The 72,089-nt window shown below is 36.3% G+C and overlaps 2 protein-coding genes across 2 annotated transcripts in view; one reads left to right on the forward strand and one right to left on the reverse strand.

Annotated features, from left to right (window-relative positions):
• The first annotated feature begins 8,061 nt into the window (after positions 1-8,061).
• MIS18BP1 (MIS18 binding protein 1) lies at positions 8,062-57,900 on the forward strand. Its single transcript, XM_012642967.1, has 17 exons — positions 8,062-8,174; positions 12,845-13,474; positions 17,878-17,991; positions 18,235-18,719; positions 23,891-23,964; positions 25,719-25,849; positions 28,195-28,282; positions 29,272-29,429; positions 32,557-32,705; positions 33,144-33,240; positions 35,194-36,037; positions 47,615-47,787; positions 48,567-48,727; positions 50,876-51,024; positions 54,811-54,898; positions 57,551-57,605; positions 57,797-57,900. Exons 2-17 carry the CDS (start codon positions 12,937-12,939, stop codon positions 57,898-57,900), a joined length of 3,408 nt encoding a protein of 1,135 aa, XP_012498421.1. The 5' UTR covers positions 8,062-8,174; positions 12,845-12,936.
• Positions 57,901-67,310: 9,410 nt separating this feature from the next.
• The window catches only part of FANCM (Fanconi anemia, complementation group M), a 79,294-nt gene continuing 74,515 nt past the window's right edge, over positions 67,311-72,089 (reverse strand). Inside the window, exons 19-21 of the mRNA XM_012642959.1 lie at positions 70,418-70,790; positions 68,437-68,728; positions 67,311-67,449 (exon numbers count right to left, since the gene is read on the reverse strand). Coding sequence (XP_012498413.1) covers positions 67,311-67,449; positions 68,437-68,728; positions 70,418-70,790 — 804 coding nt within the window. The remainder of the gene's footprint in view (positions 67,450-68,436; positions 68,729-70,417; positions 70,791-72,089) is intronic.

Genomic DNA, 72,089 nt, shown 5'->3' on the forward strand with positions numbered 1-72,089 from the left:
CCTGATTGAGCCTCGGGAGGTTGTGTGTTTCAAGGAATTTGCCCATTTCCTCAACATTTTCAAGTTTATGTGCATAGAGATTTTTATAGTATTCAGAAATGATATTTTGTATTTCCATGGTATCAGTTGTAATATCTCCTTTTTCATTTCTGATTGAGCTTATTAGGGTCCTTCCTTTTCTGCCTCTGGTTAATCTAGAGAGAAGCCTATCAATTTTATCTTTTCAAAGAACCAACTTTTTGTTTTATTAATCTTCTGTACAATTCTTTTGGAACTGATTCCATTTAGTTCTTCTCTGACCTCAGTTATTTCTTTTCTTCTGCTGGGTTTAGGGATGGTTTGCTCTTCATTTTCCAATTCCTTGAGATAATTCATAAGATTGTTGATTTGAGATCTTTCTGTCTTTTGGAATAGGCATTTAAGGCTGCCTCATAGGACTGCTTTTGTTGAATCAAACGGATTTTGGTAACTCATGTCCCCTTTGTCATTTAGTTTGAAGAATCTTTTGATTTCCATCTTAATTTCCTCCTTTACCCAACACTCATTCAGCAGTACGTTATTTAATTTCCATAACTTTGTGTAGAGTTGAGTGTTTCTGTTGGAATTGATTTCTAATTTTATTCCACTATGATCTGAGATGATACATGCTACATTTCCATTTTTTTTTTTTAATTTGTTGAGACATGTTTTGTGGCCTAGGATATGATCAAGCTTAGAGAATGTTCAGTGAGCTGATGAGAAGAACGTATATTCAGTACTTTGGGGGTAGAAGGTTCTGTAAATATCTCCAAGGCCCATTTGTTCTAGTCCTGTTTAAGTCCATTGTTTCTCTGTTTATTTTCTGTTTGAAGGATCTGTCTCTCATTCTGTCAGTGGGGTGTTGAAGTTCCCAGCTATTATAATGCTGCTGTAGTAGGATTTGCTTTATGAATCTGGATGCAACTGTGTTAGGTGCGTAGATATTTAGAATTGTTATGTCTTCTTGTTGAGTTACTCCCTTCACCATTATACAAAACTGTCTTTGTCTTTCTTTTGTTGATTTGAAGTCTATGTTATCCGATATGAGAATAACTACACCAGCTTTATTTTTGGTTTCCAGTTGCATGGAATATTATTTCCCATACCTTCACCTTGAGTCTGAATGAGTCATGTGGGTTAGATGCATTTTCTGGAGACAGCAGATACTTGCCTTGTATTTTTTTTTTTTATCCATTTAGCCAGCCTATGTCTCTTAAGTGGAGAATTCAAGTCATTTGCATTTATCAAAGGAATTGATAAATGGGGTTGATTTCTGTTCATCCTATTGAGTAGAACTTTACTGCTTTGTTTTACCCCTTGAGCCATTGTGGTTATCTGGTCTCTGAACTTTAGCTTTTGGAAGGTTTTACACTGGTAGGTATCAATTGTGCTGATCAGCATATAATCCAAATCTAAGTACTTCCTGCAGGGCAGGTCTGGTCTTGACGAATTCCCTCAGCATTTGTTTGTCTGAGAAAGTCTTTATTTCTCCCTCATATATGAAACTTAGTTTTTCAGGATAAAAAATTCTAGGCTGGTCATTATTCCGTTTGAGAAGACTGAGAATGGGGCTCCCATGCCTTCTGGCTTATAAGGTCTCAGTTGGTAAGTCTGCAGTTAGTCTGATGGGTTTGCCTTTATAAGTTACCTGATACTTTCACCTTATGGTTCATAGGAGTTCCTCTTTCCTGTTAACTTTGGCCAGTCCTATGACTATATGTCATGGTGATTGCCTCTTTGCAATGAATGTCCCAGGAGTCCATTGTGCTTCTAGTACCTGATGTCCAGATTTCTAGCAAGACCTGGGAAATTTTCCTCAAGTATTCCCTCAATAAGTTTTCCAGGCCTTGTGTATTCTTATCTTCACCCTCAGAGATGCCTATATTTCCTTTGTTAGGCCTCTTTACATAATCACATATTTCTTGTAGACATTGTTCATTCTTCATATTTCTCTGTTCTTTCTCTTTTACTGACATGTTTAATTCAGGGTGTTGTCTTCTAGTTCTGAGATTCTTTCTTCTGCCTGCTCTAGCCTACTCTTAAGGCTTTCCATTGTGTTTTGTATTTCCTTGAATGAACTTTTCATTTCCAGAAACTCTGTTTGATTTTTTTTCAATAATTCGATTTCTTTAGTGAATTTTTCATTCATTTTCTGCATTGTTTTTGTGGTTTCTTTGGGTTAGGTTTCTATTTTTTCTTGTATTTCATTAAGCTTCCTTACAATCCATATTTAAAATTCTTTATCAGTCATTTCAGTATTCTCATTTTGGTTGGTTTCCATTGCTATAGAGTTATTATTTTCTTTTGAGGGTGTCCTTTCACTCCAATTTTTCATGTATTCAGAGACCTTTCGCTGATTCCTTCTCATCTGGAGCAACTTTTGCTTCTTATTTTGGTATTTTCTTTTGATCAGATAATGGCACACCTCAGTTTACTCTCTGAGACAGTGGGTGGTGCTTGTGAGTGAGACAGAACTACACCCCTTCTGAGTGTGTCAGTAAATGCTGTAATGAGCATGCAAACTGACCGTCTGTCAGTACATGGTGATTGCCAGAAGGAATAAGCTGCAATGTTGTTTTCGGGTCCTGGGACCAGCTCTAGTCCCTTGGGAGAATCACTTGATTACACCAGATAGTGGGTGGGGCCCTGGAACTTCAGGTGAGTCCTTATTCTCTGCCACAGCAGAGGCAGGTCGGAGAGTGTAGCTGGGCGGAGCTGGGTTGGGTGAACTTGCCCTCAAACTCCAGCAAAGCTGGCAAGGGACCCACTTCAGGAGGGTTCAAAGGTGTGCTTCCAGTGTCTAGGCAAAGCTACCAGGGAGGGGCTGTAATGGCCTCACTCAATCACAAATCTCCCCTCCTTTGTCCTCAAACAATGTGATTGAGACCTGGGGGTAAAGGATCTGGCCTGTGGGCCTGTGCTCAGATCCCCAAAGATCAATCTCTGACTATGCTGTTAGTTATATAGCGAGGGATTCTGGGTCTCCTAGGGATGAAAGTGGGTACTGTTGCTTTGGTGCAACAGCAAGACCCCTATCTTGGTCCTGCCCCACCATAATCCTCTCCATACCTGGGGGAGGAGGGAATACCCAATGAATCTGCCAATTATAACTCAGAGCTCCAAAACTCAGAGCTTCAAAAGAATGCAGAGGACTCTCTAGCCCACAAGCCAAGCAGCATAGGTACCACAGAGTGCAGAAATAGACCTAGGACAACCCACATGCATAGTAATGCAACTCCCAGCTGTCCAATCAAAGTGGTACCATGGTGACGTCTGAACCATGAGGGAGGTCCCAATCCAGGCACCATAAAACAAGATGTGGACTATAACCAGTCCCTTTTGCGCCCTTCTTTTTGCTCTCCCTTTCCTGTGACAATGGGTCCAGTCATCATCTGTGGCGTATATCTCATGTTCTGTAAACCTGTATCTTGCTCTTGCCCTATAATCCTATCTTTCTCTCAATAAACCTCATTTTCGTGCTTGCTAAACTTTGGTGCGTCTGGTCATTCCTCGGCTATGAGTGTGCCAAGAACCGACATTTCAGACTAAAACCTGACAATGCCAGGAAGAAGTATGCTGGTCCCGAGTTGCCCACAATGTGCCCAAGCAGGTTCGATGACCCTCCACTTGGGGTGTGCCCCGCACTGATGGAGTCACCCGGCAAGCAGCAACAGGGAGGGCCAGTGGGCAGGGAGCTCTCAGTCCAAGCATCCCTCAGTCTGCTGCAGGATCCCTCGAGGAAAGGTCTGAGTCCCATTTTCTATGGAAGCCTTGGCCTGGTGGCTCCATTGTCTATCTCGCCATCACAGGTGGAGCAGGGGAAGGGAAGAAAAAAGAGTCTGGAAAGGTTTGAACTCCATTTTCTGTGGAAGGTCTGGTATGGAGGATGTACCAATAGAGAGGGGAAGCAGTTCCTGTGAGCCCTGGCTCAATCATCTCTCAGCAACCATAGGCAGGGTAGGGGAAGGGGAGGAAAAGAGTCTGAGTAGAAGAAAGCTAGCACTCTGGTCATCTCTATCCCTCTCTCCAGAAGGCAGCCCACCCAGAATGTCCAGATTCTGGGGTCATGCAGATTCCCCTGGGACCCACCAGCTCCCTGTGGCCCCTGCAATCTGGGCTGGAGTTGGGAAACGTTTGCGTGGGAAGAAGCAACAAAAATACTGAGGGGCTGAGGCCCTCTGGGGAAAACAAAGGTACACAGTGGGTGGAAAAGCAATATGGCGTCTGCCATCTTGGCTCGGGTATGCAGTGATGGGAAGTGACCCTAAGGGCACCAGCTGCCTGGTGCTTCGTCCTTAAGAAGCTCCCAGTTCACTGGTGGCAGCAGCTTTTGGGCTTGTGAGGGTAGAAGAGTAGCAGCTCAGGAGCCCGATGACTGCCAGAGGTGTGGGGGAGGGAGAAATAAGCTGCTCCACCTACCCTTCCACTGGACTCCAAATCTTTCGGGGGTTGATCTCTGCCAATATCCTGCTCCTTTCATGTTCTGCTCCTAATTCTGGGGGCTTGAACTTCTGAGATGAAAGGCTCAGGCGACGATGACTCTGAGTCTGGCCTCTTCCTGAGTACTCCTGTCTGCCAGTCACAAGCTCGAAGACGAGAGCCTGCAATGATCTTTTAATTATTGTTCTGTGACAGACATGGAAGTGTGCAATTCTGATCTCTTTTTGTAAAAAAAAAAAAAAAAAAAAAAGTAACCGAGCTGTGAGGAGTGCAGTTAGCTGACATCCTCCAGCTGCAAAGCCTTTTGGATCTGTTAAAGCCTTTAAATCGAGGCCATATTCTTCCCAGGCACCCTCCAGCCTGGCAGATACCAGGGCCTGGCCATTTTTGCCCACTGCAGAACTCCTCTGATGGGCTACCCCTAATCTCCCTACTGGGTTAGATAAGACCTTGTTAAATCTGCATTGCATGCTCTTGAAATTTCTCCAGGAGGAAAAAAAAAAAAATCTGCATTGCAATCTTAACACTCCCCCTGCAGAATTCATCATCCTTCAATCCTTCCTTCTACAAATGTCAGATCTGCATCAAGAGCTGAAGATTTACCAGGCCAAATCCTTCTTCCTCTCCTTTAATCTTTTGTAGGATTTAATCTTTTGTAGGTTTATTCCCCAATAAACCTCTTGTACTCCTAATTCCAATTTGGCATCAGCTTCCTAAATGATCTGAACTGATACATTGTCATAGCATTTATCACAATTTATAATATGTGCATATGATTATGTCTGTGTATACTGTTTCCATCACACAACAATCTCCTTGGCAGTCTTTTCCCCTGAAGGGTCCTTCTCTCATAAAGCCTAGATAAACTCCCCATATATGGTAGTAGTGGTTACACACTTACATAAGTGCATACCTTACATAAGGGCACCCAGCTGACAAAGTGAGAAGGGCTGAAATCCTGTCTCAGGGCATTATCTGTCAAGAACAGGACTTCTCAAATCTTGGCACTATTGAAATTTTAGACTGGTTAGTCCTTTGTAGTGAAGGAGCAGTCCAGTGTATTCTAGGCATTTTAGTAGCATCTCTGTCCTCTACCCATTAGATACCACTGGCACCATCCCTAGTTGTGACAATCAGAAATGTCTCCAGATACTGACAATTGTCCTATAGGCGGCGCAAAACTGTCCCTCCTTGAGAACCATTGGCCTTGAAGAAAGAACATTTTTCTAATTCTCCCAAAAGTGCCATATGGTCAGTTAGTAGTCCTGCTAGAACTTACATGGTCCTGGGAATATTCTTCCAGGCTAAGCAGTCCCAGATGCCTTGGCAGCAACTCCCACACAGTGGGAGTTGTGAGGCTTTCTGTCCCTTCCTATCTCTGTTCTTTGGACCCTAGTTGGGTCTGCACGTGTTCCCATGAGTCTACGTCTAAGATGGGACAGATTATTCCAGGTGGCTAACTATGAACTAAGAGAAGCTCTCTCCTCCAGGCAGGCAGAAACTTAAAGGAGGGCCCAACCAGGGCAGCATGTTGATGTCTCAATAGACAGATGAACATTGTCCCTTGGCCTCTATGTCTTCTCATCACACTTTGTTGTCCACAAACTAATTTATCCAGTTTGTTTGAAAAATCATAGCCATCCTTATGTAAATTCCTGTTGCCATTCACCCTGGAGCATGCTGCCTACTTGCTACTTCTCACATAAGTGGCTAATTAAAAAAATAAAAGTCTGTGATTCTGAGTGTCTGCCCATAATATTTCAGGGTTCCTATTTTGCCTAAATGTGGGAGCCATGACTATCTCCATCACTAGGCACAGAAACTTCTTACACCTCAATTTGAGATACTTTGAAGATTTTCAAATTCCCTCTGTCCCACAAAGTATATTTCATATATGCTGTTTAGCCTATATTTTAAGTCTGACTTTTCCCACAAACTTAATGCAAGTCCATGTCCAGTGATTTTCTCATTATGCAGTACAGGCGAGAAACTCTTGATCCATGTAGAATTTGCTTGCCTTCCCCCTATCTCCAATCAGTTTCGTTTCCTTACTTGCATTCATGTGGCTGTTTTAAATTTATATTTTGGATTCTGAATATTCATTGCGCAAAAAATTTAGTAGATACAGGATTTAGAAGAGGGGATTGCAAAAGTCACTTGAAAATTAATCCATTACAATCTTTTCAGTCCAGTATTCTAAGTCTTAACGAAGTAATGAGATATATGACACTAGGAAGTTAAATACTTTTTCTTAGATGAAGTATAAAATAAAAAGAAGCTCTCTCATCCCTGTTAGGTTGGGAACCCGAAAAATATCAGAAAGCGTGTGAAACAAAAGCCGCAGGAGTCTGGAGAGTCCATAGAGGTTGTAAATCTAACTTCCATCATAGGCAGCTGCAGCCACTCCAGCATTCCTATCCTCCCTGATAAGGACGAAACTACCCCCATCCCCTATCTCTGCAGGTACTACTCTCCTCCGGGAAAAACCCAAGACTTTCCCCTCCCTCGTCGTGGGCGCTTTTTCGCCTCCACCCATCTACACCCAATGCTCAAAATAAAACAGCATTTTACTACACATAAGCCTTCGTGTGTCTCCCTCTCGGCTCGGGACCTAACAGTTCCAAACGCTGACTGGGGGAGGAGGGACAGAATTCATGGAAAGACAATGCAGGATTGGAGTTGGATGGGTTTAGGGCTGAAAACACTTGTTACCGCTTTGCTCCAAGGCAAACGTGGCGCAGCACACGCCAGCGACTGCGTCTTGCTGGGGGCGCTGAGCCGATGCGTACACACTGTACTCCGCAGCGGTTCGTCACAGCAGAGCATCACTGTGCACAGTCTAAGGCGGGACTCACTCAGAAACGGACCACTGTCAGAAACTGCATCGCAACCCAAAGTTGTCGAGACTAATGGTTTTAGAATCTGAGATGATGACATGTTAAAAAAAAACAAAGAATTCCCACACAATTCCTGAGGGAAGAGCTCAAACTAACATACCGCTGTGTGTGTAACTTTGCAGTCAGTTCATTATTCCCGCAAAAACAAAACATTCTTTCTCGGCCTCAAGTATATAAATACATGGCGGACCGCGAAAACTAGCAATTCTCCCAAACCCATTCAGTACACCGTTTTCCTCAGCAACGGAAGGAACGGATAACTAAATGCTACTAGCAAGCACAGCCTGTAGGGAAGGAGGGTAGCCGGGTAGGGCCAAACTTAAGAACTGTAATTGCGCCGGAGGGCGCTAACGGCGTGTGACGTGACTTCTCAACGCAGAGCATTCCGGGAGGAGCGGCGGATAGAAGGGTGGGTGCGTGCCCTAAGCAGACGAAACGAACTTTGAGGAGTAGAGGAGCGCGCCCCGTACCCGTGACAGCTTAAGGTCACCCGGTTTTTGTGGATACACATTGTCCACGCGGCGCGGAGGTTGCTCTCAGTTTTCTTGAGTCGCGGTGAGACGCACGGTGATGGTGACGCAATTCCTGAGCGCGCCAATCCCGGGCTGGCTGGAGGGCGGGCTCTTCAAATTTGAATTCCCGAACTGTTGTAGGTGTTAGGGAACCTCACCGGGGAGGTGAGCGTCCGCCGGGAGCGAGCTGCGCGGGGCAGGGTCCGACGTGGGCCTGAGGCGCTAGCTCGGGGGCGTCCGGCTCCCCCTTCGCTCGAAGCCGAATCCGGACTGCTGTAGTCTCGCCTCGCCAGGCCCTTCACCCAAGGTGCGTGCTCCCCGCGCCGCTCCCCTCGCCTCCCGCCACGGGTCACCGCCAGCGGTGCGAGTCCCAGCCCTTTCAGCATCTTGGCTTGTGCGGTCTTTTGTAGATCTTTGGCTTTGGCGGTGATTTCACCACTGTACGGTCACTCGTTGTGTGTTTGTTGCGTGTGTGCTGCAGTTGTCAAGAGAGTAGAACGGTATTTCTCAGATTCATTCCGATGGTGAGCGCTCTTTGTTCTAAAATCACTTCTAGGAAGAAAATAAGACGCATTAGAATGATTACCAAGTAGGAAAATTGTGTGCGTCAGAGCCCACCTCTTCGCCTTGGGATCCAGGACCCACAGGTCTGGATCCACAGAAGCAATTGATTCTTCCGCTTATGTTTTCTTCTGATTAAATTATTAAATATATGCTGGTTGCAAACATTGTCAGATGTTAATAAAATTATTTAGAAAATGGAAGTCCCCTTCATCCTGCCCTTCAAAGATAGACACTATTTACAGTTTGGTGCACTTGCTTCCAGATTTGTTTTCCCTTTGCTTATGCTTATATGTGCGTGTGTGTGTGTGTGTGTGTGTGTGTTTTATTGAAATGCGTTATGTTCTGCTGCTTCCTTTTCTAATTTTTTTCATGTTTTTCCAAGTCAGTACATATATGTCTTTTTACTGAGTACATAGAATTCTATTGTATGGGTGTAGCGGAATTCCTTATGTCCTTTATTGGGTGGTTTCTAATTTCCCTGGTATTGCAGTGAACGTCCCTGTGTAGTGTGGTAGACTGTCGCTTGTTGATAAAGAACTTGGGCTTTGGATTTGGGTAGACTTGGTTGGGTTTTGCTCTTCCACACTGGTAAGTGTAACCTTAGGTCACTTAACCACCCTACACACCTTAATTTCCTTTTCTTCAAACTGGGAACAACAGCAGTACTTAACTCTTAAGAGTTGCTGTAAAATTATATTGTGGCTGGCATGCAGTAAGTACTAAATATTGGCTGTTATTACCACATATATTTGCATTTCTATGTAGATGTTTCTGTAGGGAAAAAATTTAGAAGAGGAATTTCTGTGTCAATGGTATGCAGAGCTATATTTTGAAATTAATCTTTAGCAATATAATAAGAAAAAGAAATCTCACTGTTTTAATTAGCATCTCTTCATTGATTACTAAAATTGGGTGTTGACTCATTTGTTGGCCTTTTGTGTTTTTTCTGTTAGTTGCCTTTCATATCCTTTGGCCATTTTCTGTGTTGATCATTTGTTTTTAATTGATTCATTAGGTCTCTTTGAATGTTATATAAATTAACCCTTTGCCATATGTGCTGCATATTTTTTTCAAGGGCTTCACTTCCATGTTAACTTAAAATCCTTTTATTTTCCCCTAACTCGACCTTCCAGTTTTGTTTTGTTTTTTGGGGTTTTTTTTTTTTTTTGGTAGAGATAGGGTCTCACTATGTTACCCAGGCTGACCTCAGCCTCCTAAATGCTGCGATTACAGGCACTAGCCACCATGCCTGTCCGTCCTCCCTGTTTTGGTTAGTGTGCTCTGGGATTTTTGACTGTTTCCATTATAAAAGTTGTTATTACTACTGCTACCACTGCAGTAAATTCTTTTTTTTTTTTGAGACAGAGTCTGGCTCTGTTGCCCTGGCTAGAGTGCCATGGTGTCAGCCTAGCTCACAGCAACCTCCAACTGCTGGGCTCAAGCGATTCTCCTGCTTCAGCCTCCCGAGTAGCTGGGACTACAGGCATGTGCTACCATGCCTGGCTAATGTTTTATATATATATAGATATATATTTTTTTAGTTGTCCAGATAATTTCTTTCTATTTTTAGTAGAGACGGGGTCTTGCTCTTGCTCAGGCTGGTCTCGAACTCCTGACCTTGAGCGATCCACCCGCCTCGGCCTCCTGGAGTGCTAGGATTACAGGCGTGAGCCACCGCGCCTGGCCTGCAGTAAATTCTTAGAAAAACTTTCTGCAGTCTTTTTGGGAAGAAGAATAACAGTTACATTCAGGGCCATATACATGATAACAATTGTTTAGCCTTAGTTCTGTGTTTACATATAGAGTCATGTGTCACTAGGATATGTCATGAGAAGTGCATCCTTAGGTGATTTTGTCATCTTTGTGAGAACATCAGTGTACTTATAAAAACCCTGATCATAGCCCTTTGCTCTTAGGCCACAAACCTGCACAGCATGTTACTGTACTGAATACTGTGGGTAGTTGTAACACAATGGTATTTGTGTGTCTGAACATATCTAAATATAGAAAAGGTACAGTAAAAATACTTTAATATTATTTTAAAAATATTGTAAACTTATGGGCCCACTGTAATATATGAGGCCTGTTGTTGACCTCAACATCTTTATACAGTGCATGACTGTACTATAAATGCTCATAGCCAGGCCTTTCGTACAATAGTTTTCCCATTCCTGAGTCTTTATGTTGAATAAATGGAAATTATTTTCTAAGTATATCAGCATTTGTTAGTTTTCAGAATAAGTTATAAGGATTAGATTTTTTCAGACAACTTTAAGCAGTTAATGAATATAGAAGCATACCATTTTTGAATTATATTCTTCAATCTGAGGAGGAACTAACGATTTCTTGTTAGGTCAAGTGTGCTTGGTCTTCAGGACACACTGTTCTTTCCTCAACTTGAGGGATGCCACTTAGTGAATCCCCATTGTTTAATGTCTGTCTGTTTCATCGGAGGCTCTAAGCATTAATGATATGTTTTCTTTGTTTTGCTCTTTTAACTAAGGAGAATAGGGCTTCAAGTCTTTCTTGAGTGACCTATACCCAATAGTTGGGTTTTTCTTCTGTATCTATTGTACAGAGCATCTATGGACAGAGAAAATCCTAGATAATTTTTTTCCTCTATGTTCTTTCTTCCACCAACTGCTGTCAAATACTGGCAGTTTTTTGGCTTATGTAGAGTTGTTGTTCATCACATAGAGGGAAAGAAGGGCTCCTAGAGGAACTCTCTTGTCTTTGGGAGGGAGAGTAGAATTTGAAGAGTTTTCAGAATCTTGACTACTCACTTTTAATCCTACTAATTGCCTGAATTGGGGGCAGAGGGATGTTGGAGAACATGGAAGGGAGGAGCTCTATGCTGATTCTTGGAGCCTTTCAATGTGACCATGTTTATCTGCCTTAAAAGGGAAATAGTTCTGTATGTCTAGTATAGATTGGGCCTGTTTTCAGTGCTGCTAGTTTATTTGCAGTTTTCCTTTCCTGTTTAGCATTTCATTAGGCTCTGAGGAATTGAGATCATATAAACCTAAACATTCTTTGCCATTTTTCCCTGCAACTGCCTACTTTATTCATTTTTGTTTTTGAGAGATGGTACAGCTTTACTGCTATTTAAAGTGAATGGCTAATGAGTATTAAAACTCCCAGCACAGGATTCCTGGCACCTAGCACAATGATGAACATATAAATATATGCATTAATACATATTTGCTGGATTAACGTCCTGTGGGAGAATTACAATGGTTTTTGAATCACCAGAGTTGGGGTATCCCAAGATACACTTCCTTGTCAGCTGTTGTTACTGAGAAATATTTTTCTTCTGTTCTCTCTTATATTATAAATTATTGGATAAAATAGTACTTTGTATAGAATTTTTTAAATATTCACTCCATAGAGACTGTTAAAAATTGCCAATGCCAACTATATTGCAAGTCATCACAGCAGGATATTGGGAAAAGTTTTCAATTAGTGATAATTTCACCTTGGATAAACCTCATTGGCTATGATATTGCCACTGTGCAAAGCCGTACGTGAATTTTTAACTTATTTATTTCTCACAGAAGTTACTGTACATAAAGATACTTAATGTCTTTTGGCCTGACTACATTAGTATTTTCTGTTATAGGCTTTTTATACTTATATGATGTCAAAAACTGACTGGAATAATTATAAATTCAGTGATAAGAGATGCTATAAATCTAGAATAGTAAGTTCCAGGCTTCTTGAATTGAAATATTTTACTTACCAAGTATTGCTGAATGCAACTGTATGGTTCCTCACCTGGAATCTTAATTTCTAGGTGTGGAAAATAAAATTTATACATAAGAAATAAGTTAAAACAAGTCTAAAACTATGTAAGCTCAAGTACATGATTTCCTCTAAAAATTATAAATAGCATTACATTTTTTAAAAATTAGAATTAATTTTTTATTTAAGGGTTTTTCAACTAAGACCTTTTAATTTAAGTGTTCTGGGGCATAAAAAATCAGGATTAGGGATTATTTAAATAATTGAATGAATTTTTTAGCTTTTATTAGATCATTGTAGCTGCTGCCTTAACATTTATGTGCCTAAAGGGAAAAACCGTATTTTGAAACATCTTTTATAACATACTGTAGCACCATAAGCAGATGTCATTTAATTCTTTTTCATGCAAATATTAGGTTGGAACCTTCAAGACTTAAAGTTCAAATAAATTTCAAAAGCAGATATTCAAAATTTAATACTTCGGCCAGGCACAATGGCTCATCCTTGTAATCCCAGACTAAAATCTTAGTCTGATTTGTAAGATAGAGATTATCCAGTGTTACTATGAACCAGTTAAACATTTTCATTAGTGTAATGTTGTGGAAATCAAATAAACTTTAAACTTTTTCTATACCAAATCATGATAAAGGTTGATTTTACATTGAACTACAGGTGCCTCTGGATCCCTGCTGAAGTTCTGTCCTGAAAATTGTGCTTAAGTCAATTTCCTGTTAGAGGAACTTTGTTGCTACTGTCTTACCAAGATGATTACAACTCCTTTGAAACATCCAGGAATTAACTTGTCCTCAGAGATGTCTTGTCAAAGGAGAAATCTGCCCATCGATGCAATCTTTTTTGACAGCATTCCTTCAGGCACACTTACTCCTGTAAAAGATTTGGTGAAATATCAGAACTCTTTAAAATTGAATGACCATAAAGAGAATCAGTTCCTAGAAATGACAACTTTTAACAATAAAAATGTATTTCAGTCTACCATGCTAGCAGAGGCTACCACCTCCAACCGTTCTCTTGATATCAGTGCTATAAAGCCCAACAAGAATGGATTAAAAAATACAGCAAACTATGAATCACCAGGAAAAATATTTCAAAGAATGAAAGAAAAAGTACTGCGTGACAAGCAAGAACAAGGATCAAGAAACAATAGTTTTTTGGAACCACAGAAAAACAAAAGTAATAAAGTCTTCACTCCTGACAGAGCTGAAAATAAACTATTGCAGCATACCTACCTCTGTGAAGAAAAGGAAAACAACAAATTCCAGTCAGATAACAGTTCACTAAAAGGTTAGTTTTATTATGTGTTCGCTAAAAAGCCACAATGTCTTAAGTGTTTAATGTGCCAGATACTGTTTTAGTGCTCAGAATAGGGCAGTGAACATAATGAACAAAAATCCCTGCCGGTATATAGCTCACATTCAAGTGGACACATAATTAACACATTAAAATAAACAATTTTTATGGTACAGTAAGAGGAAAAGCAGAAAGAAAAAAAAGAAAAAGCAGAGTATGGATGATAGAGTTGGAAGGGGTTATAATTTTTAGTGGGATGGGCAGGCTAAGCTTCAATGAGAAGGTGTTTGAGCCCAAAAAATTGAAGAAGGTGATAGATACAGATATCTTGGGCAATGGGAAAGCATGATCCAGACAGGTAATAGCTGTTACAAATGCCCTGAGATAGGAGCATGCCTGACAAATTTAAGGAGGTTAGTGTGCCGTGGAGTGAGTACACAGAGCCAAGGAGGAGGGGATAAATAAGAGTGGGTCAGATAATATAGCACCTTATAAGTAAATATAAGAGTTTTGGCTTTTACTGTGAGCAAAATAGTGAACCATTGGAGGGTTTTGAGCAGAGGAATGACAAGATCTGGCTTAATTTTAAAATATCATTCTGGCTACTGATTTGAAATAGAGTTACTATAGTAATCCAGCTGACAGCTGGTGTTGGTTTGGTTCAGGTGGTAATAGTGAAGATAAGTTCTTGGACTCTGGATATGTTTTGAAGGTAGAGCCAATAGGATTTGCTCATAGATTGGGAGTCGAATATAAGAGAAAGAGATACAGAGGATAATTTCAGGGTGTTTTTGTTTGGGTTTGGTTTTTTTTATTTTGGCCTGAGCAACTAGAAGGATGATTTAACTGAAATGGGGCAGACAGAAGAAGGAATGGAATGGAGGCTCTTCAATTAATTAAAGTTTTTGTCATGTTAATTTTGATATGTTTGGCTTTTATTTATTTATTTATTTTTAGAGATGGGGTCTTGTTCTGTCACCGAAGCTGGAGTGCAGTGGCACAATCATAGCTCGCTGCTGCCCTGAACTCTTGGGCTCAAGCGATTCTCCTGCCTCAGCCTCCTGAGTAGCTGGGGTTCAGGTGCGCACCACCACCCCTGGCTAATTTTTTTTTTTTTTTTTTTTGGTAGAGCTGGGGCATCTCATTATGTTGCCCAGGCTGGTCTTGAACTACTGGCCTCCAGCAATCCTCTGCTGCTCCTCAGCCTCCCAGAGTGCAGGGATTACAGGCATGAACATGTCTATTAAAAATCTAAGTGAAGCTGTCAATTAGGCTGTTGGAAAAAGTTAGTTGGAATTTAGGGAAGTGATCCAGGAGAGAGAAGTATATTTCGGAATCATTAGCACCTAAATGGTATCCAAAGCTATGAGATTAGATGAGATCATTAGGCCACTGAATAGATGATGAGGAGAAAGGAAAACCAGAAAAGTGATACTGTGGACAGACACCAAGAGAACAAAGTACTTCAACACACTGACTGCCACACTAGAAAAAAAAATTTTTTCCTTGGGGCCATGGTGTTTTATTATGAAAATAGAATAAAAACTTTGAAAACAAAATGATCTTTTCTAATTTAATGAAAAATTTGTTACTGACTTCTATTTAATCCACATTTTTAGAATTAAATTGTCAATATTAATTGTAACAATAAGAACATCAACAAAATTTTCACGAACCAACTGCAGGATTGTGCCCAGGTCTTGCTTCATGAGGCCTTGGGTTCAAAACTACAGTGAATTAACTACGACTCACTTGGCAGTTAATGTATTAAGGGGGGAGTAGTCACCTATGTTTAATGCTGCAAATTTGTCAGGTAGGCTGAGATTTGACCACTAGATTTAGCAACGTGGAAGTCATTGGTGACTTTGTTGAGAGCAGTTTTGGTGGAATGGTAGGAGCAAAAACGTGATTCTAAGGGGTTTAAGAGAATGCGATGAGAGAAATTTGCAGTGGTGAACACAGACAATTCTTTTTGAGGGGAACAAAAAATAATGAGAAGTGTGGTTAAAGGCTTTATTGTTGTTTTTAATAATTGGTGAAATAACAGCATTTTTATATGCTGTTGGATATAACCCAGTAGGAAGAAAAAGACTGAGATTGCTAATGTGATGTCCTTGAGTAGCTGAGAGGAAATAGAATCTAATGCATAAGTAGAGGTTTGCCTTTGCTAGGAACGCAAACAGACCAATTGTTAACAAAAAAGAAAGCAATGTATATAGATACAGATGCTGGTGGGTCATCATTGCATAACTTCACAAATAATCTGAAATAAGTAAGGTCATCAGCCTTGTGAGTATGGGAAGTTTTAGGAGGTAGAGGAAAGGGGAATATAATAAGTAACGGTCTAGGCCTAAATTTGATTTCCTGGATAATATTAAAGAGCTACTTGAGATTTATAGGTATGAATTTAAAGTGGGAAGTGGGACCAGTAAATATGGTTGTGAGCTTTCCTCTAGCCCTGTTTAGCTGCATGGGTGCTGATGGGGAGTAGGTAGGGAGTTGGCTTTTATCTGGGTTGTAATCTTGCCAAACAGAATGAAGTGACAGAGGACAAGGGGGAGGTGAGGGTGTGTGCCAAGGGGTGACCATGAAATTTAAGCTGCTTAGTGAGGGGAAAGGATCTGAAGGAGATGAGGGAGTGTTAAGTGTAAGTCCTACTGGGATAGTCAGTGGATTTGAGAGAATGATCTGTAAAGATAGTGATCAGAAACTGCAACAATTGAAATTGAGATTTTTGATGAATTTCAGTCATTGATAATGAAAGATGTTTGACATGTATTATCTCATTTACCCCTTTCGGCAAATACTATGGGTAGGCGCTCATTTAATAGTCTGTAAATGGGGCTTATAAAGAGGGTAAATCTGCTCTCTATCTCACAGGTAATAAGTGACAGGGCTCAGAATTGAATACAGAGATATCTCTTAGCCACTGCTCTTAACTAATTCACAATAGATTGTGGGTATATTGTAGCATTTCAAAGAGAGTGGCATATTCTGACGCAGAAAGAGAAATACCTGACTGAGAGTCTGATGACCCTTTCTCCACAAAGTGTACACACAAGTACAAACAAAATTTTGTATGTAGTTTTAGAGACCTTTTAAAGAATCTGCATGAATCTTCGACTCCCAAATAAATGACCAAGGTTCTGCAGCATGTTATATTTGATCAAATTACCTACTTGTCTTTAATGTATTGCCCTGTCATTTCCAGTAGAATGAGTTAAAGAAATAGAAACTTACTACTTCTTTTTATGACAAATGTCATTATAATAAAATCTTTATATTAAGATTTCTAAGGCCAAAGTGGCATACCTATTAAAGCATAATCACTACTAATTTTTTTCAGGTATAATCTTTGAAATTAAATGTAAAAGTAATGCAGTTTGTCCTTTTCTGGCACAAATTTTAAGTCTATTGCTCTTTTTGTGTGAACGAGATTCTGTATTCAAGAAACATTAAACTTTAAAGATCTAGGATGTAAAGCAGAATAAAATGTAAGCTTTAGTCCTTATTTGTCTTATTGATAAACCTACTACTTTTTTGCCATTGAAGGCCTACTAAAAAGATGTCAAAAAGATATAAATTATGATTGAGTCTGAGATTGAGTCTCAACATTTTGATTTTTTTAAGAATAAGTTACAATTCTTCAACTCTTCTTTCATGTTTTAGAAATTTACAGCAACCAGAAACAGAATCAGAATTTTCAAGACTGGGTGGCAATTTATTTGTAATCTTAAAATATAGATAATTAATTTGTGACAGCACCAGCATTTTATTCCAGGTTTTCAGACTTCTAAGTCTGGTAGTATACTTTTATCTAGAATTGGCAAGTTATGTCTTAAAGAAGTTGTGTTGTTGTTGTTGTTGTTGTTTTAAAACACAGGATCTCACTCCGTCACCCAAGCTGGAGTGCAGTAGCATGATATAGTTCACCGCAGCCTTGAACTCCTAGACTCAAGTGATCCTCCCACCTTAGTCTCCTAAACAGCTAGGACTACAAGTGTGCGCCACCACGCTAGGCTAATTTATAAAAAAAATTTTTGTAGAGATGTATCATTATGTTGCCCAGACTGGTCTCAAACTCCTAGCCTGAAGCAATCCTCCCACCTTGGCCACCTGAAGTTCTGGGATTATAGATGTATGGCATACACCTGGCCTTGGAGAAATTTTTTAAAAATTTTTCCTCAGCATGATATAGGTATGGAGAATGGGGAAGGCATGAGAAGACAATAAAAGGAAAAATTTATGTAACTATCATATACTGCAAAAGTGTAATATACTGGTCTGATCATTACTGAACCTCAGTGTCTTTATTTTAAGAATTTAAAAAGATATTTTTTTCTTCTCAGTGACTAATACAATTCAACTTCTTCTTTCTTTAAAAAATAAAACCTCAACCTCAGTCCACGAAGTTCCTCTAGAATCATCAAATAATAATATTTTCCTTCTGGACAAACACAAGACTCGATGTCAGCAGGAAAAGAAAGCACCACTACACAATTTAACTTATGGTAAACTGTTTTTTGTTTTGTTTGTTTTTTAGTTTGTTACTTGAATGTATTGTTAGATATTCTAGGTAGTTATTTTCCCTGTGTGGGCATTAAACATTGACTGTGGACAAAAGCTTGAATTGTAAAAGCCAGAGGCATTCAGAGAAAGACTGAGCAGGAGGGTGGAGCATTCCTAACCAAAATTTCTCTTTTAATTTCATATGTTCCTTCTGTAAATTTTGTTTTGCTTTGTATTTTTTGTAGAACTTCCAATTCTGAATCAAGAACAAGAAAATTTTTTGGCTACAGGAGCCTCAGACAAGTCATTAGCTACAGCTCAGTTGGCTAAAGAAATTCTTCATTCAAAGGAGAATATAGTTGCAACCACTAAGTCCAAAAAGGACACGTTTGTTTTAGATGGCATTGATTCTACTAATGAAAAATTCCAAAATACTAATGTTGAGACTCTCAGTACCAATTTTGTTCCTGTTAAAAATGGCAGTCAGTTAATGATTTCTAAGAGTGAGATGACAGCAGAAGTGTCTTCACAACAGGAAATTAAGGAAGGAAATGAAAAAACAGTATCCAGAGAGACTGATCTTCTAGGTTCTATGAAAGATACATGTAAAATTGTACTGGCAACTCCAAGACTTCATATAACAATACCTCGAAGGTCAAAAAGAAATGTTTCAAAGGTTTCTCCTCCAAGTATATTTCAAACTGTTACAAATGGAATTAAAAAAAATAAGGTAGGAAAACTTTTAAGGTAAATATTTATGTCTGTTTTACCCCCCATTCTTCAAGAACTTGAGCTCTTATTCTCTCTCATTTTTTCCCCCTAGCTAGGATTTGAACCTATGCTCTCTCATTATTAACAGTAGCTTCATTTTCATGTTTTTTTATTATTTACTGTAGCAACAGTATGGCCTAGTGAGAAAAGCAGTGAGCTGAAAGTAAGAAGACCTTATCTTGCTCTATTACTAGTTGTATAGCCTTCAATTTACTTTTCCCTTTGGGGATGAACACTGAATTCATTTCTGCTCTTTTTTTCTGATTCTTGTGGTACTATTAGGAGAACAATTGAAATAAAAAGGAATTACAGCATCTGAATATTTGAGAATTTTTTCCAATGTAAAGTAATATAGGGTGATCAATAAAAGACTAGAGCATCAGATGATATTATATTAAGATAAATTCTCTGAAGGAAGTGCAATGGAAATACAAGTTTAAAGAGAAAGATACAATGTAAAATTTATAATTGTTAAAGATTTGCCCATTAATTTTTAAATGGATGATGATGGGTATCAAATTGAAATAGTACATAAATGCCATCAAAATTTTAAAGCGTAGCATAATAGTTACAGTTTTATAATATATCTCAATATATTCACTGGAAATTGCATTATTTACAAATATTTAAACTTTTGATGAAAAGTTTTAGATGTTGACTTAAAAATGTAGGAGGTAGGTTGAGCAAAAAATTTTAAGATAACTGTTTTAAGAGACCCCACAGGCACTAGTTCTGCCATCCCCACAGTGCTGTTTATCTCACTTAACACAGGAAGTCTAAGCATCCCAGGACTCTTATCACTGTTTAGTTCTTTACATCCCCTAATTCTGACCCAATTTCTCACTCATCTCCAACTCCCTAAACATTGCATTATGTCTTCTTGAACTCAAAGTATGTCATTAGCAAAATGTTATATTCTCGATTTTCTATGAGTATTTCTTGACCTTGCTCTAAAATGTGGCTTCTACAAACAACCCTCTCAAGTGATGGCTCTTTTTTCTCCCGTGCCCCATATTCCATTGCACTTAGAGGTGATATAAGGTGTGTCTCTCTTGTTCCTCATTGCTACTTTAGGTCATTTTTTCTTATTTCTCTCTAAAGCTTCTTTGACGCACATGCCATAAAACTTTACTATGCCCTGTCCCCTCTTGCATTCACCAATAATATAACCTACTAGTCATGACCTTGCATTCCTGTTGAAGTATTTGATGTCTGTTAGTTTTTCCTCTACTACTACTTCTGTCATCATCTCTGGTGACATCAGCATTCATATAGATGATCCATCCAACCTACCTGATATCTTGATATTCAGCAACCTTTCTGCTACCTTTATCCTCTACCATCGCCATACCCATTTCTTTTCATTACCAAATGACACATTTACCAAATTCTCACTTTCAAACATCCTACTCTCTATCAACTCCTGTAGTTCAGATCATTACCCCTCTAGTACTCTTCCCCTACCCCTGACCATCAATACTCTGACCCCACTATGACAGCCTTCAGTCTATCAACTCTTTTGTGCTCTCATCTCCCTCTTTACCTCATAGATTCCATGGTTCATTATTATAACCATTACAGATTATAACTCTCAATCCTCTTCATTTCATTTTTTTCCCCCCTCTTCTGCTTCCCTTTTGTCTTCTGAAAAACCCTAATCCTGTTTAAATTTAACTCTTCTTTTGCTACATGACTGTACCTGAGAGCCGAAGGTGGCTGAAGCAAAACACACAACCATGCTGATTGGTCTTATTTGAAATTTGACAGCAAACATTAAGTGGGCTCTCAGTATTGCCCATTAGTCCTAATGCATTTCACTTGTCAATCCATTCTCTGACTTTCCTAGAAGAGTACATCCTTCTCCCTTGTACTCATTCTGAATTCATTGAGAACCTCATAATCTCATCACCAAATCTACCAATCTACCTGATGCTATGTCCACATACTCTACTTTTCTTCCTGTTTAAATGGGTGAACAATTTATGCTCATTTTCAGGGCCTATTCATTTCCTCTTACCACCTAAAGAACATTGCCCCTGCAATTATCCTTTCAATATTTTCTTCTCTTCTTGATCATTTTCATTAGCATATAAACATGCTGAAACATGGCTTGCATTTTTAAAAAATGTAAACAAAAGGCCACCTTTCCTGTATCACCTATCCACTTTGGCTACTGTCCCATTTTTGTTTCCTTTTATAGCAAAACATCTTGAAAGAGGTATACGTATTCATGGTTTTAATTCCTTCTCCTCCCGTTCTCTCTTGAACATGTTCTATTTTGGACTCTGAAAATTACCTTTTCTAAGTTCACCAATCATATCCAATCACCAGATCCAACGATTGATTTTTACTCCTTATTCTCAGTCACTCATGAGGTTTTAACACAGTGAATCAAAATGTCTTTCTAAAAATGTGTTATAATCACTTCTTGGCCTTATGGCTAAGAACAAGTATAGTATCTGTTCTTATCAGTTTAAAAAGGTGTTACACTTTTTCTTTTGGATTCCAGGATATCTCTCTCCTGATTTTCTGCTACATCACTGGACATCCTTCTCAGTCCCCTTTGTTGCTTCCTTTTCCTGTCTTCAGTATCAATTCTATGAATGTTGGAATTCCTCCAAATCAGTCCTAGAATGTTTGTCTACCTACACACTGTCTAGACTGTATTTCTAGTGCTATTGCTTTAAATTCCATCTCTGTGCTGATAGCTCCCAAATATGTATTTCTAGCCCAGAACATTTTCCTAAACTCCACATGCATGTGCAATTGTCTATACAACTTTTCTATTTTTTTATTTCAAAATATTAAGGGGTTACAAATTTTTTTTAATTATATGGATACCTTTTATAATGCTTAAGTTAGGGCTTTTAGTGTACCCATCACGGGAATAGTGTTCATTGTACCTGATAGGTAGGTTTTTTTTTTTTTTTTTTGAGACAGAGTCTCACTCTCTTGCCCAGACTAGAGTGCCGTGGCGTCAGCCTAGCTCACAGTAACCTCAAACTCCTGGGCTCAAGCTATCCTCCTGCCTCAGCCTCCCAGGTAGCTGGGACTACAGGCACACGCCACTGTGCCCAGCTAATTTTTTCTATTTTTAGTTGTTTGGCCAATTTCTTTCTATTTTTAGTAGAGATGGGGTCTCACTCTTGCTCAGGCTGGTCTCAAACTCCTGAGTTCTAATGATCCACACGCCTCAGCCTCCCAGAGTGCTAGGATTACAGGCGTGAGCCACCGCGCCCAGCCTGATAGGTAGGTTTTTAGCCCCCTTCCTGATTTCCAATGACCTTTACATCTCCAACATTTATAGATATCTCAAATTTAACATGTCTAAAATTAATTCTTGATTTCTTCACCATAAAACTTCTCCTCCATTGTCCTGTATTGGTATATAGCAATACCACTCCCCCAGGTACTTACACAAAAATTTTAGACACTCATCTTGGACTCTTGTTTTTCTCTCATACTCCATATTCAAACCATGAAGAAATCCTTTTGGCTCTGGTGTCCTGAATCTGGCCACTTCTCACTGCTCAAATACTACCTCCTAGTCCAGTGATTACTGCAGTAGCCTAATGGTCTCCGTGCTTCCACTATTGCCTTCTTCTTCTTCAGTCTGTTTTCCAAACAGAATCTTAAATCTTTTCACTCTCCTACTCAGAATCCTCCAGTAACTTCCCATCTTAGTAGAAAACACTAAGCCTTAACCATGATTTATAAGGCTTTACATAATTAATCCTGGAGATCTCCAACCTTACCTCTTATTCTTTCTATCTTACTCTTTTCAAATTGCTGTGCCTTCCATGCTGCCTACTTATGCACTTGTTCTCTCTGCTTGGAATAATCTTCGCACAGACATCCATGTGGCTTATCCCTCATTTTGTCAGTTCTCTGTTCCAAGACTTTCCCTAACTATGTTATCTAAGAAAGCACCCCAATTATCTACTGACTTATACTTATTTTTTATGGTAATTACCACCACTGACATTTTAATATTTTTCTATTTGGATACCACCATCCTGCTTACTTCCACACCCCTCCCCTAATACCTACGAATACTTGCTCTAAGAGGGCAGCCATTTTGTTTCTCACTAAATCCTCACTGCTTAAAACTGTGGAACTCAACAAATATTTATTGAATGAATAATGAATGAACATTTTGACACCTCATATAAAGCAATATTACTATCTCCATCTGACTGAAGCTTTGATATATCTCAGGTAGTTGCAAATGTGGGAGTAGTAACAAAAAAAGGAATGATACTACCCCTTCCCCAAGTCCTATTTATAATTTTTTTGAATGAGTATAATTGAGAAGTGCAATAACAAAGACCCTCCCATTTTAATATTTTTTTCTGACTCAGTATAAAACTACCACTGGAGAATTTGTCTTTATATATAAATATAAATGTACAATTTTATATATAAAGTAAATGGCTCAAATTATTCTATGGATTTTGGCTTTTTCTCATCAGAAATAGTTCAGTGTTAAATTGTTACAATGAAATATAAATAACGATTTCTTTGCACAAATGTGCATAGAATTTTTTCAATTAAAATGAGACTTTGTACTAAAATAAAGAATTCTCTAAGCTTATTGAGATGTTTGCTTTGGAATAGAATGCTATTAAATGTAGATAACTGCTATTAAATGCAGTCACCTTTATAGTCTAAAGAAAATTGAAATGCAACTCTAAATTAACTTTATCCAAAAAATATCTAATATTTTAGGGACAAGAGTGATGGTATACAACACAACTGACTCTTTTTCTCCAAGTTATTGGGTTTTTTGGTAGGATTTGGTGTTTTAATATACAACTTGGGATTTCATATGATTTTTCCCCCACTGGTTGAGATTTGATATAGGAATATTTAAAGTATAATTGCTTCTGGATTGTAGAACAAACTATGCAATACAACCTGAGTTCAGTCTTTCCCTTCATCTTTTCTGTTTGATTACATACAAGAGTTTCAGTTATTGCTACTTCGAATAGAATGTGATTCCTATGTAGATGGGCACTAAGGAATCAATTGGATCACTTAGATGAGTTTTTTCTTTTAATGTAAGTTAATTTTGTAATGCTTATGCTGCAAGTAATACAGGAAGTATGTTCTTTGCTTATGCTTGATTAGGTAGTCCAGCTACAGGAATGGATAATTAAAATCATCAATGATAACACAGCTATATGTGTAGAAGGAAAATTGATGTAAGTATAACATTTCAATATTCTTTTAATAAAACTTAAGAGGATAGTTGTGTGTAAGAGCTTAAAAGGTGATGCATGAGAAATAGCATCTTCCTACAAAACAAAAATTTTCTAATGAGGTTATGAACTGAAGGCAAAAAAGTAAGATGACTATGGTCATTTTACTAACCATAACCTAACCATATTGATTGTTACCAGTTTTCTTGTTTTTGCCTGTTTACTCAAGTTATTTTTAAAATAATGACAGCTCAAGTTTGTATAGTGCATTATTTTTTTTCTAAGGTGCTAATAGGTGCTAAGTGGACGGGTATTATCTGCTTAATTATGTCAGTTAATATTTACTACATGCATTTTAGTTCAGATTTTCACATCTAAATTGGGACAACCAGATATAAATTACTGATCCAGAAAAGGAATCAAAATTATTTAAAACTTTGCCATACAGCTACATATTAAGTAATCATTGACACCTTCTGGTTCTCCCTAAAGTGAGAGCATCATTAGGTAAGTGGGCTTTGCTTAATTCTGCTACTCTATTAGCACCATTTCCCATTCTTCAAGACCAGTTTCTTAGTGCTAAAAAAATTTGTAATAAAAGGTTATAACAAAGAAATATAAGATATCACTATTTAAGGTACTTATATGGAGTTTATAAGTTGAATATATAAAATTTATGTTGTCCACTCTACATCTGTCTGCCTTGAGCCCATTTCCTTAATGTGTCAGATGCAGCCTAGACTGCCTTTGTTGGAATCCCATTGCTGCTGCTTACTACCTCTTTCAGTCTCAGTTTCTTCATCTGTACAATGTGGATAATTTTATTACATAGCTTTGTTAGTTGAGGATTAAACGTAAAACCAGAGAACAATGCTTTTAGAGTGTTATTTAAATGTTTGTTATTATTTAATGTTTTATCATTTAACAAATAAAGCAAAAGGGAATGGAAGAAGTGATATCATGTTAAGGTATAATGTATGAGTTTAATCCCACTTGACCAAATTAAAGGAACTTACTTCCTTATTTATTATACTTGTAATTAGTATATTCTTAATAGTTATCTGATGAATAGGAAAATGTTCAACATTTATCTAATGCATCTTCATATTTTGTTCTTTCTATTTTGTATTTCTTCTTAGTTTAGCTTCATTTAAAGAAATATGAAGAATAGATGTATGGGTCAGTGATTTGATACTATAGTTTGTTTTTCCCCAACTGGTACCTCTTTTTGGTACTTTCCAAAATGAAAAGTAAACACATTTGGCTGTGTAGTGAGGGTAAAAATACACAAGATTAGATGGTTCCGATCTACATTTCTGCACAAAGGCTAATACAGTACAGACCCTGAGGGAGAGGGACAGGGAAATCATTCTTTGGAAGCTTAGCATCAGGTAAGCTGAAGTTGCAAATATTGCCAGCACCAGATATTTAGAGAAGGCCTCTTCTTCCTTGCTAATAATATATTTCATAGTAGGGACGTGGTTTGGCCACAGTACAGTTTCTTAGCACGTAGGAGAATCACATTAGCCAAGCAGTTGAGTTCTGCTGCATTGTTTGGTCCCCAGATGTTTTGTGATTAGATTAGTAATATTGTTAGTGTTGCTGTAGCTAGAGTGCAAAATTATTACTTTCTGTTATAACTTTGTATATACATGTACATTGTGACTACTGGTAAAATGTGAATATTTCAGCCTTACTGAAGTTTTTTTGGTTTTGTTTTTTGTTTTGTTTTTTTTTTTTGGTTTTTTTTTGCCTAGAGACATCACTAACATATATTGGCACAGTAATGTAATCATAGAGCGGATTGAGCACAACAAAGTTAGGACTATAACGGGCAACATTTATATACTAAAAGGAATGATAGACCAGATTTCCATGAAAGAAGCAGGTAAATGACTGTCATTAATTGATAAATTATTTTTATAAGTGAAGCAATTAACCATGTTTCTAACAGTAATATACATTTTATACTTTTTAATTAGGTATTTTAAAATTAGGAATAAATCAGACCTAAAAATTTACAGAATTGATCACATTATATAAAACTTATATAGAATTGCTCTTTTTTTCTGATTTAATCAGTTATTGACAATTTAAATAAGTTCAGTGATTTAAAAAATTCAAGTTAAATACTCTTTATTTATAAGGAATTGCTTTATTTCATCCCCTGGTTCCTCTCTTTGTTGAACTTGGCATAATCCCAGTCCTGGTATAATCTGATTTTCTACCTATGCCTTGCACACAGCTGAATACAGCTGGAGAAAAACACACCCAAGTAGTCTACTTTAAATTTTATGATTACTAGCAACAAATTATAGTTCCTTAGTGGTCCCTTGGTGCTGCTTCGCATCCTACCTTATTCCCTTAATCATTCATTCTCTTGTCCTCCCTGATGACTGTTGCATATTTTTGGAAATCTCTAATACCTCCTCCCTTACCCTCTGAAATGGGAGAGTAGGGGAAAGAGGGATGCACCTGAGCAATAGGAACAGTCAGAAGAGTTTCTCTACCACATCTACCTACCTACTTACATCTGTGCTGCTTTTATTATGGATGAACTATCCATGTTCCTGTCTATGTCAGCCTCTCCATTTATACGCTAGATCCCATTTCCCTCTTTTACTCAAGGACATCATTCCAGTAATTCTCCCTTCTCCTGTTTTAAAAGAAACCCCTCTTTTAACCACACTTCTCCTTTCAGCCACTATTGCTCTCATTTACAACAAAATAACTCAGGAGATTTGTCTGTACTTATTAATACTATTCATATCTAATTTCTCTTAAATTCTTTGCCAATTTTTCTTGAACTCTCTTTAATCATGCCTTAACCCACAATTCTTAACCAAACAACCCATATTAAAGCCACCGATGGCCTCCACATTGCTAAATCCAGTATATACTTAACAGAGTTAATCACACTTACCTCCCTGAAATATTTTATTTGGCTTTCGAATACCATATACCAATTTTCATGCTGCCTCACTGCCTAGCCTGTTTCTTCTTAGTTTCTTTGTATATTTCTCTTTTTTGCCTCTAAATAATGGGGTAGCTTGGGACTCTTTCTATACTCAGTGCTGTGCCAATTTCTTTTAGTCTTTAAATATCATCTGTATAATGACAAATGTCAATTTTATATCCCAAACCAAGACCTCTTTCTTAAGTACCCAACTCATTTTCCATATGCCCATATGGTGTCTCCACTAGGATGTCTATAGGCATCTCACACTTGCTATATCTAAAACCTGATCTTCTCCCTTAAATTTGCTTAGCCTGTAGTTTTCCCCATCTTTCCAAGCATCCAGTGGCTGGCCAAAATTCTGGAAGGTATCCTTAAATCCTCAGTTTCTCTCACACTCACATCTTGTATGTCAGTACATCCCATTGGTATATCTCCAAAATATATCTAAAACCTAGACCTCTGCTACATCACTGTGGTCCAGACTACACTCATCTTTTGTCTGAATGGTTACAGCAACTTCCTAACTGGTCTCATTCTTTCTTCTCTTGCTCTTCCACAAACTCTTTTCAAAATAACAGCTTCTATGATCTTATTAAAGTAAGTCAGATCTGTAATTCCTCTTCTTGAAATCTTTCCATAGCTTTCCATCTTGCCCAAAGTAAATAGCCAGGTCCATAAAATGACCCCAAGGCTTTATATTATAATTTTTCATGCTCCCCACTGCCTCTGTTACTGATCTGAGTAACCTCCTAGTACTAACTCCTCCTCATCTCACTTCAACTGCACTAATCTCCTTATTGTTTCACAAACAGACCAAATATACTGTTGCTTTGTAGCTTTTCACCTTCTATTCCCTCTGCTTCCCATATTCTAACCCCATATTGCTACATGGCTCACTCCCTCATGTCCTTCAGGACTTTGCTCAAATGTGGCTATTTCAGTGAGGACTTCCCTGGCTGTCCTTTTTAAATTACTGTTCACTCTTCTACTCCCCCATGAACATACTGGTATCCCTGTCCATTTTCCCTGCATAACTATGTAAGTAACAAACAAGATATTTTACTTACTGGTTAGCTTTCTCTGTCACATTAGAAGGCAAGTTCCGTGAGGGCAGGGGTTTTTGTCTGATTTGTTAATGCCTGAATCCTGAGTATCTATAACAGTGCCTCACACATAATAGAAAAAATAAGTACATATTTCTTGAATGACTTAATGAATTATTATCTCTTTAAAATTCTAGGCTTTTAAATAATTTTTTGTTTATCCTTAAATAGGATATCCATATTATCTCATAAGAAAATTTATGTTTGGATTTCCAGAAAATTGGAAAGAGCACATTGATAGTTTTCTAGAACAATTAAGGTAAAGTGTTGTTTTATAGTTTTAAGAGTCAACTTTATTGAGATATAATTTACATTTAATAAAATGTACCCGTTTTAGGTATTAAATTGTATATACTCATGTAGCCAATGTGACATGGTTTTAGTTTTTTGGGTTTTTTGTTTGTTTGTTTGTTTGTTTGTTTTGATTTCAGAATGTCAGTTTTGAAGCCCTCTTTGATCTTAGAAGAGTTTTAGAAGCAAAAACACTTCACTAGACTTTGTGTTACTATGAGTATATCTAAAAGGAAAATAAACACTTTTGACATATTTCAAGGAGTCATCTTAGTTGCCTACCCTTGAAAAGGCATGTAGCTATTAAATATGAGTCTGAAGTTTTTGGTCCTTTTTCTTTCTTTTTCATTTGTTCTCTCAGTAGTTACCGAGTGTCAACTACCCGATAGACACTATGGTTAATACTGGGAAAACAAAGAATTCAATTAATTCTTGCCCCTAAGGAGCTTATAGGGGATACAGAGCTTAAAGTTAATCACAGTACAGTGTATTAACAATAAGTTATAACAGGGGCTGCCAATTTTTTTCTGTGAAGGACTGACAGTAAATATTCTTGTGGGCACGTTGCTTCTATTGTAACTCTTCAACTCTGCCTTTGTAGCAGAAAAGCAGCCATAGATAGTATGTAAATGAGCATGGCTATGTTTCAAAAAACTTTATTTACAAAAACAGGCAACTGGCAGTGGTCCTCTAGTTTTCTTATAATAGCAGGTTAAGTAGGAATTACAAGAGCATAGAGTAGGAAGCAGTTAGGTCATGTTTGAGTCCTTTAACTTAAGACATTATGCTTAAGTTCTATGTGGAGGCGGTGGAAGAAATGAAGGATTAAAAATGTAAGATTACATTCTGCCTCTTTGCTGAGGCAGAAAGAACTTTACTTGAGGAGCTTTTGTTTGTTTATTGGTGGGTTTTTTTGTTTTTTGAGAACCAGTATTAGAGGATTTTAATTGTTTTTAGAGCTGGTGAAAAGAACAGAGAAAAGGCCAGACCAAAACGGAAAACTGGAACATTTGTCCCTAACATACAAAAATCAAAGAAAAATGAAGCAGGAAAAAACCAAACAGATGTCCTCCAAAGGGCCAGCACTACTTATGACCTTGATTATGATAACTGGGGTATGTTTGATCTTCACTTCTATTGATACAGTGGTAAATTCTTACATGAGTTCTATGTCATTATTTATAATATACATAGTATTGTGTTCTTATACTACCCTAAAATTCAAACTTTTTCCCTATTAAATGAGAAGTAACTGTGGTGCAGACTGCTCATGGTCAACATTCAGCTTACTTCATTAAATATCACCTTTTAATTAATCAGAATTCCAAAGAACACTGATAAACATATCAATGGAAGATGATCATTCTTTCATTTTCCTAGACCCAAGGTGTTTAGTCTACCAGCCTACCCCAAACCTGTAGTAAAGACTCACATATTTTTGTACTAAATTTCATTCCTGCAAATAGACAAAACCAGTTTTCTTTCATAGAGGAAATGTCATGTTTTCTTGAATGACCATTGTTATAAAGGTAGATGGCAGAACTGTTCTTTGTCAGCTCTTTGCCAGCACCATAATCTACCTCACATGTATGAAAAATGTATGAATGTCCCTGAAAAAATGTATGAACATTAACTTATAGCCCTTTCTAAATAACATAGATGAGTAAAAGTTAATAAAATCTGTTGTATAAATTTCTGCCAATTTTACCTTGATTTTATAACTAAGACCTTTACAAAACTTGAAAAAGTTCAGGATTGCCTCTGCCAAAATGTGGCACCATAACAAATACAAACGTACATTGGCTGGGCACAGTGGCTCATACGTATAATTCTAGCACTTGGGAGACCAAGGTAGGAAGATTGCTTGAGGCCAGGAGTTTTGAAGCCAGCATGAGCAACATAGCAAGGCCTCATCTATACAAAGAATTTAGAAATTTAGCTGAGTGTGGTGGCACACACCTGTAGTCCTCGCTACTCTAGAGACTGAGGCAGGAGGATCCCTTGAGCCCAGAAGTTTAAGGTTATGATGAGCTATGATCTCTGAGCTCACTGCTGCACTCCAACCTGGGCAATAGAGCAAGACCCTGTCTCTTTAAAAAAAAAAAAAGTACCTGTATCCCACTCTAACCACTCCCCTCTCCTCATGTGAACTTCCTCCCACCCTTGAAATTTTGCTTATCCTTTCTAAGACAGAGAAAGGAATAAAGTAAATATATAGATGACTGTTTGCCCAGTCATCTGTACTTACCAGTGCTCCAGTTCCTTCCTTCTCAGGCCTTCCTCATTTGATCAAAAGTCATCCTGTTTCCCCCGAATAAGGCATTTTGCTTATTGTCATTGCTAGACCACCTTTAGTATTCTGGAGTCCTGGGGCTGCAGCACCTGCTATCTGCTTTTTTAACTCCTAAATCTTAAAAAAATCCCTGAAAGTATATGTCACTTTTAAAACATTTGTTAGTCATCTTTAGTCTTAGATCTTATCTCTTCCCTTCCCCTCTTTTCACTTAGAGCCATCACTTTTTAGGAATTTGAGATGAATTGTAAATATTATTGGTGAAGTGTTTCAGAAAACAAGTGGCAAGTCGAGTGGAATACAAATTTAAAAGACTAAAGTTTGGTAAACTATTTTACATGCCAGCTGTGTCCATTGGAAAAGCACTCAACAAACATTTTTAAAGCACCTCCTCTAAACCTTGATCTGTGTTAAGTGTTGGGAACTTAGAGATGAATAAGACATGATGCCCCGCACCTCAGGAATCTCAGTTTAGGGGCAGATATTACAGTATTTTTCTTGTGTGATGCATAAGATCTCAGTTTTAAGCTATGAGACACTTCTGAAGATACACCTCAGGGTCTTTGAGAAAAAAAAAAAAACTATTAGACACTATCTGCATATCACAACCATCACTCATATTTTGAGTGGTGGTTGGTACTGTGATTGTTTTTATTTTCATTTTCATTACACTTTTTGTGAAAAAAACAACTAAAATATGGCCGGGCGCGGTGGCTCACACCTGTAATCCCAGCTCTCTGGGAGGCCGAGGCAGGCGGATTGTTTGAGCTCAGGAGTTCGAAACCAGCCTGAGCAAGAGCGAGACCCCGTCTCTACTAAAAATTAGAAAGAAATTAATAGGACACCTAAAAAAAATACATATAGAAAAAATTAGCCGGGCATGGTGGCGCGTGCCTGTAGTCCCAGCTACTCGGGAGGCTGAGGCAGAAGGATCGCTTGAGCCCAGGAGTTTGAGGTTGCTGTGAGCTAGGCTGACCCCACGGCACTCTAGCCCGGGCAACACAGTGAGACACTCTGTCTCAAAAAAAAAAAAAAAAAAACAACTAAAATAAAACTACATCTAACATTAAATAACTAAGGTTATGTAAAGGAGCCAACCCATGATAATTTACAATGATGTGATTTTATTTTTGTGTTTTAATGATTTACCTGAAAGGTAGTTTTGCATATTATATTCTATAACCTGCATGTCATCGTATTGCTCTTAAAGTACTTTATCTTTGATTATTATACTTACCAGAGTATATTACAAATGGTCTATACGATTCCAGCCTCCTTCACTACTGAGGAGTAATATTGAGTATAGTAATATTGAGAATACTGAGAATAGTAATATTCTCAAGAGCAGGGACCATTCATGTGCCCTTTAAAATATAGCTCTAGAAGAATAACAAAAATATTTTTATACTTTTTATGAGTCTTTTTAACTTTTCTAGAATTTCAGTTCAATAAACATTTATTTAGCATAATTATATACTATATGATTTAGTTTTGCTCAAAATTTTAATTAGCATGGATTTAGTTACACATTAGAGTACATAAGTTAATCAAAACGTAATTCTACATACATAAAGGACTATAAGAGAAACAGTTACTAGCTTTCTGTTTAGTTGATTTGCAGTTAGGAGGAACAGGAATTTATATTTATAAAATGGGTTGATCTTACTATTTTGTCTTTAGATATGACAAAGGAGATCCAAAACAGATAGTTATGAATAATATGGCTGTCTAACTTTTCTTGATTGTTTTTGAAGAAAATCAAATTGATTGAAACAAAACATGGGCCCTATACAGAATGATTGTATACAAATAAAATTGCTTTACATCATAGTCAAATTATAACAAATATTCATGACATTAGATCTTTTCAAAGTTAATTCTTTAATGTGGAAAAAGCAGCATACCTTTTTTGTAATCATTTATTGAATTCTCCATCTTTGTACTTACAGAACAGAGGAATAGTAAGCACAGTGGGTTGCCAGAAGCTACGGAATTAAATGGTTGCCATGCTAATTGCCAAAATAAACCACCATTAAGGCTCCCAGATGACCAAATATGTAAAACTGTTCAAAATGGAAGATATGACTTATCTAATCAGGTACACTGTTTAATGTTTTGAGGGGTGATGTACCACTGAAAAGGTTAGGGACCATATCAGAAGATATGAGTTCTGTTTGTTAGGTATCAGGTTTCCATTAACTTTGGGATTGTAAGTAAATGTCTTGATATTAATTTTCCCAGTCTCTCATTGAAAAAATGCAGGCAACAAAAATTTTATTAGCTTTTAAAGGTTAAATTATATAGAAAAGCACTTGGAAATCCACAAAGTATTTAATTAATAAAGGGAAGATGTAGAATGATGATACCCAGGTGGTGCTTCTAAAGCTCAGGTTCTGGCAAATGAGTTTCTGAGCTTCCACTAATGAAATTTCTAGTACCTAGAAGGTTGTATGCTTAATGCATATTGTGAAATGCTTAAGATCATGTTTAGGCAGTAGTTGTTAAAATAAAACCATGTTATCTTTTTTATTTGAAGGAATTAATAGGAAAAAAAGAATTTAAAAATTTGTCTTCAAAGAAACTAAAAAATTGTGAAAGAACAAATGAAAGGATAATTCAGAGTCAGAAGCAAGGTAATATATCTTTGATGGTTTCATAATCATGTAACCTAGAAAGCTACTATTTGAAATGTTTTTTATATAAAAGTGATCTTGTAAATTTCCTAATCTAAAATAGTAAACTATTTTAATGGTTTTAAGTATTTCATTTTGTTATTTTTACATGAGATGATTTGCATAATAAAATAATCCATTACATTAAATACCATATATACTTATAGGTTTGCCTCCTTTAATATCAGTTCTAAATAATTTGGTGTAGATCACAAAATTATACATCACTTGAAATACGCTTGTAGGAATATTTAAAAACTGGATCCTTTTATCAATTTAATATCATAATTTAGTTTTATATAAATATGTATTTTCAGAGTGATTTAATTGAAATCCTGCATACCAGTCTTTCTCCACTTGTGGAGAGTGACTCATTCCACTCCCTCTGGAATGTAAAAAAAAAAAAGAAAGAAAGAAATCCTGCATACCAAAATTTAAAGAGCCTTTTCTCTAAACATTAAAATTTCATGTTGAGTTAGACCCATCAGTTTAATAACATTTTTACTATTTTATTTTTTCTTATAAAAGAAAAGAAGTGAAAGTGAAGAAAATTTATAAGTGTTCAAGGAAGTGGAGAGGAAAGCAATATTGCTTAGCTTACCGAATTCACATGAATTAGGTTAAAGAATCTAAGAAAGACTGAATCTTTATTCAAATTCTTTAATAAAATGAACAAAAATATTCTAAATAGAAATGTTTTGTTCAAAATTAGAATGTTCACAATTTTAAAATACCCAATTGAACTTTTGAATTGGATTTATTTGAGGAATTAGAAGATACTTTCTTCCTAATTCGAAGATATATGATGCTAGTGAAAAATCTTACAGAAACTTTCTATGTTATTTTTGATTCGTACCACTTCTCCATGAATTGTAATTTAGAGGCTTCTTTTCTCTGCATTCAGTATCATCCATCATTCTTTCTTTTTGTTGTTCATCTTGTAAACAATGGCACATAGTATGTGTAGGTTGTTGCAGTATTTCTCTATGATGATTGGTGGGATGATTTACAATTTATATGTATTTATAAATTACAGTTGGATAATTTAGAGTTTCAGTTAGTTTGGCTTCTGGTTACTTAAGTTTCAAATTAGCAAATTGTGCCCGTTTTAATTTGCTTTCTTTACCTATTGACAAGGTATGATAAAGATTCTGAGGTTGTTCTGTTTTGCATATTTTCCCATGACCCTACTGTTTTTATTATGTGTCCTAAATATTTTACCTCCACAGAGTTAATTTATCAAATATTTATCATCTCTCATATATATAAAAGACTCCGTACTAACTGCAACAAAAACATTCAAATCATAAAAGACAAAGTTCTTACTATTAATGACTTTTTTCTAATCTAATTGAAGAAAAAGTGTGCAATTATAATGCAGGACATGTTGTCAAACATGGCGTTATTTAAAAGTATTCTGAAAGCTTTAAAGAAGGCAAGCTTTCATTCAGTTGAGGGAATCAGTACAAAGTCTGTGGATTAGGTGAGTCAGAGAATAAAATTGAAGCAGGTTGTGATTTGTTTTATCAATGAGTGAAGGAAACTTTCCAAGTAGAATGAATAGCACTAATGTAAGTTGGGAACCAAGAAAATTTGGGAAACATCAATATTATATTTTAGAATAGTGAGAGATTGGAACTATATCAAAGGCCAGACAGTAGAGCTTATATGTATACCAGAAGACTGTGAGAAGTCACTGACAGGTTTATATAAACAATAATATATGTTTACAGGCAGAAGGGCAGTGATCTGAGTAGACCTGTGCTTTAAGAAGATTAATATGACAGTAGGGTATACAGTGGAGTTTGTAAAAAAAAAAAAGTATTATATTTGTGAAAATATTTTGCCTATCCTTAAATTTGTTTATAGCTAATTTGAGATTTTGGTTTTTGGTTTTGTCTTATGAAATTAAAGAGAGAACTGAAGAATTGGATGTATCCATTGATATTCTAACCACAAGGGAACAGTTTTTCACAGATGAAGAAAGAAAATATATGGCTGTCAATCAGAAAGAAGCTTATATTTTAATAACCCCACTTAAATCTAGAAAAGTGATAGAGGAAAGATGCATGAAGTATAATCTGTCTGCTTGCTCCATTAAAGCAGTAACAGATTTTGCATTGCCAAAGCATCGAAAAGAAAACCCCATTAGTAAGTCCTCAAGGACTTTTGAAAATACATCTGAGTACAGTGTAGGTGATAAAAGTAAAAGCAAGGAAGATGACAGTGAACGTGATTTGCTCACTGTTGACCAGAAAATAAAAATACCCAGCTCTAAAAAGGAACAAATGGTCACCTCTGACTTTAAGAAAAATACCAAGTTGCTATCAAAATTGGAGAAAATCGAAAATCAAGTAGCTATGCCATTTTATAAGCATCATGCCTCATCAGATTTGTCAGGTGAAGAGAGTGAAACAGAAAAGGATATTAGAACGAAAGCTGCAGTTGCTAAGAAAAGCAGAGCAAGAAATACCGAAGAAACAGGAATTCACCTAAGAAAAAGCACAAGAAACACCTCAAGGAATATCCCAGTGCTTTCAGAATCTGAAACTGAAGAAAGTGAACATGAATTTTATATCAAACAAAAGAAAGCTAGATGTTCTGCTAAAGAAACTCTTCAGAAATCTGGTGTTAGGAACGCATTTCCAATTATTGAGGCGATGGGATCTGATAAGACTAATAGGCATCCCTCAGAATGTTTACCTGGTTTAATTCAGGATGAGGAATGGAATGAGAACGAATTACAGAAACTTCATTGGTAAGTAGTTAGATTCAACTTTGAAATATCTACAGAGTAGCCACAAAATAGTTGAAGACATAAAAACAGCAATAAGGGGCTGATTTAATGACTTCTAACAATTAATGTGGAAGATGTCATTTAAAAAAATGGGGAGAAATTATAATTTGTACAGGGAATGGAGGGAAAATACAAATAACTAATAGTGTTACTTTGTGGCCATCTCTAAAGCCTCCGTGTGAGGAAAGTAAAAGTGACCTTCTTTTCGTTCCCATTTAATATTTCAAGATAGCCAAATACTGCTCTCTTACTTAGCTTCACATTGGAAGAAATACTTTATAACTTAATTTATGATTATAAAACCTTAAAGCTGAACTTAAACTTGTAGATTATTTAATATAGTCTTTTCCCTCTCATTTACAGGGTAGAAAATAGAGTCTCAAATTAGGTGATTTGTCCAAGGTTTCATAGTTAGTACAGAAGTTGAAGTAAAGTTCAGTAAGAACCTGCTCTTTTGTTCATTCATTCAACATTTATTTGTTAGTTGCCTTCTATATGCCAGTCAATTTGAAATGTTTAGAAATACAGAAATAAACAAAATAGACAAGGTCCTTTTCCTCAAGGAGCAGTTTAGTCGGGAAGACAGATAATACAAAAGTAAACCAATAAATAAAAATAGCTAACAGATTGTGATAAGCTCTATGAAGGAAGTAAATACGAGACTGATACGGAGAACTATATAGGTAGTGTGGTCAGGGAAGCTCTCTTGGTTGATGACACTTAAAAGGAGGTCAAAGGATAAGATGGTGTCAAAGAACTAGAGAAATAGCATTCCAGGAATAGGGAACAACCTAAACAAAGCTCCAAAGGCTAGAAAAATGATATAGGAGGAACTGAAATAAGATTACTGATATTAGAGCATAATGAGTTGTAGGGGAATGGCTTGAGAAGAGAGCAGAGAGATAGGCTGTGATCATATCACACACAACCTTTTAGGTAATGATTAGGAGTTCAGTGGGTTTTGTGTTTTTACTTATTTTTTTTAGGTGTAATAAAAGATATTTAAGGATAGCATGATACAGTTTGAGAAGATTTGTTTTGGGAAGTAGACAAGGCACTAATTGCAGGTTGTTGGAGTGGTCCATTCTGTTCTGCATTGATTTGGGAGCTGTAAAAATGGAGAAAATTGGATTAAATCTAGCAATATTTGGAGAGTATCAAATACAAATTCTGTAAGTTATGTGGCACCTGAATTAAACTTGGTAGGTGGTGGTATGGGAAGTACTAGAGGAAGGAATAGGTTGGGATTGGAAATTGAGTTTCTTTCTAGACATGTTCTATTTAGATTGTTTGTTAAAAAATAAGTACAAATACACTCTGGAGTTCAGGAGAGGTCTAGGCTATGATATAACTTCAGCAAGCATGAAAATAGATTTAAATTATGAGAACGCATAAGGAAATGGTGTGAAAAGAATATGGGCATAATCCTGAGCTCTGAGTAAAGTATTCAAAGGAGGGAGAGGAGTGGACCAGTGAATTATCCTTTTGATGCGCTGTTGGATTTGGTTTGGTAGTATTTTGTTGAGGATTTTTGTGTCTATGTTCATCAGAGATATTGGTCTGTAGTTTTCTTTTTTGTTGCATTCTTTCTTGGCTTTGATATTAGAGTGACACTGGCTTCGTAGAATGAATTAGGGAGGATTCCCTCCTTCTGGATCTTTTGCAACAGTTTCAGTCGGGTCAGCACCAGTTCTTCTTTGTATGTCTGGTAGAATTTAGCTGTGAATCCATCTGGTCCTGATCTTTTTTAGGGGGGAGATTTTTTTAATTATTGATTCAATCTCACTACTCATTGATCTATTCAGGAGTTCTAATTCTTCCTGGTTCTATCTTGGAAGGTTATATGTTTTCAGGAATTCATCCATTTCCTCCAGGTTTTTTAGTTTGTGACTATATAGTTGTTTATAATAGTCTCTGATGATCTTTTATATTTCTGTGGTATCAGTTGTAGTGTCTCCTTTTGCATTTCTGATTGTGTTTATTTGGATCTTTTCTTGGTTAGTCTTGCTAGAGGTTTGTCAATTTTGTTTATCTGTTCGAAGAACCAACTTTCTGTTTTGTTGATCCTTTGTATTTTTTTTTTTTTTTTGGTGTCTATTTCATTTATTTCTGCTCCGATCTTGTTAATTCTTTTATTCTGCTACCCCTGGGTATGGTTTGTTCTTGTTTTTCTAGTTATTTGAGGTGTGATGTTAGGTTAATTTGTGATCTTTCTACTTTTTTGATGTTGGTATTTAATGCTGTAAACTTCCCTTTTAGCACTGTTTTTGCTGTATCCCACTGGTTTTGGTATGTTGTGTTTTTATTTTCATTCATTTAAAAATTTTTTTTAATTTCCATGTATTTTTATAGTTTCTGAAGTTCCTCTTAATATTGATTTCTAATTTTATTCCACTGTGATCTGGAAAGATAACGTGGTATGATTTTGACTTTTTTTAAGTTTGTTAAAACTTGTTTTGTGACCTAAAATGTGGTCTGTCTTGGAGAATGTTCCATGTGCTGATGAAAAGAATGTATATTCTGTAGTTGTTGGGTAAGATATTCTGAAAATGTCTATTTCAGTCCATTTGGTCTGAAGTCCAATTTAAGTCCAGTGGGGTTTTTTGTTGTTGATTTTCTGTTGTGCGCTCTCTCTCTCTCGTTAGGTCTACTAATATATGTTTTTTTGAATCTGGATTCTCTAATTTTAGATTCATATATATGAATCTATATATATATGATCATATATATCTATATAATGATCATATCTATGATCATTGTATCCTCTTGCTGAATCGATCCTTTTATCATTCTATAATGACCTTCTTAATCTTTTTTTTACTGTTTTTGATTTGAAGTCTGTTTTATCTGATATAAGTATAACTATTTCTGCTCGGTATTGGTTTCCGTTTGCATGGGATATCTTTTTGCACCGCTTTACTTTCAGTCTATATGTGTCTTTATACATAAGGTGAATTATAATTTCTTTTTTTCTTCTCTTTTTGTCTTTTTGGTTTGCTGAACTTCTGTTGCCATTTAATTCCTTTCTCTTCTGCCTTTTTGTGACTGTTTTATTAGACCTTTGAGTTTTATATTTTCATGTGTATTTTTATGATGATGAATATTGACCTTTCATTTCCATATTTAAGACACCTGTGAGCATTTCCTATAGGGCCACTATAGCAGAGATGAGTTATCTCAGTGTTTGTCTGGGAAAGACTTTATTTCTCCTTCATTTATGAAGCTTATTCTGATAGGATATAAAATTCTTGGCTAGCAGTTTTTTTTCATTCAGCACTTTGAAAATGCTATCCCGTTGTCTTCCAGCCTGTAAGATTTCAGCTGAGAAGTCCACTGTTAGTCTGATAGGGGTTTCCTTTATAGGTGAATAGACACTTTTCTCTTGCTAATTTGAAATTATTTCTTTCACTTTGACTTTAGTCATTAGGATTATGATATGCTGTGGTGAAGTCCGTTTTGCAGTGTATTTGCTTGGATATCATTGGGCCTCCTGTATCTGAATGTCTAATTCTCTTCCTAGTCCTGGGAAGTTTTCATCAGCTATTTCCTTAAATAGGTTTTCTAAACTTTTTGATCTCTCTCTTCCCCCTCAGGAATACAGATAATTCCTAAGTTCAGTCGCTTTATATAGTCCTAGACATCTTGAAGGCTTTGCTCATTCTTTTTTATTCTTTTTTTCCTTATTTTTATCTGACTGAATTATTTCAAAAGATCATCTAGAAGTTCTGAGATTCTTTCTTCTGCTTGGTCTAGTCTATTCTTGAAGCTTTCAAATGTTTTGTATTTCCTTCAATGAATTTTCAGCTCCAGAATTTGTTTGCTTTCATGTCCTGAATTGATTTACTGATTTCTTTGTATTAGCTCTCTTTGTATTAGCTTTCAGATTTCTCTTGCATCTCATTGAGCTTCTTTAGAATCAATATTTGGAATTCTTTACCTGGTATTACATGGAATTCTTTTTGGTTGGAATCTATTGCTGGATAATTGTTGCGGTCCTTTGGTGGTGTCATACTTCCTTTTTCATGTTTCGTGTGTGTTTCCATTGTTATCTGCGCCTGTGATGTAGCAATCACTTGTTCCAATTTTTTGAAACTGCTCTCAAAGGGGAGAATTTTTTCCTCAAGATGTATATATGTTACTTGTTGAGTAGGACACTTTGATGTAGGTGCCTGCAATAGTGTGATCTTTGTATGATTTCTTAGGCAGTACACAGAGTCAGTGGTGATTTCCTTGGTGGCTTAGGGGTACAGTTATTCATTCAGGCCGTGGTGACATTTTGCAGGGGACTTATACACCAGCTGAGCCAGTCTTTGGACCCCAGTGGTGGAAGCAGTGGGCTAAGTGTGGCTGATTTTAGGCCCCAGAGCAGCTTACACTGGCAGTGGTGTTGGTGTGTTGGGGAGTACAATGGGTAGGGGGGTACAATTCTTGGGCCTTCAGGTTTCTTACTCAGAAGCTAATAGTTGGAGCAGAGGGCAGGGCAGGCTCTCAGGCCTCTGAGCAGGTGTGATGTGGGATGTGGCAGTAGCAGTTGAGGAGCCATCCACTAGGACCCGATTGGTCTGTGTTGGTGTTACTGGTAGCTGCAGTGGATTGGGCAGGCTAGTCCCCAGTTGTACAGTTGCCTGTAACAGGGCCATGGGTATTGTCCTTAGGAGAGGACAATTGTCTATTGTCCTTAGGTCTCCCTTGTTCCTTCCATGTGATGGTAGCTGCAGCCATATCACCTTGAATTCAGCCGAAGGGTAGGGTGTGTTAAACTGTCAAAATGGCACTGGCTGTGGGCTTACAGTCAAAGAGGGCAGGGCCCTTTTTAGGCTAGGAGCCTGGGCAAGAAACTGTGGGGAGTGTGATTTGCTTACATCTCAGTCTCACAGGAGCCCATTGCAGGGTGGTGGGTGTTGTCTCAGGTGTGTGTAGCGCTTGGGCTGCCTTGTCTCCTCAGCTGAGTGGGGGCTGCGGAAGGAGGAGAAGGAAGCTCTGTCACCTGGAACTCAACCCAAGGGCGGGTCACTGCCTAGCTTTAAACTCTCAGAATGGCACCTTGGACCTGTGACCAGAGAGGCTGGGGCTCTTCTCAGGCAGGCTGTGTTGGCAGGAAACTGCAGTGACAGTGCAGTTTGCTCAAGACTCAGTCCCACAGCAGCCCGCTGCAGGATGGTGAGCACCATCCCAGATGCATGCTGGAAAGCCTGGTTTCACTGCTCCTCCTCAGCCAGGTGGGGGCTGCAGCCAAATCAGCCCAAACTCAGCCTGAGGGCAGGGCTCAGCCCAGTGTCAAACTCTCAAAATTGTACCTGGGACCTGTAATCAAAAAGGCCGAGGCCCACCCAGGCAAGCAATATGGGCAAGAAATTGTGGAAAGGGCTGTCTACTCATGTCTGTCTCAACAGCAGCTTGCAGCAGGGTGGTGGGACCTTCCAGGGGTGCATGGGAGTGCCTCAGTTCCCCTCTTCCTCCTTGAAGGCACATAGTAGCTGCAGGAGCGCCCACAGTTCTCCGGTATCTGGGCTCTCAGAATGACACCCAGCTCAAGCTGCTGCAAGCTCAGATGCCTGTGGGATTCCATGTGGATTCGCTTTTTGGAACAACATCTCTGTGCCATCTCCAAGCAGCTCCCTGTGTTAGGCCTGAGACCTACATGGGTTGGGGGGTTCTTTTGTAGCTAAGATTGTAAAAGCTTATCAGAGTATGGAGCTCTCGGGATTTCTCTCTTACTATTTCCCTGTGTCCAAAAGCTTCTCCTGACTCTTAGCCAGTCCCCAGCTGGGCAAGTTTCTCTGAACCCTCTCCTTACCCACTTTTGGTGCTTCCCAGGTGAATCCTAGCGTTCTCTCCTAGACAATCTGTTCAAACATGAGAATCTGCTTACTATTCTAGTTCTTCTCCATTGAGGAGGCACGCACTACCTGTGTCTAGTTGGCCATCTTGATCCTATCCCTGAGGACTGGAATTTTAAGTAGCATCAAACTAGCAATGAGTTTCCAGTTTTTTCCTCTGGTGTCCCCCAAAGTAGACTCAAGGTCATCAGAAATCTGGAAAGTCAGCACTGAGGCACAGCTTAGAGAGTTTAAAGAGAGGCCCCCCAGATCTGATTTGAGGGGTAGAAAAGGGAATTTCTAAAATTCAGAAACAGTTGATGAAATCCCTCAGTTTTTCTTTCTTTTCTCCTTTATCTTTAATTCAGTCCCCATGCAGTCTTGTAGGGGCTATAATCACAGCATTATTTGGGGCTGAGACATAGCTAAAACTCTGAAGAGATAAGAACCTTCCTCTCCAGTTAAGGGAATGGTTGTCTCAAAAGAGTGGGGCATACTCCTGTTGCTTTTTTCTCTTTCTGTTCTCTGATGTACTGGACATAGATGCGGTCATATGCAGCATACACAAGAGCAAGATAATTAAAGCCCCAGCTTTCCGTCCAGATAACTGAAAAGGGAACTCCTGGGAACCAGAAATCATGGAGAAGGAGTACTAGAGAAAGAGCCCTATTAAGTTATGTTTAAGAACTTCTTGGTTCCTTACTCCTGAGCTGTACACATTTGGATTTCATCCTAAACAGCATACAAAAGACTTTGAGAACTGAACTAAGCAGTAGACCATACCTAGTTTCTAGGCTAGCTGCTTATTGTCCCCCACACAGGATAGATCCTAACCATACTGCAAAGCTTTGAAAATGGATCGGACTTTGAAACAACCACTGCACTAGACTGGTTGGAACTTACAGCTCAGGTTACAACAGGTTGATGACCAGCTAAAATAAAAAAAATTAACATTCTCCACAGGATATAAACAAGACCCAGAGTTATATAATATTCATAATGGCCTAGGAAACAATCCAAAATTATACAGCATTCAAAGAACTAGGAAAATTTCAACTCACTTTGAAAAATAAATACCACTGCTGAAATGACATAGGTATTGGAATTATCTGACAAGACTGTGAAGCAGGTACTATAAAAATGCTCTGAGAACTAAGAACAAACATTCTTGAAATGAATGGAAATTTATAAAGTCTCAGCAAGAAATAGAAGTTACAAAGAAGAACCAAATAGAAATTTTAGAACTGAAAAATAAGATAACCAAAATAAAATAATCATTGGATAGACTCAGTAGCAGAATGGAGATGACAGAATAGAAAGGCAGTCAATATCAGGACTGAAGGAACAGCAACGGAAATGGTAAATGTCTGGGTAAATATAATGGACTATTTTGCTCTTGAGTTTTTTAAAAAGTTTACTGGTTGAAAGCAAATATTACATTGTATGATAGAGTTTTCAATATATGTAAATGTACTATATAAAATAACTACAACATAAAGAGGAAGGATAAAGAGACATGATGGTAGGTTTTTATATTCTGCTCAAGGCAGTAAAATATTGATTCTAAGCAGACTGTTGAAATTAAGTAAGTTTAATATCATCTCTAGAGCAACTTCTAAAAAAGCTGTACAGAGGTAAGTTCAAACATAATAAATTAAAACACAAGAAAAAATATCAACCCAAAAGAAGGCAGAAATGGAGAAATAGAGGAATTTTTTGAAAAGGAGCAAATAGTAAACAAACAATAAAATGGCTAACCTAAATCTAAACTTAATTACATTAAATTTAATAGTCTAAACATGCCAATTAAAAGACATTGTCAGAATGAATTTAAATATGATCCAACTATATGCTGTATATAAGAAACTCACTTCAAATATAATGATACAGGTAGGTTAAAAGTAAAAGAATAGAAAAATACCATGCAAACACAAATCAAAAGAAAGCTAGATGGCTATATTAATATTTGTTGAAAAAGATGTCAAGAGGAAGAAAATTACCAGGAATAAAGAACATTGCAAAATGATAAAAGGTTCAGTTCACTAGGAAGCCATAACATTCCTGAATGTGTATGCAGCTAACAATAAAACCTCAAAATACATGAGTTAAAAACCGATAACTGAAAGGAAAGAAATCAACTGAAAGGACAGTCAAATCTAGAATTATAGTTGGAGACTATCTTGGTAATTAATAGAACAAAATTAGCAAGGACATAGAAGAACTGAACAACACCATTAATCAACTATATCTAATTGACATTTGTAGAACACTCCACCCAAAATAAGAAAAAGAATACATTATTTCCAAAGGATAGGTCGATCATTCATCAAAATAGAATATATACCAGGTTATAAAACATATCTTAACAAATTTAAAGTAACTGAAATCATCGTACAAATGATGTTTTCTGATGATAATTGAATTAAATTACAATAAAAGATAACAGGAAATTTTCCAAGTGATTGAAAAGTAAATAAATAATTCATGGATCAAGGAGAGAGTCTCAAGGGAGAGTAGAAAATATTCTTTGTTCTTCCTAAACAAAACTGAAAATATATCAAAATTTGCAAGAATAGCCTAGGAGTTTATAAACAACTTTATGGGGTTGCTTTACCAAGTTCCTCACTCTCCCTGATTTCTGTGGTACTTTCTGCATAAATTATGTTTTATTCTTTTAGTGGACTATAAGCCGTAAAAAGGAAGAACTATTGATACATGTAACAACTTGGATGAATCTCAGAGGCATTATGCTGAGTGTGAGAAGCCACCTCAAAGGGTTACATACTATATGCTTCCATTTATATGACATTCTGCAAAAGACAAAACTAAAGAGAAAAACTAGATCAGGAATTGCCAGTGGTTAATGGTGAGGGAAAGGACAACAAAGAGGTAGCATGAGGAATTCTTTCATTGTAATAGAACTGTTCTGTATCCTAGTTGTGATAGTGATTATATAAATCCATATGTGAAGATTCATAGAACCATACACCAAAAAGTCAGTTTTACTGTATGTTAATTTTTAAAATTGATGTAAAAATGCCTGTATTTTATACCTGTGGTACCCAACCCCCAGGTTGGGTACTGGTCCATGGCTTGTTAGGGACCAGGCCACAGAGCCTCTCTACCCCCTCTGTGGAAAAATTGTCTTCCATGAAACTTAGGAAGTGGGTGGGGAGCATACAGCAGGAGTTGAGCGGCCAGCGAGGGAAGCTGCTTCTTTATTTACAGCTTGCATCACCACCTGAACCTCCGCCTTACCACCCTCCCACCCCTGACCCCACTGTCCATGGAAAAATTGTCTTCATGAAATCCATCCCTGGTGTTAAAAAGGTTGGGGACTGCTGCTTTATACCATGAAAATATTCCAATGTGGCAGGCCTGGGTTTGGGCTATGCTTCTCTAGTTTTTTCAAAGCTCTGACCTGCAGCCATTACCTTCAAATCTGTGGTTCTAGGAATGCGAACTACTTGCCATTCCCTTACCATGTGTCATAGTTTCTCATCTTCATTTGTCTGCCAGTGATGTTGCTTCATTGTCAACTGTTTATGTTTTTATCCATCCTTCAAATTTTATCTCACGTCACCTCCTTCCTGAAACTTTTGTCATCACCTGATTACCTACTCAAATAGATAGGGTATCTCTTTCTTATAAACAACATAGAGCAATTCCAATCCTGACTTCACAGAAAAATAATCACCTGGGGTGCTTTTGAGAAATGCAAATTGACACCTGGGATCTATAATAAATTGAAATCTTTATAGGTAGTGTCTATGAATCTAACTGCATATTTTACTTACTCGTTTGCTTGATTGCATTTTTGTTGTAAGGTCCTCAAGTGATTCTTGTACCCCTCATCATGCTTATAGCCTAATAGGACAGACAGATATTTAGCAAATAGTCACTGTAAGCAGCTTATAAGAATATATATCAGGGCATTCTTACCTATCTTATGCAGGTACTTGAAGTAAGATCTGAAGGATAAGTAAGAACTATTTAAGCCAAAGATTCAAAGTAAGTGGATTTTAGATAGAACAACATACACAAAAGTAGAAAGGAAGAGCGTATTTAGCAATACTTAAAGAAGGCCAGCATGACTGGAATACCAAAAGTTTAGGGGAGAGCAGTACAAGATGAGACTGTAGAGTCAGGCAAGGAAAAATTCAGGTTATATTAAGGATTTTGGTTTTTATGTGAAGAATAATGAAACAAGATTTAAGTAGGACTGGGGTGACATATTTAAATTTGGCTTTTTAAATTATCTGGGATAATGTAGAGAAGATGTATTATTTACTAATTTCTTATTAAATGCATTATTATTTTTATTTTTTTTCTACTTTGAGTTGTTTTATGCATTAAATATTTTTATTATGAAAAATAGACCTTTTAAACAGTCATAGACTTGCAAATTAGCTATACACACAAATAGGGAAGCTTGGGCCCTCAAATCCTTCTAGTTCCCTACTTTAGAACACCTGTCCAGTGATTAATTATGCAAAAGAAAGCATTCATTAACAAATGTTTGCCCATAAGTATTTGTTCTTTTGTACAAGGAGTGGCAAGCCATAGTCATCTGGTAGCTGTTATCTCAAGAGCTGTAAAATTTCAGGGAATTTTACAAATTGTTAAAACCATTAAATTTTATAAACTTACAATTAAATAAATTAAAAACAAAGGTAATACTCAAAACTCAACACTAATTATTTTACTACATTTTATTATCTGTGCCCTTGAAGTTCTTTACCTCTTAGTGTATCTATAGGATGGAAATACTATATAATCCTATACTTTTGCACATTTCTTATCAATCATACATTCAGTGAGGTCACATTGGTAGCTTGAAATCAACTGCAATGGGAATATTTACCATATTGAAATTGGAAAACATTACAATTCAGGGCTTTTTAACCCCAGAGAGCTGATTAAAACTTTACCAGCAAACCACTAGTTGGAATCCAAGTTGAAATAAAAATATGTTTTGTCAAACAGTATTAAAAATAAAGACTTGATACAGTTGAAATAAGACTGTTAGTACCATTTTTAGGCTAATTGATGAGTTAAATCGATGTTTTCTGGCTGAATTGTCAGCTTAACCATAATATATTAATATGAAATCTTTTTATGGGGCAGGTGATAATGTGTATACTAGGTTCTAAACAGTCATTTACAAGTAAACTTTTAGAAGTAACTCATGTTAAATTGGGGACTACCTTATATTGATGCTCTTTTCTATTTCAGTTTTCGTTTCTCAATGGAGAGCATTTTATCTAAAATTATAAATTAGAATGAAAGCAAGCATAGTACTTTTTAATACGTAGAATTTATAACCTGGGAGATATAAGAACTCAGAGCTTATCTTCTAATATAATTAGCACCAGTAACAATGTGGAAAAATTTGTCATGTCAGAGTCCCCCAGACGACCAAATCATTGATTAGTTGGACTTAGAAAAAAATGTCAAGGTATGACAAGGGATGATTTTTCAGGTTTTATATAATACAACAAAATAGAAGGCATCAACTAGATACGTGAAGTTACATCTTCATCTAGAGTAAGTTATTGAGTGGAGGGAATACTATCTTCTTTCCAAATAGTTATCTAGAACGATTTTCATAAAATTCCTTAAACATGGTAAATTTCATTGATTTAGTGGTATGCTATCAGGAGGTTATTTTTATTGATTTGAATTTCTTGTTCTTTAACTGTTTTTTGGTCTTCCATAGTGCTTTTGCATCTCTTCCAAAGCACAAACCTGGTTTCTGGTCAGATGTGGCTATGGCTGTAGGTTCTCGGTCTGCTGAAGAATGCCAGAAGAAATACATGGAAAATCCCCGAGGAAAGGGATCCCAGAAACATGTCACTAAGAAAAACCCAGCCAATTCCAAAGGCCAAAATGGTAACCTTTGTAGTAAATAGTTTTTTCCTAGTGCTTAGTGTAGAGTACTAATTACTTACTAGGTATATTTTATATTTATCCATGAGTATTATTATACAGGTATTTTCTTAAAATGTTAAAGCTAGAAAGAACTTCAAAGATCATCTAATTTTTTAAGTCTTACCTAGGTAGCTACTTCTATCAATAGTAGCTTAGCAATGTTTTGCTTTGAGTTTGTTCTAGGAAATCTGCAGTTGGATCCAGAGGTTTCAATATCTGAATTATTATTCTAAGGATTTAATTTAATTTGAGGCCATACAGGTAGGGTCCCCTATTCATGAGAAAACTCAGAATAAATTTAATTTCATAGTCTCATGACTGTCTATGGTTGGTAGTAAATGGTGTTTTGTGCCAGAGAAACCCTATAGTAAGCTTTAGGGAATACTCAGCATCCCTACTATTAATATAATTTAGTAAAGTTTATTATATTTTGGCAAAATCAATAAATGAGGCATAAGCAAGAGCAGGGATGGGAGGTAGCCTTTCTTACAGCATAAAGAGCTTTAAAATCTCATCCTGCCTAATCTTACGTAGTTTCTTCATGAGTATCATGTAGGCTAATCATATTGCACAAGTCCCATTGTAGAAAGAACCATTTGTTATAGGAGACTTGTAAAATAACAGAGGCTGGGTTTACTTAGTATGAGTGCACAATTTAGAGTTTGCAGAAGTGGTTAACTTTATAGGGCAGTTACTATAAATGACCAAATCCTTATCAAAATGTTTTGTTGACTCTTAAGGCAAGAGAGGTAATACTGGTAAGAAGCAAACTATTAAGATAACTGCAAAAGTTGGAACTCTTAAAAGGAAGCAACAAATGAGAGATTTTCTGGAACAGATGCCAAAAGATGACCATGATGATTTTTTCAGTACAACACCTTTGCAGAGTCAAAGAGTACTGGTAAGAGTCTTAAATGCATGAAATTATTGTTTTGTCGATACTGAATTTTTTTAAATGTTTTTAATTTTTATTTTTTTTGGTTTCTGTTTGTTTTTATTTATATTGATGTTTATGTCTTTTGTTTTTATGTGTGGTTAATGTTCATCACTAATATTTAGGCCAAGGATCAATGGTCTCCACAAACATGACCAAGGTATTATAGGAAGCAATCTGTTGGCACATGCTATTCTCATGCTATTCTCAGTTTCCAGTCTGCCTTTCAATGGGGTTCAAAGATAATGTTTGTAGAACCAAATAGTAAACTAAAAATAAGAATAATAAAAAGTATCAAGATCACAGGGAAAAAGTGAACAAGAATTCAAAAGGCTGAACAAACACTTGGAAAAGTGGTCATTTTAGCTAGTAATCAGAGAAAAAAGTAAATTATATGTGTACATTCTAGATTACAGAATCTGGCCAGGCACAGTGGCTCACACCTGTAATCTTAGCACTTTGAGAGGCCAAAGCAGGAGGATGCTTGAGGCCAGGAGTTTGAGACCAGCCCGAGAACAACCGAGACCCCATCTCTACAAAAAATAGAAAAATTATAGGCATGGTGGCATGCCCCCTGTAGTCCCAGCTAATTAGGAGGCTGAGGCAGGACAATCGCTCGAGCCTAGGAGTTTGAGGTTGTAGTGAGCTATGTTGATGCCACTGCACTCTAGCCCGGGTGACAGAGTGAAACCCTGTCTCAATAGATAGATCACTAATTGAATCTTTTTGTTTAAAAAAAAAAAAAAGTTAAAATATCCACTGCAAACAAAAGCAATGGTGATATTAATACAGTCATACATCAATGGATGCATCAGTTGAGTCATACTTTTTAGAAAGCATTATGGCAATGTATTACGAAAGCCATAGAGATTAATTCTAGGGAGTTTATCCTATGAAATTCAGAAGCCCAAAATCTTCACAAAGGTATTCATTGCAGGTTTATCTTTACAGCAAGAAACTGAAAACAATCTGTATATTCAATAAGGATGTTTTTCATAAACACAGTGAAATATAATACAAATATTAAATGCAAGACTATTTCTAAAATCTAAATATAAGTGTTAAGAATATTAAGATTAAAGTAATGCAGAAATGTGTGGATATAAACAACTGGACTGTTAAGTGTAAAAATTGAAAGAGTTGTGTTAGTGAGCTAGATTCAAGGGTAATGTTTTCATCTACCAATTTCTTGATATTGTCATTAAATTGTCTTCAATTTAAAATAGATACACAGTGCTTTAGAGTTTAATAATATGATTATCTAGGCCCCCTTTTTGCTTACACGTTATAGAGGGAAGTATTTTAAGAGAGTCATCTGATGCCCTTATTATATTCTCTTCACAACACCATAGTCCTTTACAGGCTGTTACGTTTATGTTATCCCACCATTGTATCAAGTTGTATCTATATATGTATGTTTTGGCCTAAGTGAAATTAGTAGCAACGTTAAAAACAGAGATAAAATAGAAATGGACAGCAGTGAATTTGCTCATTTTCTTTGACATAAGTACACTTTCTTTAAGGTTTTAATGTAAAGGTAAATAAAATCTTAAGGATTGAATTGTTTGTTGGAAATATATATGCATAAAAGTTTAATACTGCTTGAGTTCCTACTAAGTGCCAAGCATAATTGTAAATGAATTACAGTTTTATTTTGTTCTGTCCATATTAAAAGTCAGCAAACTATGGGCCTGTGGACCAAATCCAGCCTACCACCTGTTTTTGTAAACAATTTTAATGAAACACAGCAATGCCCATATGTTCGCATATTGTCAATGGTGGCTTTCATGCAACAATGGCAGAGTTGAGTAGTTGGGACAGAGATTGTATGGACCACAAAGCCTAAAATATTTACTATATGACTTTTTACAAAAAACATTTGCTGATCTCTGGTCAACACAACCTTTAGAAATAGGTATTTTGTCTCCATTTTACCCAAGAGAAACTAAGATTTAGAGGCTAAGGCTTTGTCCTCTACCTAGTACTGTTTTTAATTATCTAACTTGGAAAATTATAAGTAGGAAAACAACTTATTAGCCCACCAAAAAACATTTTGTGATAATGAGAACATCCATTTTTTTGGGTGCCTGCTGATAATAAATATTTGTTTCCTAGTTGCCAAGCTTCCAGGACAGTGAAGACGATGACGATATTCTGCCAAATATGGACAAAAATCCAACAACCCCATCATCAGTTATCTTTCCATTGGCAAAAACTCCTCAATGTCAGCATGTCAGTCCTGGCATGCTAGCCTCTATAAATAGGTAAATATTCATTTAGGTGACGCGTTAATTCTCTACATCAGCATATTGAGTAACATTTAAACATTTCATGAGGAGCATAGATGCCAGCAATGGGAAAAGTCAACATTATAAAAAAATTAAGAATGAATAGTTCCTAGAAGTTAACAATGGACAATTTCAGCAAGTTAGGGGTGTTATTCAGTAACACTGTTGGGATATAACTCAACACTTTACAGTAGGATGAATTCCAAATGGATCAAAGTTTTACATGTAAAAAATTGAAGTATTAAAAAATACGTACAGAAACCTTGAAGAATTATTTTACGATCTCAGATTAGTGATGGTCTTTCTAACTCCAGTGTAAAACCCAGAAGCCACTAATGAAAATATTAATAAAGTCAACCATATAAAAATTTTTTTTAAGTTTTACCTGATACCAACTACTGTAAATAATCAAAAGACAAGTAACCTGAGAAAAGAACACATGCAACTCATCATAGGGAAAAGGTTAATTTGCCTAATATATACAGCACTCCTACAAATTAATAAGAAAAGGGTAGCCATTTTCATGCATTACTAGTGAGAAGGTAAATTGTTACAATATCTGCAGCAACAATTTTTCAGTATCTATCAAAATCATAAATGCACATGCCCTTTTACCTAGGAATCCTACTTCTAGAATTGTAAATGTACAGCTTATTCATTGTAGCATTGTTTATAATGGCAAAATCCAAATGTCCTTCAATAGGGACTAATTAAATGAGTCCTGGTATATTAGGTAGTTGTAGAAATTAATGATGGGATTTTTTATTACTGTTATGATACAATACCCAAGATATATTAAGTGAAAAGAGCTAGATATAGTGAATAATGTGCTATACTGTTTGTGTAGAGGCTATATATTTATGTGTATATATGTATATACTTACATACATGTGTATATATACATAATTGCTTTTATTAGATTACATATCTCTGAAGGGTACATAAGAAACTGAAAAATTGGTGATCTCTAGGGAGAGGGACTAAGGTAGTTGGGGATGAATGAGGGGGGCTTTTGAATTTTGAATGAATATAGGAACTATTTGAAATATAAATAAATGAAATTAAGAAAAAAAGTAAGGGTGGCCAACAGTCAAATGTCACAGAGAAAAGATGGAAAGTGATAAGAATGAGGCCTAAAAATAGGCTATTCCATTTGGCAATTACGAGGTCAATGCTAACCTTAGTAAGAACAATTTCCAAAGTGTGAGAAGCCAAAGCCAGATGATAGTTGACTGAGAAAAAACTATTCAGTACTCTCAGGAAGCTTGGTGAAATTTTTTTGCCTAGCAATCCACAAATTATTTTGTTTTAGTATTTAGTACAGGTGAAAGCATATTGAGAGTATAATTTTAGATAATAGTTTTTGGTAAGCACTTTGGCCAAATCATCAAAAGCCTTAAAATATTCATCTGTTTGGCCCTTGACTTTTATTAGTCAATTCTTAGGAAATACAAGATTTGAGCATATATATATATATATTTGTCTGAACAAAGATGTTCCTCACAAAACATAATATACAAAATTTGAAAATGAGCTAAAAGTCCAAAATAAGGAAAAAGTTATGAAATTGATTTATCTGTGTAATAGAATATGTTTAATTAAAAATCATGTCTTTATGAATTTTTAATGACATGGAATAATGTTCAATGGATAGTAGTTTTAAAAGCTAGGAAATTAAACTGTTATACATACAGTATGAGCCTAATTTTACATAATATGTATTCATAAGAGAAAGTGATACAGGAAAATAGACCCCAAAACAGGGGTCCAGCCCGAAGGCCACGTTGGTTCTTGGCTTCACAGAGGAGAGAATTCAAGAGCGAGCCAACAGAGTAAAACAAAAGCAAGCTTATTGAAGTAACAAATGGAAGCAAGGCTGCTCCACAGGCAGAACAGCGGCTATCTCTCAGAGCAACAAAAACAAAGAGTAGCCCTTTGTGAGTTTTTGGGGTCTCCTATTTAATTTTATGTTAAGCAGAGGGAGGACTATTCATAAGATTTCTGGGAAAGGGATGGGGAGTTCTCCCCCTACCCCAGGATTCCTCCTTTTAAACTATATATGGTAACTTCCAGGAATTGCGATGGCATTTATAAATTGTCATGGCCTGGTGGGAGTTTCTTTTAGTATGCTAATACATTATAACTAGCATATAATGAATAGCGAGGGTAATCTGAAGTCGTTTTCCATCACCATCTTGGTTCTAACTGGTTTTGGCTGGCTTCTCCACCTATTTTATCAGAGATCTTGGTTGAGGTTTTATGACTCCTTATCAAGCAGGGCCATCTGGTTCCCTATCTCAAAAGGACATTTCTTGACCTACACATCACCAGCCATTATCCCTAGGCTGTAGAATGACACTGGTGTGGGTTGTGGGTTTTTGTTCTGGTTTGGTTTTTTTTTTGGAGGGAGGGTGTATTTTCTGTCAGTTTATATCACTTTTAAAACAAGGATATATGGTGGTTTTTTCTTATAGAGCACATAATGGACTTACTTATGTCATGAATCTTGTATCTTTCCTAAAACTGTTTTTTTTACTTTAAAAAAGTGATTTTCCTTGGCCTCTTCACTATTTGTTGACTTCACGAGCTCTAGTAATTAGTTTACTTTTATAACAATTTTAAATAATGAAACAGTTTTATCACTTCAGATGTGAAAAACTTCTCTTAGTTGGAAAAAGAGATCTCTTTGACAACAGACTTATGGGGTACTGGTCTTGAACAAGGCCAGTAGGCTAGGCCTACTCATTTGTTAAGCAATTTGCTAACAACCTGCTAGGCTTTTTCTCTTGCTATATAGCAGTGTTTGTGATTCAAATAAATATCTTAATATAGTCATAAATTTACATATTTCTCTGTGCCATGCCTTTAAGGTTGCTCCCAAATACTCATAAAGAGGATAATGAGATCTTGGAGCCAAGGGAGAGGATGGGAATTGGTGTTCAGCTGGTGTTTACTGTCATTAGTGGGACTAAAATTGTAGAGATAGGGAATTGAAAATAACCATCCTATTTGGCTTTTCATCTGTAAATTATGAGTCAAGCCTATTTGCTGTGAATGGAGTGGGAGGAGAGATAAGGCAAGAGAAATGAAAAAAAAAAAAAAACCTTCATGGTTGGTATGGAGAATACAAGAAAGTTATAATTTTATAGAAGTAAAAGCCTTGCTGAGCTGGATCGACAACTGAGCACAGTTGGAAAAATTGAGGGTTTTCAATCGCCAGGCTATCTTTTTTTTTTTTAATTTTTTTTAGACTAGTCAAGTGCAGTAGTGAGAAGGGAGGAAAGTAGTAGAACAAGGGGTTCAGTCTGTAACTGACTGTGAACAATCAAGTAAGATAACTCACTACCTTCGGACCAGCCAACCAGGCATATCCTGAAAGTGAATCAATTGTGAGATTCAATCTGCAGAGGGAAGGAAGTAAACAGGAGAAAAGGATAAATGGCATTAACAGAAGGGAGTCCAAGGACAAGAAGTCTCAGGGTTTTGGAAAAGAGAAGCAGCAAGATATTAGAAAGAGCATAGATGGGACAATGAACAATAAGCAAAGCATAATTTCCTGGAATATTCTTATTTATTGCTTACGTTAAAATGTTTGATTGAAGCATTTTGTTCATCTCTATAGGCATACCATTGTCTTATTTAATATAGAAAAAATGTACTTTTTAGAGATTGAAATAGATTTTAATTTTGTCAATTGCTGTTCAACCTGTGGATTAAAGTGTGACAGTTAATGTTGACTTGAAATTATTTGTATTCAAACAGGAATGATTGTGATAAATATGTTTTTTGTATGCAAAAAAATCATAAAAGTAATGGTGGCATTGTCTGGGGCAACATTAAGAAAAAAACGGTAAGTGTTTTTATTTATTTATCCAACACTTATCTATGAAACAACTATAATATGTGATAAATTGTGGTAGTTACCAGTTACAGTCCCTGCCCTCAAGGTACTTTTTTTTTTCTTTCTTCTTTAGTGTCTTTATTGAGATATAATTCACATATCACAAAATTCACCCAAGTGTACGATTCCGTGGTTTTAGTATATTCACAGAGTTGTATGTACAACCGTCACCAACAATGAAAGTTTAGAACATTTTCATCACTTCAAATAGGAACTCCCTACCCATTAGCAGTCACTCCACACTCCACCCTTCCCCCAGCCCTAGGCATCCACTACTCCTGTCCCTATAGATTTGCCAGTTTTGGAATTTCGAATCATACGAAATTCCTCAAGGTACTTTTAACTCAATACAAGTAAACTATAATATGAGGCCATCAATGAGGTAAGTACGTTAAGTACTGTAGGATTATAGGTGGCAGCTCATAGACTATAAAGCCTTTGACCAAGGTGAGAATAGGTAAATATTTTCATTTGGGAAGTGAGGTAGGGTAGGAAAATAGATATACAGGTCAGGGGAGGACATTTCAGGCAAGACAAAAAAGCATAGTGTTTGTTCAGTGATTGGGGAGTCATTCAGACTAATTTTCATAGAATAGGAAATTTCATCAAATCCCATGCAGCTTTATAATGCTTTCAATTGTTTTTCAGATTCAGTTACTTTTCCTTTTTTTTTACATTCCAACACTTAAAATCCAATTACAGAAAAATTTTTAACTTAAAAGATGCCATAGTAGAGTGATCTTTGCGAAAAGATTAGGAGAATCCTTTATTCCCTTGAATTACTTTTTAAATTTCTAATTTTAATTTGAATAACCAATAACCAAATATAAGTACTAGTATTCTGGAAAAGTTACCTCACCTCAAATTTCCTCAAAGTAAATAGCTAATCTTAGAGAATGATAGTTTATGGAGGTAGGATACCACCTTATACCCTTGATGGTACTGCTTCAGATGAGGTTATGGCCATCTCTTCCTTACTCATTTTGAAATACATATACTGCACACTGGCCAAAGTATAATTCCTCTCAGACCCCTAAATTAAATACTGTGATTACATAATTATATCCAATCTTTATGGGCTTTACTTGATCATAGAAAATGGTAGCTACCTCACCGGGACCTTGGTTCAAAATCAGTCTGGGGACTAAATTCAAAAGAAATCCGTAGTCTATATTTGAAGGAGGCAGGCTACTTCTCAATGTTTAAGATTCCCTTTTTCCAGTCCCACATTCTTTAATCAGAGTGAAATTTTGGTTTGTTGGAAAGGACCTAGAATTATCTTAACATAATAAGAAAGCCTTAGAATGGGAATCGAAAGACTTGGCTCTACTTCCTGTTTTGCTAATAAGAAGCTGGGTTGCCTTGAAAGGTGCCCTAATCGAGTGTTTCTGAAACTTTAATGTGCATAGAAGTCATCCAGTTCTGATGTGGTAGATTTGAGATTCTTCATTTCTAACAAGTTCCAGGTGATGTCTGTGCTACTGATCCATGGACCATACTGGTAACAAGACTCTAATCCACTCAGTCTGTTTTCTCTGCAAAATGAGAAGAGGCTGATATGGCTATATCTACAGGGCCCCTTCCTATGAAGAACTTTTAATCTTAACTACTTCTTACATTTTGTTTTTCTTTATAGGTTATAATTTCAGCAATCTACCAAACTACAATATTGTGGTTTAGCCCCATTTTTTTCATAGCATATTTTGTAGCGAATGTGTTAGGATTGTTCTATTTTCAAGGTCTAATTTCAAGTTCTAATTTCAAGGTCTGACTCCACATACCAGCTTTGTGACACTGAGCAAGCTACTTGAGTTTTCTAATCTCATTTTAATTATGTGTACTATGACAATTGGTGATCACGATTATATTGGTTTATGTTACTGAATAATTTAGAGAGCCAAATAATATAATGCAGTGTTTTGCCTCATCTGATAGGAAAAAACTACAATCTATAGGCATAAGTTTATATCTCAAGTTTCTTACAATACTTACCCTTAGTATGGGGGGTATACACTATCATGTTTTCTATTCTATTCCTTTTGGTTCTTTAAAGATTGCCAGTCATGGCCTATTGTTTGATAAAGCACTGATGTATGTGAGCATGTACTTCAAATTTGTCATATACATTACCATTTTAGCCAAGAATTTGAAGAAAATTAAAGTTTTGCTACTATAATGTTTTCCAAGTGCACATTTTTACCTACAGTCAGTTATGATTATAATAATCATGATAAATTGTTTATATTTTGAATTAAGTTTACTAGCTCAATATAGTAATTATTTGAATGAAATAAATAGTACATTTTGGCAAGTTTCAGAGGCCCATAGACTATCCTTTAACCACTGTAGCGTTAGTTTATAATATTTTCTTATAGTAAGGTTTGCCAGCAGTACGAAACACTGAGTAAGTCATGGTTTTTGCCCTGGGTAAACTCAACTTAAAAGATAATTAGCCATCTCACAGATAATTACAATATGATTACATATCATTATGGGCATATGTTCAAAGTACTCTGGCATAACGTATGCTTGATTTTGTGTAGGTTTGAGGTAAGCTTCACAGGAGGTACCATTTAGCTATTAATGTGAACTCTTTTATAGGTTGAAACTGGTTTCACAACTCCAACATCAAGAAGAAAAAGTCCATTTAATAAAGGTAATACATTTATATTTTCTTTTGTAGCTCAGTTCTATTATATGGTAGTTTCTTTATTTAGATGATACTAAAATTAATTGCTTTCAAGTAGACAGATCTACCATTTAGTTCCTTGTAATTGTTTTCAGTTTCATTGAAATTACATTTAGAAATGTATTAATCCTTTCTGTTAAACTTCTCTCTCTTTACAGATTTAGGAGAAAACTCTGGAATTGGAAAACTTTTCACTAATGCTATGGAATCTTTAGATGAAGAAGAGAAAGATTATTATTTTTCAAACTCTGATTCTGCATAGTAAAAATGAGGAAATATAACTTTTAGGATTTTTATCATAAATCCTGGAAATTATAAAGCAGACAATGTATATCTGTCTTCATTTGGAGTACATGTATTTTCTTTGTAAAGTAGCTTCATATGAAAATGACTTTTTTCCAAAGGTTTCATGTGTTTATATTCAAGGTAAAAAATCCTTCCATAGAATATTCTTATTGTTGTGCCTAACTAAAAATGTGAGGAAAATTGTTTCACTTATATGTTTGTAAATTTCTATTTTACAATATTAAAATATATAGATAAGTTTCTTATAAGCATCTAAGTCTGTTTACTTTAAGAAAATCATGTCCCAAACAGATTTTTAAAAAGCTTTCAAGAAAATGTTGCTCTACTGTAAGTCAGGTGAGGTGGGAGAGGGGATAAAAGAAGTTGTATTGGTGGCTACTGAATTTGTGAAAACTTCTAAGTTAGCATTTACCACCACTTGATATACAAGCCAGAGTTGATCTAATGTTTAAATTACACATTCATAACACTATGTGACATGCTTCTCTCCTGATTGTTTTTCTTAAAATTTGTGATTGACACATATCTATGAAACCTATGTAAATTTTTTGCTTTTTCGTTATCAGGTAGAATTAGATAACAGTTTTGTTGCATTCTTAAGCCTTATTTACATATGCAGACATAGCTTAAATTTTGTCTCAATATTTTGACTGGATTAGACATTCAGTTAATACATCCACTATTAGAAAGGAGTCAAGTTTATATTATGTCATAGTAAACATCCTTTTCCTTTCTTGACAGCTCCTTTAGAAATAAATTGCTTTTAGCTTATTGTGTTTTACAATTTGATATAGAATATCTTCCCTCTGGCTACACATTCACATACCCTTTATCTCCAGTTAGATTGTCCAAATAAAGTTAGACTGCTTTTATATTATTTATTTGTTTCTTGTTTTTGTTGTTTATTTTTAATTACTAGATCATAGAAAGAAAAAGAAATAAGCATTTTGTTACTGGTTCTGTTTTAGTTTCCTCAAAAAATACCTGAACTTTTAGTAGAAAATAACATTTTCTTCTTTCTTAAGAATTTAGTCAGCCAGGTGTGGTGTCATGTGCCTGCAGTCCCAGCTACTCAAGAGGCTGAGGAGAAAGATAGTTTCGGCCCAGGAGTTCAAGTCTGTAGTACCCAATAATTGCACCTGTGAATAACCACTGCACTACAGCCCAGGCAACATAGTGAAACCCTGTCTCTTTAAAACAAAACGAAAAAATAAAGAATTTAGTCAGTAATAACCATTCAGGTCATGGTGGCTCACACCTGTAATCCCAGCACTCTGTGAGGCCAAGGTGGGAGGATTGCTTGAGCTCTGGAGTTTGAGACCAGCCTGAGCAAGAGTGAGACCCCATCTCTACTAAAAATAGAAAAAATTAGCTGAGTGTGCTGGTGTGCACCTGTAGTCCCAGCTACTAGGGAGGCTGAGACAGGAGGATCACTTCAGCCCAAGAGTTTGAAGTTGCTATGAGCTAGGCCGATGCCATGGCACTCTAGCCCCAGTGATGGAGCGACGAGAGACTCTGTCTCCCAAAAAAAAAAAGAAGAAGAGGTGGGCAGAGCAAGATGGCCAAATCGAACCATCGAACAATCATCCCTCCAGTGGCCAAGCAATTTCCTGTGCCACCCCAACTCCAGGCAGTGCAGCTCAGGGGTAGTCTTCTACTTGGGGAAAGGAAAGAGAAGAGTATAAAGAACTTTGTCTTGCAACTTGAGTACCAGCTCAGCCACAGTAAGATTAAGTGCCAAGGAGACTCCTGAAGTCCCTGATTCCAGGCCTTATTTTAAAGACAGGCTATTTGAAGACAGTCAGATAGCCTGTCTGACTTCTGACACAGAAGAGAAAAAAAGGAAGAAGCACGTCTACAAAATATAGAAATTAGCCTCAAAAGGGCAATCTAAGAGTTACTGGGCTTAAAAGAGGAGGCAGAGAGAGAGATTGAGGTAAAAAGTCTGTTTGAAAAAGTAATAACAAAGAAATTTCCAAAACTTGGGAAAGATACCAGTATTCAGGTACAAGGTCATAGAACACCAAACAGATTTACACAAACAAAACTACCTCAAAGCATTTAATAATCAAGCTCCCAAAGATCACAGATAATGAAAATGTCCTAAGGAAAACAAGAAAAAAATAACATAAAGGAGCTCCAATATGTCTGGCAGCAGACTTCTCAGTGGAAACCATACGGGCTAGGAGAGAATGGCATGACATATTCAAAGTGCTAGAGGAAAAAAAACCTTAATCCCAGAATATTATATCCTGCAAAAATACGCTTCAGATATGAAGGAGAAATAAAGACTTTCCCACACAAACAAAAGCTGAGGGATTTCATCAACAAGAGACCTTTCCTACAAGAAATGCTAGAACAACAGGCATGTGCCACCATGCCCAGCCAGAACTAAAAGGAGTTTAATATGAAAGAAGAGGACATTAATGAACAACAGTAACTATAAAAATACAGAATATTCTCTTGCTGTAATTGTAATGTATAAACCACTTATATCTTGAGTAGGATGACTAATAGACAAAATTATCAAAAATAAGGAAGGAAGTGAGGGGAGGGGAGGGAAAGGAAGAAAGAAGGAAGGAAAGGGGAAGGGAAAGGAAAGAAGAGGAAGGGAGGAAGGAAGGAAAAGAGGAAGGGAGGAAGGAAAGGAAGGGAAGGAAGGAAGAAAGGATCACAAAACAACCAGAAATGAAATAATGATATGGCAGTAGTAAGTCCTTACCTATAAATAATAACATTGAATGTGAATGGATTAAACTCTAATCAAAAAACACAGAGTGGCTGAATGGATAAAAAACAAGAGCCAACTATGTGTTCTCTGCAAGAGACACATTTCACCTACAAAGACACACATAGACTGAAAATAAAGGAATGGAAAAAGATTATTCCATGCAAATGGAAACCAAAAAAGAGCAAGAGTAGCTATATTTTTATCACATAAAATAAATTTTAAGACAAAAACTGTAAAAAGAGAGGTCATTATATAATGATAAAGGGGATAATTCAGAAGGAGGATAATACAATTCTAAATATTTATGCACCCAACACTGAAGCACCCAGACATACAAAGCAAATGTTGTCAGAGCTAAAGAGAGAGCTAGATGCCAATACAGTAATAGTTGGAGACCTTTTCAGCATTGGACAGATCATCCAGATAGAAAATCAACAAACATTGGACTTAATCTATCCTATAGACTAAATGGACCTAATACATATTTAAGGAAGGTTTCATCCAATATTGGAGAAAACATGTTCTTCTCAGCTCATGGATTATTCTCAAGGACAGACCATATGTTAGGTCACAAAACAAGTCTTTAAAAATCGAAATCATATCAAGTATTTTTTCTGACTACAATGGAATAAAACTAGAAATCAATAACAAGAGGAACACTGGAAACTATACAAACACATGGAAATAAAACAATAAGCTCCTGAACGACCAGTGGGTCAATGAAGAGATTAGGAAGGAAATTTAAAAATTTCCCAAAACAAATGAATATAGAACATAAAAAAACCTATGGGATACAGCAAAAGTAGTACTAAGAAGAAGGTTTATAACAATAAGTGCCTACACCAAAAAACTAGAAAAGCTGCAAATAACAACCTAATGAGGCATCTCAAAGAACTAGACAGACAAGAACAAACCAAAGCCAAAATGAGTAGAAGAAAACAAATAATAAAGATCCAGAGCAGAAATAAAATGCAACCAAAAAATACAAAAGATTAACAAAACAAAAAGTTGGTTTTTGAAAAGATAAACAAAATTGACACAACTTTAGCCAGACTAAGACAAAGAGAGAAGACCCAAATAAAATCAGAGATGAAAAAGGAGACATTACAAGTGATACTGCATAAATAGAAAGGATCATTAGAGACTACTATGAGCAATTATATGCCAATAAATTGGAAAACCTAAGAGGAAATGATTAAATTCCTAGACACATACAACCTACCAAGATTGAAAGGGGAAGAAATCCAAAACCTGAATAAGCCAATATCAAGTAATGATATAGAAGCAGTAATAAAATCTCCCATTAAGGAAAAACCTTGGACCCAATGGTTTCACTGCTGAATGCTACCAAACATTCAAAGAACTAACACCAATCCTAATTAAACTATTCTTAAAAAATTGAGGAGGAGGGGTCGGGTGCTGTGGCTCACGCCTGTAATCCTAGCACTCTGGGAGGCCGAGGCGGGCGGATTGAGCTCAGGAGTTCAAAACCAGCCTGAGCAAGAGAGAGACCCCATCTCTACTAAAAATAGAAAGAAATTAATCAGACAACTAAAAATATATAGAAAAAAATTAGCCGGGCATGGTGGAGCATGCCTGTAGTCCCAGCTACTCGGGGGGCTGAGGCAGAAGGATTGCTTGAGCCCAGGAGTTTGAGGTTGCTGTGAGCTAGGCTGACGCCACGGCACTCACTCTAGCCCGGGCAAAAGAGTGAGACTCTGTCTCAAAAAAAAAAAAAAAAAATTGAGGAGGAGGGAATACTCCCAAACTCATTCTACAAGGTCTGTATCACCCTGATACCAAAACCAGACAAAGACACAACAAAAAAAAACTATAAGCAAATGTATCTGATGAATGCAAATGCAAAATTCCTCAACAAAATACTAGCAAATGGAATTCAACAACACATTAAAAGGTTATTTATCAAGTGTGATTCATCCCAGGGATGCAAGGATGGTTCAATATACACAAATTTCCATATGCTACATCTTATCACCAGAATGAAGGACAAAAACCATATGATCATTTCAATTAATGCTGAAAAAGCATTAGGTAAAATTTTCAAAAAACTGGCATAGAAGAAATATACCTCGACACCATAAAAGACATATATGACAGACCCACAGCTAATATACTGAATGGGGAAAATCTGAAAACATTTCCTGTAAGATCTGGAAGAAGAAAGACGGGGATGCCCACTTTCACCACTGTTATTCAACACAGTACTAGAAGTTCTAGCTAGAGCAATCAAACGAAAGAAAGAAAAGACATTCAAATTGGAAAGGAAGAAGTCAAATTATCCTTGTTTGCAGATGATATGATTTTGTATCTAGAGAAACCTAAAAATTCTATCCAAAAACTATTAGAACTGATAAACACACTCAGTAAATTTGCAGGATACAAAATCAATATACAACAATTGGTGGCATTTCTATATGCCAACAAGCAAACAACTTGAAAAAGAAACCAAGAAAGTAATCTCATTTATAATAGCTACAAATAAAATAAAATATTTAGGAATAAACTTAACCAAAAAAAGTGAAAGATCTCTACCATGAAAACTATAAAACATCAATGAAAAAATTGAAGACGACACCGCCATGCTCATGGTTTTGAAGAATCGAATTGTAAAAATGTCCATACTACCCAAAGCAATCTACAGACTCAATGCAATCCCTATCAGAATATAAACAACATTCTTTATAGAAATAGAAAAAATAATCCTAAAATTTATATGGAAACACTAAAGACCCAGAAGAGCCAAAGCCATCCTGAGAGCAAAAAGAACAAAACTGAAGACATCACACTACCAAACTTCAAATTATACCACAGAGCTGTAGTAACCAAAACAGCATGATAGTAACATAAAAATAGACACACAGACCAGTGAAACAGAATAGAGAATCTCGAAATAAATCTACACATCTGTAGTGCACTTATTTTTGACAAAGATGTCAAGAAAATACAGTGGGGAAAGGATAGTCTCTTCAATGAATGGTGCTGGGAAAACTGGATATCCATATGCAGAAGAATGAAACCAGGTCCTTATCTCTTGCCATATATAAAAATTAAATCAAAATGGATTAAAGACTTAAATCTAAGACCTTAAACTATGAAACTACTAAAAGAAAACATTGGGGAGATGCCCCAGGACATTAGTCTGGGTGATGATTTCTTGAGTAATACCCCAAAAGCACAGGCAACCAAAGCAAAATTAGATAAATGGGGTCACATCAAGCTAAAGCACTTCTGCATAGCAAAGGAAATAATCAAAGTGAAGAGACAACCCATAGAATGGGAGAAAATATTTTCAAACTACCCATTTGACAAGCGATTAATAACTAGAAAATATAAGAAGCTCTAGAATACATAAAGGAGCTACTCAATAGGAAAAAATGAAATAATCTGATTAAAAAATGGGTAGTCTGAATAGACATTTCTCAAAAGAAGACATACAAATGGCTGCCCCATATATGAAAAAATGCTTAACATCATTAGTCATCAGAGAAATGCAAATCAGAACTACAATGAGATATTATCTCACCCCAGTTAAAATGACTTTCATCAAAAAGACAGGCAATAAGGAATGTTGGTAAGGACATGGAGAAAGGGTAACCCTCTTACACTTTTGGGAACGTAAATTAGTGCAACCTCTTTGGAGAACAATATGGAGTTTCCTCAAAAAAACTAAAAATAGAACTACCATATGACCCAGCAATCCTACTTTCTAAAAGAAAGCAAATCAGTATATCGGAATGATAGCTGAATCCCATGTTTACTGCAGCACTATTCACAAGAGGCAAGATTTGGAATCAATCTAAGTGTCCATCAATGGATGAATGGATAAAGAAAATGTAGTACATATACACAATGGGATATTATTCTACCATAAAAAGGAATGAAATCCTTTCCAACAACATGGATGGAACTGTTGAACATTAAGTGAAATAAGTCAAGCACTGAAAGATAAATTTCACATGTTCTTACTCATATGTGGGAGCTAAATATTAAAATAATTGATCTCATAGAGAGTAGAATGATGGTTACCAAAGGCTGGGAAGGGTAGTGGGTGGGGGATTACATGGGGATGGTTAATGGGTCCAGAAATACAGTTAGATGGAATGAATAATATTTGATAGCACAACAAAGTGACTATAATCAGTAAGTTATAGTATACTTTAAAAATAACTAAAACTGGAATTAGAATGTTCCTAACACAAAGAAATGACAAATGCTTGAGGTGATGGATACCTGCTATCCAGATTTGATTGTTACACATTGTATGCTTGTATCAAACAGCACATGTACCCTATATATTTATATATATTTATATATAACTATTATGTACCCATAATTAAAAATTAAAAACAAAAATAGATAAATAGAATAGTGTAATTGGCCTAAGATTCATTCATCTTGAAACGACCATAATTATTTCTACCACAAAGACCTTTGGTAGATGTAGGATGGAACTAAAGAAAGCATTATTTTAGAGAGGCCCTAAAAAATACTGTTGTAGAACTTAAGTTGCCAATATGCTGCTTAAACTTAATAGGTAGTGTTTCAGGAGTTAAGAAGGTGGTAAATTTCCTTAGCAAAAACCAAAAACCAAAAAGGTAATTTTGAAATGGCATAGAGTTGACTCGAACCATAATTCTGACCCCTCCTGCCCATATTCCCTGTGTCTATTCTATTCTAAGGTAGCTCACTGCCAGGTACTTGGTTAGTCTTATTTCTTACAACCAGGTCATAAGCTAAGCAATAATAAGGTTTAAGGTAAGTAACCTCCAGAGGAGACTTAAAAGTGTAAAAGAGTGTAAGGACTCAAGAATTAGAATAAGGATGGATTGACAATCAATACGGTTAATATTAATAGTTAAGGGCGACGAATGAAAGTATGGGAGTAGGCTATTGCAAGCTTAAATGTGGATAGAGACAGCTCACCACACAGCAAGCATAAATAAATGAAATCCTCTCGGTTATGTCCTTCACACCACATTAATTTATGTTATTTTTTTGTCTGATGGGCAGACACACAAAGGGAGTCAGCATGTGAGAGGTGCTGCAAGTAGATCAGCCAGCCCACGTCAATGTAGTGTGAAGGACTGCATGCTTCTGGCATGCAGCTGGGGCACAGTACCACCAGATGTCCCCATCCACAATTGACAGGCCATGTAGCAGGAACATGAAGCATCAAGCAGCAGCACAGTGGAACCAGGAAGAGAGAACGCTTTCCTCCTGACAAAGCGTAGCATTGTGCTCACTGCTAAAGGAGAAATGCTCACAGTTCAGTTATTTTTGCAGAATGGATACTGAAGGGTGAATTGGGATCTGAGAAGTAATAAACTGGTAACTACACACCAGCCAATAAATTATAGCGCTTCTCTCTGTGGCTTTGAGAGAATTATTGAACAGCAAATATATGAGGTCAGCTGCTTTCAGAAGAATTCAGAGTTTATGCTATACCTTAAAGGAGCTGTGTTCATAATTAGAGTAACTTAACTTTTTTTTGTCCCCTTTTATCAATACAGTAGAGTGAAAGAGAACTATTAATATATCTAGTTCCTGGGTTGTGGTTCTTCTAAGATTTGCCAGTCTAACCTTGAATAAGTCACTTGTTTCTGGGACTTACTTTTACCACCTGATAAGAAAGGAAAGAGAAAATCAATTTGAATTAGATGAGCTCTGAAGTCCCTGGCAGGTCTAAGGTGAGGAAAGCACTCTGTTGTGAAGTTAATTCAACTATCCAACAATGTAACAGAAAAAAAAAATAAGACACCCAGAGAATAAAGGATGCTAAATGGGGTGGGGGGATGCCCATAATTAAAGTTTTCTTTAGTATTAGACTGACTAGAAGACAGAGCCTCATACATGTTGCAGATATACACATGAAGCCATCTTAATAGCATCACAGACAATATAATAGGTCGACAAAATGGGTTCACATTCAATAATTTATGCTAAAAAGAAATTTTCCAAGCCAATATACTTCTTCTTTGAATATATTTTAACAAAAAAAAAAGTAATGTAACTTGGAGTTCATATTAATAGGATTTGACTGTACTAGACTGAAACACTTTTAGTAAGATAAACATATTCAGTTAAATTTTCTACTTTCCTAATTACAGGTCACTTACCTCACTGCACTCCCACCACCTACACGTTACCCAGTATGGATTAAGTGCATTTAAAATATTCTAGATGTTATAGCTTATATATAGGAAAACTGTTTACGACCACATTGGCAGCAGTCATCATCACATCAACCTTACTATGCTAATAATAACAATAGTACATACTTTAATCTTGGGAAAAATTCCAAAATACTTCTCTAACTCAGCTCTTACTTTCTTAAACTAGTCTAAGTAATACCTTTAATATGCCTTGTTTTATTCAATAAAAAAATGGGTTCATAATCTAGTCAAAATAATTATAGAACATCAGGTTTTCTTTTTAAATAATTTCTATAATCTATAAATAAAAATGGACACAATATAAAATAATATCTTTAAGTGATAAGGAAATATTCTCTTATTTACGAATTTTAAACAGATAATCACAAACCACAGCAATGATTATTGAAGTGCATTTAGTATTGCGAAAGTTCTTTCACGTCCGCATCTTGAGCAGTCTAATCACGCATCAGACTTCAGTCTACTTTGGTTAATATCATTTGATAACATTTGTATGTCAAATACATAGTGAATATATCTATAGATCTCCTCAGCCTTTTGATGAGTTACTTGTGCATACATGGAGATTTCTTGAGGTGAGCTGAAAAATAAATTAGATAAAATCATTACACTAGAACTTCTGACTTTTATAAAATTTAATATCTTACTTAACACCAAACACAATAGCCTTTAAGAAAATCATCTCTTCCTAAGCATTATACAGCTAGTTGATATTTTAGCATTGAACAAAACAAAAATGTATTTGTTTCCTTTATTTAAAATCATCTGTAATAACAATGATTTTAACATATGCAATGAATCAAACGTTTATGTCCCCTCAAAATTCATATGTTGAAACTCTAATCCTAATGTATTTTGAGGTGCGGGGTATTTGGGAGGTAATTAGGTCATAAGGGTGGACCCCTCAGTGCTCTTACAAGAAGAGGCCAGAAAGCTAGCTAGCTCTATTTCTGCCATGTGAGGATACAACGGGAAGTCAGTAGTCTGTAAAAAAACAGAAGGCCCTTGCCAGAACCCAATCATGCTGGCACCCTGATCTCAGACTTACAGCATCCAAAACTGTGAGAAATAAATTTCTGTTGTATATAAAGCAAGTAGTTTATGGTATTTTGTTATAGAAGCCTGAGCTAATACAATATCTTATGTGGGCCTTTAATTAAAATGAACCTGTGTTCTAAAATCTCCATCTTCAGGCAATATAATGATCAAAACTAGTAAAATTCTCAGCTTGAACATTCTTCTAGTTAAAGAACTGAACAGCCCAGAAAAGTTAGAATGCAAGGTCAAATGTAAATGCTTTTATTGTCTATCTCCCCTATGGCTATGGCTCTAAGCTCCTTGAAGGCAATGCTTCTATACCTTTTTTCTTTTTCATTTTTTTCCTTATTAATGTCCCTCAGCTTCATACAGTAACTGATACATACTGGCAGGCAAAAAAATCTTTACTGAATACAATAATCTAACAAGCACATACCTCTTAATTTTTTAAAAATATTAAAATTCTATTAAATGCTTTTAAGAATCTTTAAAAGGTAATCATTTAAAACTATTATTAAAATGGACATACCTGTTAGCCATCTTTTTCACAGATGAAAATTGGTGACACATATTTAATGCCGTTACATAACTTATATTTGGAATACTTAAATAAAACAAAAGTGCCTCACATTTACTACTATTCACCACTGTTGGAACATGAATACCAACATTCTTTCTTTGTTCCACTAAAGACAATTCCTTTAGCAAATATGCAGTTTCTTCTTGGCAGGAACTGAAAAGAATTCGGATTCCGGCACCAATTAAGGTAGTCAGCAGGCTGTCATAGCTCTTTGTTCTCCTAAATATCCTTGATGTCTCTCCTAAATATTTGATATTTAGGAAAATGCAAACATTAGCCACTAATAATAAATAGAATTGTTAATATACATTGTTATTAAAATCCCAAGATCTATACCATTGAGCGAACTAGTGTCATATTCTGCTAATGAGAAACCCTAGAGTTACAGTTTTAAAGTGATTCTCAAATATCTGAGAGACAAGGGAGGAGGGGACGGGTATTTGTATACACAAGGAGTGCAATGCGCACTACCCGAAGGATGGACATATTTGAAACACGGACTTCGGTGGGGGGGGGAACCAAGGGCAACACACGTAACCTAAACATCTGTACGCCCATAATATGCTGAAATAAAAAAAAAAATTAAAAAAAAAATATCTGAGAGATAAAATAGAGAGAACTAAGAGTGTCTTGAACTGGAATCAACACAGGAAGGGTGAATAGGAAAGGGAAAGCTTATATTCTTAGATAATTCATTCCTGAAGGCCAAGACAATATCACTCATCTCTATAATTTTTCATTCTAGCACTGATGAAGGGCTCATTAAGTATTGGTTTAACTAATATAAAATTATGTAACTCAGTGAGTAACTCAACAAATACCCTTTATACCCATTTTAATGTCATCTTGCCAATTAATTTACACCCCTACTTTTCCTGTTCATTTTCTCTTCCATATTCTACTTACATCCTTTTATTGGCATTCCCCATCATGCCTCCCCACAAGATACTTCTCCATAACTTTCACCATGTTACTTTCCTCTCTATTCCAAATCTGTTTCCTTTATCCCTTGCTTTTCAAATTAAAAAGAAAAAAAATTGGGTTGCTGAAATTTAAAGTGAGCTATGTAAGGTCACATGATTCACCAATGACAGCATAAAGATGAAAAAGTTGCCCAATTTCCAAAACAATGTTTTACCCAAACTACACTATTCTCTTTTATGTATAATTCTTCAGTTCTTCCATAACGGCTTTTGCCTACATGATTTCACTTAATCCTCATGATATCACAAGATGAGTAGGACAAGTATATTATCAATACCTCAGGGGGAGTGCTTTGTCCATGCGTTGTCACATAGCTACTGAGAAACCAGAAATCAGTGCATCTTCTGATTCTACATCTCATGATCTTTTCACTATTCTTGAGGGCTCCCCACACAATTGAATAATTACCACAGAAATTCCCTAATTGAAACTCCAATCCTGCATTTCCAAATGCATCCTAGGCACCCACTTCAGTGATCCACTGAGAACTCAACATGTTCAGAATTGAGCTACCCTTCCCCCTCAAATCTGCTGCTTCTCTTATATTCATAATTGCAATAAACAACACCTAACTGCCCAGTAACCAAGACGTTGGTTAACTCAGAGTGATTCTCAACTCTTCCCACCAACTCCTACTAATCTTGGCTCTTAAACATCTCCTGAATCCTACTTCTTTTCTCCATTGCTGCCTTAGTTAAGGCCCTCATCCTTTCTGGGTTCCTGAAAAAGTCTTAGGTTTGTTCACTTGTTTTCAATTTCTTACCATTCAATTCTCCGAAGCTGCCTTTAAATACAATGACTAACAAAAAAAATCATGACATTATGAAAATATGAAATGACATTCATCAATCAGGTACTTATATTTTAAGAGTTTCCCACATTCTGACAGAATAACTAGTCAAGTTCCTGTACAGTCTTATAAACAATGATATTTTAAAATACAAACCTGTTTTTTCTCTGTCCTTTTCCACAATCACACATATTCTTTCAAACATGCTCCGCAGGTGCTGGATCTGTTCAATGAGCTTGTTCTTACTAACACTATTTAACATCTCAGATTGAGACCTCCTTTCCACCACCATGCGGTTACTCACAATGTAATCACAGCCATTAAGAGGACAAACCTCTACTTCTAATCCATGAATTGCTCTTAGGGAAGAAATTACTTCTAAACCAGAAGTGATTTCATGACTATCTACAAGAATACAGGTTCTTTTTCCTTTCTGTGGAAGTCTAAGAGAAGTATATGTCCCAGACAAATATGGGCTTGAACTGGAACAGTATGCTCCTGAAGTGCTAGAATCCTCCAGAACACCAACCTGAAAAAGCAGAAAACACTGATCACAATCAGATTAAATATATATTAGCACCATAAACTTCTCACACTGAAGTTGATCCTCCTTACTGATAATGTTCTTTTTTTCTTTCTTCAACATAACCATGTGGCAACAGGTGAAGGAACAAACAAGCCACCACTCTTAAAACTCAAAAAATATTGTAAAGCTATAATTAAAAACAAAAGCTAAGAAGAGAAGGATGTGAAGAAACAGGAGAAAGCCTAAAAATGAACAGGAAAGGAAATAAATGCAAAAGGAAAATTATAATTTTTAGCCCGGAGAAACCAAATGAATGGAAGGTTAAATAACAACCTTAAAACAGATTAGACTGCATCTCAAAGAAAGAGGAAATTAACAAGATAATTGGAAAATAATTCGGAGATTGGATAACCAGAAAGTATCTCTAGCCGAAAGCAACTAAACCTGCTAAATAACACGTTTTTAAAAAATATTTAAAAATACATACCTGGGCTGACAAGAAAGTAAGGAATGCACCGAGATAAAAAACAGAGTAAAAGTGAGACTCCTGGAAGTTAATTAAGCCAGAAGAAAAACAGGTTTCCTTTGCAAAGTATCTGCCAAATCCTTTTGAACATGAGCTCCTCTTTTGACAGAGGCACCGGGCATGGGGGAAAAAATCCTCTCTACAAACTACAAAATCCTCTCTACAAAAATCCTATCTCCAACTAGCCCTCCAGCCCTCATGTGGGTTTGAAGCAAGAATACACAATATCTGTGTGTTCCACAAAAACCTCAAACAATTTAAAGTGCTCTCAGAAAAGAAATGCCATATGAATGAATGTATAAAACAGTAAGATGTTTTCGGCTTTGCTATAAGGAAAATATAAATTTGAAACTATATGGAAATATCATTTCTCACTAATTGACAACATTCTCTGTTGATGAGGCTCTGGAGGAATCAGGAATTCTTCTACAGTCTGACAGTAATAACAAATGGTACAACCCCTACAGAGAAGTTAGCACTATCTGGCAACATTACATGTGCATTTACCTTTTACCGCAAAAACACTTCAAGGAATTCATCCCAAAGCTACACTGGCAAAACATGAGAAAACATGCACATGGCTATGTGTCTTATGAATAAGACTATTTATAAGAATGAAAGATTAGAAACAACCCAAATGTGCATCAATATGGAACTGCTGAATAAATTATTATAAAATCATACAAGGAAGGAGTATACAGCTATACAAAGTAATGAGGAATATATATCTATATGTTACTATAGAGTGAAACCTTAGGATATATTTTTCAGTGAAA

This window comes from Propithecus coquereli, unplaced genomic scaffold, assembly GCF_000956105.1.
Source record: "Propithecus coquereli isolate 6110/MARCELLA unplaced genomic scaffold, Pcoq_1.0 Scaffold191, whole genome shotgun sequence".
NCBI lineage: Eukaryota > Metazoa > Chordata > Mammalia > Primates > Indriidae > Propithecus > Propithecus coquereli.

Excerpts from the sequence above, each read along its gene's own strand:
- MIS18BP1 (XM_012642967.1), top strand. The coding sequence starts at position 12,937 with ATGATTACAACTCCTTTGAAACATCCAGGAATTAACTTGTCCTCAGAG. Across the intron at positions 18,720-23,890 it reads ATGGAATTAAAAAAAATAAG|GTAGTCCAGCTACAGGAATG; the intron begins GTAGGAAAACTT and ends ATGCTTGATTAG. Across the intron at positions 33,241-35,193 it reads AATTCAGAGTCAGAAGCAAG|AGAGAACTGAAGAATTGGAT; the intron begins GTAATATATCTT and ends ATGAAATTAAAG.